The sequence below is a fragment of the Actinia tenebrosa genome, unplaced genomic scaffold (assembly GCF_029948245.1).
Source record: "Actinia tenebrosa isolate PJP-AT-01 unplaced genomic scaffold, QUT_ActTen_1.0 PGA_scaffold3__52_contigs__length_22856419, whole genome shotgun sequence".
NCBI classification, from domain to species: Eukaryota; Metazoa; Cnidaria; class Anthozoa; order Actiniaria; family Actiniidae; genus Actinia; species Actinia tenebrosa.
In genome coordinates this window covers 3,116,538-3,188,626 of record NW_028292580.1, presented here as the reverse complement: position 1 = coordinate 3,188,626, position 72,089 = coordinate 3,116,538, and the positions used below count along the sequence as shown (strand labels likewise).

Below are 72,089 nucleotides of genomic sequence, written 5' to 3'. Positions count from 1 at the left end.
AACAGAACAGAAAGTGGAAAAAACACTAAGAGTATGCAAAAAATTAATAGTGAAGCAACAACCGCTAATTTCAGAAGTAGCAGAAGTGATAGGCATACTAGTTTCTAATTTCCCAGGTGCACAGTTTGGGCCCCTCTATTACCGGTCATTGGAGCGGGATAAAACCAATGCCCTTATTTGTAGCAAGGGTAATTATAATGCTCACATGCAACTGTCAGCTAGGTCCATGATAGAGCTGGAATGGTGGATCACAAACATGCCACATGTACATAAAAATATCCAGCCCCTCAAAGCAAGCATTTTAATGCAAACCGATGCTTCAAACAAAGGGTGGGGGGCAGTGTATGGCAACCGTCAAATAGGCGGAAGGTGGAATACTGATGAAGCCAATGACCACATAAACATCTTGGAGCTCAAAGCAGCTTTCTTTGCACTTAAATCATTTTGTAGCCAAAGTCATGACACCCATATCCAGATCCAAATAGATAATACAACAGCTGTGTGCTATATTAACAACATGGGAGGATCGAAATCTCCTGCAATAAACAAACTCGCAATTGAAGTTTGGGAGTGGTGTATGAAGCGAAACATCTGGGTTTCCGCAGTACACATTGCAGGGAAATTAAATGTAGATGCAGACTTCAAATCTCGTTCTTTTTCAGACAAACATGAGTGGATGTTAAACAGGAACTTATTTACAGAAATTAGAACTGAGTTCCCACAGCTTAACATTGATCTATTTGCATCTAGATTAACAACAACAGCTTAATGAATACTGCTCTTGGCAACCAGATCCAGGTTGTGCTTTTGTGGATGCACTCTCCATTGACTGGAGTAATTTTCACTTTTATGCTTTTCCACCTTTCAGTTTGATCCCTCGATGTCTACAAAAAATCCAGCAGGACAAAGCCAAAGGCATCTTGATAGTACCAGTGTGGCCAACACAAACTTGGTTTCCACTGGTACTACAGGTACTGTACAGTCAACCCTGGATCTACAAACCGTCAATCAATTTACTTCAGCATGCATCCCACAACGAACCACATCCCTTACATCAGAAACTCCAATTAATGGTGTGTCCGCTCTCCGGTCTTCCTTCAGACAGTACAATGTTTCTAAAGATTTATTAAACATTTATTACTGTTTTATAATGTCAAGCATTCATGACATTGAGTAGCACAAGCAGTGCTGTTTTAGACGTTTGTTACTGTTCTTATAATGTCAAGCACTCATGACATTGAATTTAAGAAACTATACCAAGTTATCTTCTAAGGAATGTGATTAATTTATTGATTTATTGATATGATTTTAAAAATTACCCAACATATATTGTTCAAATATTAATAGTTATCAAATTACAATTTGTTTACAATCAGTATACAACTGTGGTAATGTTATATATTTATGTGGTTGTGTTAGGGCTTTGAAGTCTCATGGGATCTCCATGCCTCCGGTCATGTGATAGAATTGGAAAATTAAACGAGACTTACCTGTAATTTGAAGTTTGATTGAGATTCTATCACATGACATCAGAGGCGGGAGATTACATACCCACCCTATAGTACTTCATGAGGTCCCAATCCTATGATCACTACATGATTGATAAATTGGGAGTCACCTGACACAACCACTGTCTTTAAAAGAATGACTTGACGCATGCGCTGTGCTATCTCATGTAATCTCCCGCCTCCGATGTCATGTGATAGAATCTCAATCAAACTTCAACTTACAGGTAAGTCTCGTTTAATTTTCCAATTTTACTAAATTGTATTTTCAATTAAAACATTTATCCAACTATCCAAACCCGTGAACTAGATATTAATACACTTTAGCAGCCACTAATTCCGTTTTCTTTAAATTGTGTCTGTTTGACTATTACAGTGCGACTACTCCAACCAAAGCCACCTCGACACATTTTCTACAAATTAGCCAATCAAAAGTAGGAATCTGAATACAATTGCTACAAATCGGATAAATATCCATGGGTTCACACGGCTTAAAAGACTGCCGGCACCTTTGTTGGCGAATATAAATGTGCTGTCACACAGCAACATAGTGATAAGATCTAACAGTGTCAGCCTGATAATATCTTTGTCTGGAAGAAACAAACTGTAATCATTAAGACTGTGTTTTTATACGGTCTCTCATATTTACTTTCCTGTCGTATTTGAAGTCGTACATTACTTTTTTTCTATATCTATGGTGACATAAATCACTAATTTGCGAAGAACATATATTACAAGCTCTTCTTCATCATTTATAGTTTTACCAACCGGAACGGAAGAATATTTAAATTCAAAATTTGCCTTCAAAAGGTACCTTTGGTTGGAGTGGTCGCACTGTAAACCTTAACTATCAATTTTTATTTCACGGGTTTAATGTCATCACTCTATCACAATTCTGCCTATAATATGAAGCCCTATTATGAAGGGTATTATTTGATCCAATTATTGATTTTTCTTTATGATTATTGTTTCATAGGAGAAATATAGAGTTCTGGAACCACAACTGACAAATATTCTAACTTATATACACAATCATTTGTTTTAAATATAAAAACTGGTACATAATATCTAACAGGTAATATACATATTAAAGCTAAATTATTTTACGTAGATAGAAGAGACAGTAAGGGAGGTAGAGGAGTGTCAGGCAGCACGAAGAGTGTTAGGAAGAGAAAGAAGACAGAGTTTAAGGATGGCAAGCTTACATTGAAAGATACATGTGGAAGGAAAAGGAGGGAGACTTTCGAAGCAGCTGAGGAAATCCATGGGGGGACATGTCGTAGTGTAGCTGTGTATTATAAGTGGTGGGGTTAATGGTAAGCGTAAATATAGGAAGTTGTATAGAGAAAGTGCTTATAAGGGTAATAATGAGAACACAGCACGCAAATCAATTGCCAATTGTCCTGTTCCTAGAATTGTGCCATACAATAAGCTTAAAGGACTGCATTGACATCTTACTGCCAAAGTTAACAGAAATAATTGATCTATCTCTGGAGACAGCCAATGTACCTACAAGTCTCAAGGAAGCAATAGTGTAATATTCTGCACCATATAGTGTTAGTATCAAATATAGTGATATTTCATCCTCCCCAGAAAAAGCTACATCATCAAATTAATATAATGGTAAATGGTAAAAATCTAACTAAAGCTCCAAATACCAAGTACCTCGTAGTATTCATTGATTCCCACTTAAGTTGGAATGATCAGACATCATATTTAGCTAAAAAAATAAAACGCAAAATTGGTGCTCTTTCTAAACTAAGACATTTAACCAGTTCCAGAATACTCAAAAATCTTTACTATTCCCTTATATACCCTTTAGTTATTTATGGAATTGTAGCCTTATCCAACAACAATTAAACTTCTTTTTATATTACAATAGAAAGCTATAAAAATTATAACTAACTCTAATTATGATGATCATACAGATCCTCTTTTTAAAGCAACAAATATATTAAAATTTCAGGACATCATCTTCAACTGCAATGCCATGTTTATGTATGATCATCATAACGATGAAATGAGTTGGACCACTGTCTCAAGTTGAAGGAAGGATCCAGGACCAGTTGAAGAAATAGTGTCTAAAAGACCTAAACGATAAGTTTTATTTATATTTGATTCATAATTTGTAATGGATTGTACTGTTGCATCTATTTATGTTCATGGTGTAGCGTCAACTGTTCGTAGAAATCTTGTTGCTAATGTGTTAAGACGTTTTGATATTTGTTTTGTACAATAAAGTTATGTATGTAATCTACGTAAAGCTGAACAATTTCAATCTTCATGGGAGGGTAATTGTTTTTGGAGTTTTGGGGGAGTTCGAAGTGCTGGGGTATGGATTTTATTTAATAGCAATTTTCATGTTGATGTTTTGGATGTGAGGAGAGATACTGAGGGTCGAGCGTTGAGCGTCTTAGTCAAATGGGGTGGGAATCGTTATTCGTTTGTTTGTGTTTATGTGGCTGTTAATATTACTGAACGTAAAGAATTTTTTTGTAATTCATATCAATATGTATTTCCGAACTCGTACGTTGTGTTGGGCGGAGATTTTAATTGCGTTGTTGGATTGTGATTTTTTTCATAAAATATAATGCAAAATAAAACTAGATCAGAAAGAAAAAATGCAGTAACATATATATGTGTGTGTGTGTAAATATTTAAAACATGTAAATGGAAATAAAGATTATTATCATTATTAATGCAGTAATGCATGGAGTTTCACCTGCGCAATGATAGTTAACCCAAAATCTGTCAATGTTCTTGACTCTTCTTCTTATTCACAGACGACCACGACGATGACCCATCTCTTTACAGGGCGCTTGCTTGTCTATTCCTGCTGCAGTTTAATTTCCAGTTGAGGGTGCTGGACACTCTCAGCCTTCCTAGCCCGATCAAGGTGTCCAGGGAGGAAGGCCCGGTGGTGTTAAGCTCGGTGGAGGAGACGGTGGGTTACCTGCGCAGAGAGCTGGCGGCCTTTTCCGCCAGTCAGCAGGTGCCCACAGACCGTACACAACGGCAGAGGGGCGCCCCGCTCTACAAAGAGGAGCTCTTTGGGGAGAAGGGCACTCCACTCTCGAACATTCTGACGTCCGGCGTCGAGGACTTGGACGCCAATCTAAGCCAGGTGTGGCTCGATCGGTAAGGATTTTTTGTACGTTCCTTGGTAGTTCATTGGTAGTCAGTCAGTCAGTCAGTCAGTCAGTCCGTCAGTCCGTCCGTCCGTTATGTTTCTCTTCCGCTGTTGATGAACACACGTTTCCTCCCACAGCTTCGGTAACGTGGCCACCCTCGGCGCTCCAGATTGAAGTGAAGCTTCTGTGCAGTTTGTGCATGGCTTCCCGCGCAGACTGTGCAGAGCCCACCGATCACGGGAGATCACTGCCAGGCAACATGGCAGCCATGCCAAGGGCGAGGAACCACCGCCTGCGGCGAATGGCGATCGGGGACGTGGCCAGCAACATCTCGTCCCATGCTGTCGCGGGATAATAAAGCCAGGGATAATAAAGTCAATAAGCTAGACCGTTTCTGTCTAATTTTGAATTATGTTCTGTTATAGATTTCCTTCAACCATCACCGCGAGTGTCGTCACCGGTACAGGAAAACAACAGTTAGTATTGTCGAATAATAATCATGATAACGATTTATGAAACCATTATTGAAAACTCGATTTCCTGTTACGTGATTCTGATAATAAGTATTGATTATATATTATATATAAGGAACAGAACAAAAGTTTGCATTAACAAATAACACTGATATGAATTTATTAAACGTTAATTTAGATTTTGATGACACTAGCATTAGATACACGATCCCGCTAATAAATATTTTTTTCCTTTTTTCTTTTTTATCAGTACCTAATTTGATGCCAGGTTTAAGACTCACACAGCAAAACAGTATTATTAAGAATAGTTCATAATATGTAAAGGGAGGGGCACCAATTTTTTTAGGACCTGAAACGGGACAAAGTTTGTCCCTGTGTATAAGAGGGGAATCCTCAAAAATGTTTTAATTTTTTAATACATGCTCGTGGTAAAAAAATTATGAATATATTTGTTCATATTTGCTGTCGGTGTTTCTCTTTAGTACCTTCACTCCACAATACACAATGAGTGTAGCAGCAGCAGCATTACATGTAATACAACAGTTTCATATTCAGTTCATATGTTTTCGTATTTTTTTCCGTGTTTCTCTTTAGTACCTTCACTTCAGCAGCAACAGCAGCAGCAGCAGCTACAACAACACAACCGTTAGTATTAACAAAATAATAATCATGGTATCAGTTTATTATTTTATTCTCTCTTAAAAGATTATAATTATATTTTTTCATATTCATTATCATTTTTCTCTTTAGTAGGACCTGTAACTTCACTCCACAACACAGGAGTGCAGCAGCAGCAGCATTATTACAACAGTTAGTTCATATTTTTTCGGTGTTTCTAATTGGTACCTTCACTTCAGCAGGAGCAGCAGCAGCAGCAACAACGAAACAGTATTAACAAAATAATAATCATGATACAGTTTTTTATTTTATTCTCTGGTAAAAAAAATATGTGATATTAGTTAATTATTAATATAATTAAATGTGGAATGGAAGGGTACAAGAGTATACAGTGTTACTCCGCTTGTGGTCTCACCACGCTCGGTCGTACCTTTGCTTGCTGTCACATCACTTTAAAACTTCATTTAATCTAGTATATTCGTAAAACAAGAAAATAACGTCAAAGAGAGGTAGAGAAAGTCTGTGTCCGGGCTGTTAAACAGCCAAAGCATTTCATTCGTTCGGGAAGCGTGATAAAACATTGCAAGGGCCCACAAATCGAGTCGGACGACGATATGTCCCTCCATACCAATCCACACACTCAGATATTGATAGCCATCCGCAATCTATCGGACCAGGTGGAAGCGCTCAAATTCGAGCAAGTTGTAATGTGGTCCCGCATAGCCGACACAAAAGGGGGTTGTGCCCCCGCAACATCGCAAGGTGATTATTCAACAACGACCAATGCCTATGTCGATCTGTACACATTGCTACAGCCAGGACCTATTGACAACAATGGTAAACGGATTGCCACGATCGAAGCTTTTGACCAGTGGTTGGAAGCGTGGACAATCTACGAGTGTCAACTCATATCGAAAGACCCCACACGGTACGAGCTGGCGCGCTGCCTTACCATCATTCGGAAGGCAAATCGAAAATTTCGCTGTGGTGCCGTTAACGGATACGATACACAATTTAGGAAAAGTCTCGCCAATGTTGCCTCACCAGGGTGTTTAGATATGGTTGACTCTACTCTATATGCAACTATTTTGGATTCCTCGAGCGTCTGCAAGGAGAGTTTGACATACCAACGTTGTAAGTCGGAAAATCACCGAGTAAGTGATTGCTCCTTTCGTCCGAAATCGACGCTGGAAGAAAATAAAACAACAAAGAAAGAAGGCACAAGCCAGGATAACAGCTGGAAATTTGAACGTTGGTTTGCCAACGACAAGCAAGGTTGTAATTTGTTTCAACCACGCTCGTGGCAACAGGGATCAGATTGTAAACGAGCACGTGTGCAAAGCGTGCAGGGGGAACCATCCTCTGGCCGATTGCAAGCTTACAACAAACGCAGCAAAAAACAATTAAATCACCATTCGATTCATCAACTTGGAAATCAAATTTACGTGATTATCCTGATCAAAACTTTGTTGACGATTTACTAAACGGAATTTACAATGGCGTTACGATTGCTTTCAAGGCCAGGACGAATGTGACCACCTCTTCCTCGATGTAAAAGAAAAAAAGGTAATAAACAATAATGATAATTTTTTTTTTAATGTTTTTTTAATATATCTAATGTCTAATGTATTTTGGAAGGTAGAGTCCTCAAGAGTGCACGACATCATGAAGCGGTACTTGGATAAGACAGCAGTAACTCTGGCAAAGGGCAAGACCTTCAAAAGCACTACTGTGCAAAAGGTACTTTTGACTAACCCTGCCCCTGCTCCTTTGGTAGCGAGAGTTAACATTTCATTTAATGTTTCTAGATGTGGGTTATAGTTAATTCGTTTGTTTATTGTTTTGTTGTTTTTTTTTCTCTTCCGCTGTTGATGGACACATGTTTCCTCCCACAGCTTCAGTAACATGGCCATCCTCCATGCTCCAGATTGGAGCAAAGCTTCTGTGCAGTTTGTGTAAGGATTCCCGCGCAGACTGTGCATAGCCACCGATCATGGGGGATTCCTGCCAGAAAACATGGCAGCCATGTCAAGGGTGACAAACTACTGCCTGCGGCGAATGGCAAACAGGGAAATGGCCAGCAACATCGCGTCCCATGCGGCCACGGGAGTAAGGCTTAGTCTGGCCAGGCTCCTGAACTGTCGGTAAGTCTGCACAAGGGCTCTTGCAGCTGCCCCTATTCCAATACCACTGTTTGTTGCTGCTGATCTTCACCATCTTCCTCAGCAGGCGCCTGGGCACCAGCAACTCGCGCAGGGGGGCCGGCGCCCCTTCGCCCGACGCCATCTTCCCTGGTGTTGTGGCCAACGTGCGGGGTAACTGGTAAGACTTCGGGCGGTAAATCTGAAGGCGCTGCACCTGTTTGTCAGGCGCCTCCTCCTCGCCAGCGTCGTCACTCGTCTCCCTCTACATGACAGACAGACAGAATGACGATTTGAAACAACAAACCTACATAAGGTATATTGCAGTAGAAGTGGTAGTTACGGTGGCTCACAAGTGCAAAACAAAATTCAGTTGAGGACAAGAAACAAGACAAAATCTCACAGAACACAACAATGTTTCGTGGAACAAAATAAATTCTCACAGAACACAACAATGTTTCGTGGAACAAAATAAATTCTCACAGAACACAACGTTTCGTGGAACAAAATAAAATTTTAATGGAATAATACCTAGCGCGGAACAACAAGACGACTGGAGACTGGGCTCTACCACGCTTCACACATCGATTCCGTCAACGATTCCAACTCTTTCAACCAGAAATGTTTTGCCAGGTCCGTGGTGTATGGATGCGAAAAGACTTCAAATTTTTTCCGAAGTGTGGCAAAACTGCGTCTAGTACACCAAAAACTAAGGTTTCTGGAAGTTCAATTGAAAATTGTGATGAATTCAAATCAAAAAAGTCAGAAGACGTCAATTCTTCATTAAGAACTCGACAAAAACGAAGATGGGGAAAACCTGGGGGTTTTTTTTTCAGGAAAAAAGTGACTATTTCAGCATAATGTGACCTTTTCAGGAAAAGAGGTGACTTTTGAGTGACAGTGATTTCATCAGGTGTTTTGGGCGTGCCCCTGCCCCTGTGCCTTCTCCAATGGCCGATTCCTCTTCTGAGGAGGAAGAGGAGGTACAGTTTTCTAAACCAAAAGAAAAAAATCCTAGAAACCAAAGACTTAATTATCTGTGCAGCATGTGCGGCAAAACTGTCTTTAAGATTAAGCGGCACATTACTCTTACCCATGGATTGGCGGGGAAGGAGCTGGAGGACGCACAGATGGCATTGAGAACCTACCTCTTGTCAACCAAACTCAGCCAGACGAAATGGAAGATTTGTCCCATAGATGGGTGTCGGAGAGTTGCTGCTAGGCTAGACAAGCACCTCGCCTCGCAGCACTCTCTCACGAAGGCGACCAACATAGAGCAATACAAGAATGTCTTGTCGAAGGCAATGGATTGGTGAGCTATAATGTATGTCCAGTAATTGCAATGGAACATCATGTTTATATTGTCACCATTTACTAAATAGGGTCCCGACAAAAAAAGGAAGAGGAATGTCCGGCACCCAAAAGCCTACCTACAAATCAAACGTAAGCATATAATACCATAACAACTTGTTAAGGAAAGAAGATAGATTACAACTGTTCCTCTCCCTTTCAGGCATGCTGAGTCTGACTCAGGGTATGAGTTTGTCCCTGAAGAAGAGGGTAGTTATTCGGGGGACGAGTCTTATTCGGGGGACGAGTATTATTCGGAGGACGAGTATTATTTGGAGGAAGAGGAAGGTGATTCGGAGGACGACTATTATTGACACAGAAATTATTCTCCCTGTGGTAAAGGGAAAGGGGAAGGGAAAAGAACCTTCAATGAAAACCATAAAGGAGCTCCTCCCTGCCTTCCTCCTTTTCAAACGAAGCCCCCACGGGGAAGATTTGCCTGAAGATCAGGCTAAGGAGTACACCGCTAAGGTAACTAGCCTCCATCATTATTATTATTATCATTATTATTATTATTATTATCATTATTATTAATATCATTTTTATTAATATCATTATTATTAATATCATTATTATTAATATCATTATTATTAATATCATTATTATTATTGGATACCACATCTCACTTTTCCCTTTCAGGTGAAGAACCTAGCGCGAATGAATAGGTTGCCGGTTCCCAGGCCTCCTCCAAAATTTTCGACTTTTGCAAGGGATTATGGAATCGGCAGGGCGCAAACAATCGGCCTCAATGATATACAGTACGTATTAAAGTGCTACTACATATCATTTTCTAGTGTTTCTCATAATGAAATTGGTTTAATAACGTAAGAAGATTTTGAGAAATTTATCACAAGTTTGGTCTGCTATGGGTGGCGGAGATCACTGTGCAGTATTTGGATGTAATAACGACCGTCAATATCCAGAGAGACAAATAAAGCTCCCTCATGTCGGTGTCTTACGGTTCTATTCTCCGCGAAACAAAAAAGAGATCGCCGCTTGGGAAAAGCAAATCCAAAGAGATAATTACAAAGTCAAAACAACTACAAAAGTGTGTTCAAACTACTTTGAAGCAGGATACCGTTGCGATACTTGTTGGAATCCAACGCTACACATGAAAGGCTATCCAGACAAAAATGTCAAAAAGAGGTCTCCTCCAAAGGAAAGAGCAACGATAGGAAGAAAGTTGAATAGCAAAAGAAAGTCCACTTCAAGGCCAGACGAAGACCTACCCTTAAAACGGCAGAATCTGGAGAGTCTTTCGACCGAAGAAGAGTCTTGCGTAAGTGAATGTGGAGTCGATCCAGAAGAATTACATGTGGCAGTAGAAGATAGAGGTTGCCAAACAAACGATATTCGTGATCTCAAAAGGAAGTTATTCATTGAACAGGCAACCAGAAAGGAAAATTGCTACAGATATACAGGTTTGGCAAGAGAAAGGCTTGATTTGGTTTTTCAGTTTGTAGTAGAGAAAGCCCAGAAATTGAGGTACTGGAAGGGGTCTGTTGACACTGTCACTTCATCTAAACGTAAGTCTCGAGGTGTTCAAAGGATTCTTCCAGTGTGGGAAGAGTTTGTCCTGACATTGGTCAGAACAAGAAAAAAGTTCGATGTTTGATTCTTGGCAGACACGTTTGGTGTTACTGAGGGCCAAGTTTCCAGAATATACACTACTTGGATTATTTTTCTTTCTGAGGAACTTTCATTCTTAGTTCCATGGCCAACCAAAGATGAAATAAAAAAAGCAATGCCACAAAGGTACAAAAAGTACCCTAATTTAAGAGTAATCATTGACTGTGCTGAACTTTATATACAGAAGCCTAAACTACCATCCAGTCAAAAAATCACCTGGAGTAATTATAAGCACAGGAACACAGCTAAATTGCTGATTGGAATCACACCAAATGGTATCATTTCCTTTGTTCCTCCTCTGTGGACTGGCATGATATCTGATAAAGAAATTGTCAAGGCCACTGGTCTACTCAACATTTTAGAAGGAGATGCTGTAATGGCAGACAAGGGTTTTTTAATTCGTGACCTCCTGACTTTCAAGAAGATTGAGCTAATTTCTCCAGCATTTTGTTGTGGGCCTAGACTGTCTGCCAGGGGAACAAAACATACTCGACGAATTGCTTCACTCCGTTCACATGTTGAAAGGTACATTTTAAAACTAAAACAATTCCGTATACTGTCAGGAGTTATTCCATTAGTCTTGAAACCCATGTTGGACAGAATTATTTTCGTATGTGCTGCACTATGTAATTTACAGGCAAAAGAAATTAAGAGAGGCTGTCAGCAAAAACCAAACAAATTCAAAAATCGGCGGCAAGGGTTGAAAATTAGAATTTGCTTAAACTTTGCCTAAACATAGTCTATGATATAAGAAAAAACAGTATATAGTTTTTTTTGGAAAAACGTTTTTTCTTTTTGAGATAATCGCGATTTAAGAAAAGCTGCCGAAATCGCCGTTTTGCGAACCGAAATCTACGATACATTCGACCGCCTCGTTTACAAAGAAAAATAAATCTAAAGGGGTTAATTGCCCTGTAATGTGTTTTTACGGTGTTTAGATATACATTTGCGTGATTTTGAGGAACTTTCCCTTAATTCTAAAATAAGAAATAATTTTATTCGCATCGTATACTTTTCACGTGGCCAAAAGTATGTCATAAACAAAATTCCTTTTCACCATGCGATAAACCTCTAAATTTCTCAAGCTTCTGATATGCGATAAAATGAATAAAAAGCTTCAATTTGATGTAAAAAGTTCTTTGGGCAAATGACCGAGCACTGCGCTAGAGCTATTCAAAGTTTAGTAAGAATCGTGTTTATGTGACCTCAGAGGTCAAATTCTCTACACAACGGATTTAGTGCGTATTTGAGCATAATCAACCAAAAGAGCTCCATAAAACCAACACCAACCAAGTAATTCGTTATTCCAAGCTTTTCTTACCATCGATGACCTTTTTGGCGAAGAAACCATGTCTCAAATCGGCCTTTGCGTTGTCATCCTTTTGTCCCGCTATCTCTAGGCGTCAATGGATTATTTCCGATTACTTTCCAGGATATCAACGGCTCATCAGCTTGAAAGATTTCATTCATTTTACACTGGATTCTTCCCCGCAATTTATAGTAATGTGCTTGATAAGTATTTCATAGATTTTAGTCATGATTTAGAAGGCTTGAATTGTGCTTGGCCGAACATTACACAACTATCAGACGTTTTGGTTCTAAGTAAACAAAACGAGTATGCTAATTAGGAGAAGAGCACCGCGGTAGATAACAAAACAGGGAGGGGTAGGTAAAGTTAGCGCTAAAGTATCAATGCCTGCAAACTCCCTAGTTTATAAACGATTTCATTTTCTAAATGTGTTTATGTATCCAAACAAAGCAGTTCACTCGAAACATTTTCGGTGAACATGTTCATTGTTCCATTACGAGTCATGCCATAACACTGGCTACTCTCCCCCTCTCCCTTGGGTACAACGCGGCATGTAAAGGTGTGTGTTGTAATTGGAAAAACTAGTTCAATCAGTTGCTAGGTGCGAAAATCGAAGATGGATTTATTTTGTTCTTTGCGATCTGTTGTTGGAGGCATCTGCGGCTTTGACAAGAAAGATCGCAATCGTGATACTCAAATTGTCTCTCTACTATCATGCAAGAAGGATATTTCGAAACACGTCAGCCTTGGGTTTTACGGGTACTGAAAATGAGGTCGATCTCATATTATGTCGAGCTGGGTTATTCAAGTATGAAGCAGACCGTGTAAGCTCCATGACAATATGTCCTCATCATCGGGCTGTACTTGGTTTGGGTTGGACGAGAGGTTCCAGCACAAGGTGCAGAGTTCCACAAAGCCTATCAGGACACGGGAAAGCTAAAGCAAGTTGGCCAAAAGGGGATCGTGGTCTCAGTAAGGAGTCAGTGACAATATTGCGCAAGACTGGAGTGTTTGTGCAAGTTGGTTCGGGTAAGCTAAAATACTTTATTCATGTATGGCGTCAGCTTCATGAACAACTATTGAAGCCCTATTTTTATTTAGGTGTTTGCAGGAAATGTAGAGAATCATTAAGATCCCTTCAACATGAAGCAGAAGAGCAAATTCTACTTCCATCTGCATCTGGGGTAGAAACCTTGACTGCCAAGCTGGATAAAATGTCAATGGTAAGAATGATTTAGTTACTTAATGTTTACAATAAATGCGAAGCATTCAAACGTCTTGGTAATAGATTTCTGATAAGCCCATAATGCCAGGCGCGCATTTTTGGTCGAGGAGAACTATTTACGGTCATTCAGAAATAATAAATAATAATAATCTATTTATAAAGCGCACTTTCCAAAGTTGCCCAAATGCGCTGTACAACATGTGTAGATAATATGCTCCTCTCTCTCTCTCTCTCTCTCTCTCTCTCTCTCTCTCTCTTTTCTTTTTTTCTTTCAAACATCGTTCGCTGTGATGGTCGTAGGAAATACGGTTGTGTGTGTGTGTGTGTCATTTTATAACTCCTTACTTGTGGAGTTTCCATACAATAAGTGATCTCGCAACCAAAAAACGTTTTCCAAAATTTATTTTGCAGGCAGAAGATGAAAAGACGGTTTTGCAAACACCGCGTGCGACTGGTAGCTTTTGTACAGACACTCCTTTTACTCTGTATCAACCATCGGGAACTGCTGAAATGCTAGGGCTACAGGAAAATGATGAAACGGAGATCACTCCATGGGAAAAACTAAACTCCTTTTTAGCTTCGAGAGACATTAGTCCTGTAAGGAACTCGATGAACCTGCCATGGAATGAGGCTTCCGAAAGAACAAAACGGCATTATACTCGTAAGGCAAGTCAGGTTGTTTTTGCGGCACTGAAAGAAATTTCGCCTGATAATTCAGATATGTTGTTGGAGGCAGTAAAATCTACTCGAAATGATGATAGTAACATTGATTCTACGTTGATGCAGGCTCTTGCAGAATGCTATAACAACGCATCTCATTGGAGTACACGTAGACAGATCCTTTCAATCATGGCTGACAAGGTTAGTTTTAAGGAGCTCCAAAAGTGGCTACCACATTTAACCCGATACAGGTACAGCATTGCGCGTCATCATACATTAATTAATTTTTAAAAAAAAGTTAATTAAAGTTAAAAGTTAATTGATTGAGTAGAGTGAAAGAGCCATTCTCTGTTCATTGAAGGTACATATAGCACCAAGTTCCAAAGTGGCAGACCACTGTAGGGTTCATGCTCTTAGCTACAAGAAGGATAACAAGGACACCGTTTATTTCATATCCTGTGACCACCAACATGATCTTCAGTGTGACAGATGTCATTTGATTCCTGCTGTATTTGATGAAATAAGCTCAGCTATAAAAAATGTGGCCGTCCCGACCGAGGAAAAGGAAGAGATAACATACATTGTGTCTCAGTCCAAGAAATTCATCGAAGCATGGAAGGCGCACTTACTACGCGCTGTTAACCAAGATGAAGCTAGGTTAGACATTCTCAAAAACTTGGATGCAAATTCAGTTCTCATAGTCTTGGACTGGGCCATGAAATTCCTCCCGAGAAAGTACCGCGAAAGCCAGGCAGATTGGTTTGGTAAAAGGGGAATTTCATGGCACATAGCGGTTGTGACACGAAAGTTAGAAGGCAAAACAGAAACTCTCACTTTTGTTCACATTTTTCAAAAGTGTTCTCAAGACAGCCCAACGGTTTTGGCAATCGTAGATGATGTGGTTAGACAGCTCAAGACTATCATGCCTACAGCAAAGAAGGTGTACCTAAGACAAGACAATGCTGGGTGTTACCACAGTGCACCTACAATACTGGCACTCCAGCAGATAGCAAACAAATACAAGATCAGTGGCGGATCCAGGGTTTTTCAAAACGGGGTCCAGATCGGGGAATAGATTGCTATGACGTCATATTGACGTCATATGATGTCAAAGTATTAATTGTTTCGTTGCTTTTACCTACTATATAAGCGCTGTTAGTTTGAATAAAAATTATAAAATTTGTCTTAATAATAATAATAATAATAATAATAATAATAATAATAATAATAATAATAACAACTTTATTAGACAGGGTAACACCGTTACCATAAATGATAATTTTCAGGTGCCCTTACCTTATTCAATCGCCCAAAACAAAGGACAACCCCATCTTTCGGGGATGGAATTGCTCGAAAGCTTTTACCAGCTCTACCATTTTATTGTCATCAAAAGCTAGTTTGTTGCAAAGACTTTGATGAGCTTTCATCAGGGCCAAACCAGATAGCCTATTCCCTGACATCGTTGAACGCCTATCAGTCTTAATAAGTTTCAGCTGACTGAAACTTCTCTCGCTTTCACATGAAGTAATGGGTAGAGTTAAAGCCAGTTGAAGCAATATGTGTATATTTGGGAACTGCAAACTGCTACAGGATTGAAAGGCATCAGCCAATTTATTTGGAACCTTAGAAGGATTGCCGTTTGATTGCTGTTTCCACTTTCGAATCCACATCTTATACTCTGTTGGAAACATTTGCGAATAAGGCAGATCATCATTATAGAATTTAACCGTTTCAGCAAGTTTTACTGGAAGCTCAGCATCGTCTTCTTTATTGATGCATTCACTTGGAAGAAGGAAAAGTAGGCTAAGTGTAACATCATGAGCAGGGTTATGTACAAATCGTTCCTGCAGCTCGGCAATCACATGCGAGATGAACTCATTATACAATGTAACTCGGAAATAATCTTCTGAGCTAGATACGTTATGATTGTTTCTATTCATCTGCCGTCTCACAATTCTAGGCTTCTCCAGCTGGAACTCCTCTCCATAGAAATGTTGTCCAAGCCTTGTCGTCTCCTGGAAAATCTTCTTAAACTCTGCTTCAGACTTTTCTCTCATAGTTGTTAGTGTAGATACAAGAGAATGTACTTGCCGGTATGCATATGCAACATCAATTGCTTGCATCTGCAGCTTAACTGTTAGTTCTCTCAGTAAGAAAAGGACCTGCTGGAGAATCATGATGCATAAAAGGAATGTCGATGACTCAATTTGAAACAAAAATCCATTTGCCTTTGTCACAGTTTCGCTATCCCACATCCAGTTTGTACCGAGCTCTTCATGTTGGTTTGGGTACACCATGGCCTCTAATGCTGTATGGATGGCGGGAAGCATTTCTACGAAAACAATGTAAGCATCAATGCGTAGAACCCAACGCGTTCGGCAAGCATCCTTTAGCTTCTTTGCTTTTGTTCCTTGTGGATTCTTTAATTCAAGAACTCTGTCCAAAAGACGCTGCCTCTTTGCTGAGTAGCCAAAGAACCTAGCAATTTCACCAACATACGACTCTGCGTTCTTGAATTCTTGAACTTTGCAGGCAGAAACTACAGCAAGATTTAATCGATGAGCTGCGCAGTGAAAGTAAATTGCCAGAGGGGCCTTCTCTTGTATAATTGATTTGCATCCTGACTTTGCGCCTGACATATTGAAAGCACCATCATAGCATTGACCTCTGAGATTGGCCAAAGACAAACCATTGCTTGTCAGCCATTGCAAAATAGATTTTGCCAATGTCTCACCAGTGATTCTTTCTACTTCAACGAAGTCCACAAATACTTCCTTAACGGCAGAATCAAAAACATAGCGGAGGCATAGTGACATCTGCTCTCTGTTTGAGACATCCGTTACTTCATCTGCTATTACGGTGTAGTACTTTGCTTCCTTTACTTCGTCCAGTATATCCTTCTGGATATTCTTGCCAATAACTTCAATTAGTTGATTTTGTATGGTTTTCGATGTATATTTCGCATTGCGTGGCGCATTTTCCAGGTGTTTAGCGAGCACTTGATCCGTCTCTGCCCGAAAACGAACAAGTTCAATAAAGTTACCTTCAGCTGAATGTTTATCCTCTTCTTGCTCCGTCCAGCATATTTTATCGTCGCGGTGTCCACGTAGTGCGAAGCCTTGTTTCCCACACAACATTACAATCTTTAATAATGATTGAATTACCCGTCTATTTTTTTCAATTGTTTTCTGGGCTTCGCTGTCTAAGAAGTTGTTGATTGCTTGCGAAGGGTTTTTGTAACGAGAAAGAAATTCAGCCATTTTCGCCATAGAAGTTAAATGGTAATCTTGTGTTGCATGGCCGTTCATCTTTTCGCATATGTTATTCCATTGTTTATAAGGTTTATTCACAAAGCAACCAGCACCACGTGCTTTTACTTGCTCTGGAGCAAACATTGCGCAAGCACGACAGAATACACCGTCAATGTGAGAACTATAGTGAACCCAAGGGTGTTTTAACAGCCAAGACGGTTGAAACTGCCGTAAAGTGGATGACGTGTTACAAAGCCGTGTACGCGGGTAAGACGATACATTGGGATCAGGCTCTTTGGTAAGAATGTTGTATAAATCGTCTCTACTGATGCTTCGAATGTCAGTATGTGACTCAAAGAGCAAACCAATATCATACGATTTACAAGGCAACGAAATACTACTGACTTCCTCGTCCATGGAAATCTCCCCACTAGGATCTATAAACAGTATAGAATGTGAAAATACTTTCAAAATGGGGACATTTAATACTTTTAAACGACACTTGAATACAATAAATATTAAATCTGACAAATTGATAAAGCGTAGACTCTGGAAATTATACATTTTTTTCTTTATTGCGCTCATACCTAACTAAGTGCTAACTCTAAAATTTAAGAGTCAAAGTGCTCCAAATAATTACAGCAAAGTGTGTGGTTACATTATTTTTTAACTAATTTGTTAGGATTGCACAAGAGTTGCTCCAAGTCTTTCTTGCTCTTTACTCCCGAACGACGAACGACGTTTTTCCGAAAAGTTATCGTTATTCCGAAGAGATTTCCAATCGGAATAACGGTTCATTGTTCGGTAATTTCGCCATCCGTGATCGCGCCGCTCTAGAGTAAGCAGCGCGAGAGACTTGGAGCAAGTCACTGTCTAGGATTGCACTTACTGTCCTGATCTGATGATGGTGTCGTTACATTTTTCTTAAAACTTGCATTTGTTTCTTCATCTATAATTAAATGTTTGAATGTGAAAATTCAGCGAATCATGCTGGTGTGCATGATAAATTCAAAATCTTTGGGAGTATAATTCTATAATAGACCTATTTACTAGAGATAATTCATGTACCGTAAATTATCTATTAGACGCCCACTGTCTAATAAACGCCCCTCTCTAAAGTAACAAACGCCTCTTATCTATTAAACGCCCACGGCACCCTTCGTATACGAAAATTTAATAGGCGTCTAATAGATCATTTACGGTAATGATTATGCAGCACCCCAATTGCAATTGCATTCTTAATGTAAAACTTATTATAAAACAACAAAGTTAACACAACACTCTAAACGACATCCTTTGTGATTATAAAACAAAGTTTAAAAACTAGTACTAACGATGTTTTTTCATCTCTAGCTGTCATTAAGTAAACGATAACCGGATGTATATGTTTACTCGCTGTCACTTAAAATCTCTGTATCACAGTCACTTGACTCATTGTCTGACGGCTCCCACTCATCTGTGTCTTCGAAGCGTATAAACACGTCTCCACCTTCCACTAATTGATTTCGCGGATTTATTATCTCCTCTTTTCCTGGTAGGGAAATCGTCATGCTATCGTACAATACGGTTCCAATTTCATCCGGCCTTCCAAGAAATGGCCGAATAATTGGGTGAACCAAGCCTGGTATATGTGTTTCTCCAGTCATGAAATGCTCCACAATTTTAACAGTTATCAGATATCTTAGATTATAAATGTCAGTTTCAGGATTGTCCTTGTTAAGTGTGAGCTCCACGAGAAGAGATTCGAAGTGCTGTTTGCAAATATACCGATGGTTGATAAATAAGCTCAACATCTCAGCCATCACGAGTCCTTTTGGCGGCAAGCTTTACTCAGGACAATATTCTTGTTGATGAATAAGATGAAAATACAAATAATATTGTCAATCTTTGTTTACCTTCGCTTTTTTTCTTGAAAAATGATGTGATTGCTTGAAGTTTTTCGTTGGATTTTCGCTTGCTCATCTGATTACATTGATTAATTTGATTTTCGGGAATTCCAATATGGTGGTTCAGTTCTGACAAGACTGTAAGTAGACTACGCATGCGCGCTGTATTTCAACACAGGTAGTCCAAACAGTTGGTCGGGGATCGGGCCGGAAAGGCGATGGCTCGAACTGTTTGGAGTACTCGAGCTACCAGTGCGACGCCAAAAACAAGCTATAACTACAGGATACAACCCAAAACTTCTGTAATCTTTTTAATAAAAATTTACAAAATATTTTTTTCTTGATATCCAAAAATTCAAACCAAAAAAAAAAAATAAAAAAAAAATAAAAACTTGAAAAGAAAAAACGGGTGCAGCGGACCCCGTCGCACTACCCCTGGATCCGCCACTGCAAGATACAACTAAGATTGGATTTTTCAGATCCTCAAGGAGGTAAAGGTGCATGCGATCGCAAAGCAGCTTCTCTCAAGAGCCACATAAAAATGTACCTAAATTCAGGAAAAGATGTTGATACAGCCTACCAGATGAAGAATGCTATTGAGTCCCTTGGTGGTGTTCCTGGTGTTAGAGTGATGGTCTGTGATCCTCCTTCTGTTCCTGTGGGTGAGGCAACAAAATGGGACGGTGTCAGCTTTATCAATAACATTGCCTATAGCAAAGATGGAATACGAACCTGGAGAGAGTACGGTATTGGCCCTGATAAACTCCTGAAATGGAGCCACTTTAGTTTGCCGAAAAAGTACCCAACGCCACAGCTAGAGGTAACTAAGGACACCGAGTCTCCAAATTCTGAATTTGTTGCTATTAGAACCAGAAGCAAACCAAGTAAACCACAAGGTGTAGAAAAGTCATCAAATGAAGACAGACACCCAGACCATTCAGACGAAGAAAGTGACAGTACCACAGAAAACAAATTGTTTTCTTGCCCATATGAAGGTTGCGTAAAGAGCTACCAAAGATATCAATCCCTGCAACATCACCTTGACATTGGGAAGCACAAGTATGCTTTAGAGCACGAAACTCTTCTTGATAAGGCAATGATGCTATACGCCAGCAAGTTAGATCATGGCACTAGCGCATTACAAAACCCATCGGAAGTCCAAGGTGTTTCTCAGACATTGGACTACATTGAACCTTTGCCAATGGGATGGGCGTTAAAGTCATCTGCAAAGAGAAAACGCTTAAGCCCTAGTCAGAAGACGTACCTTACAAGCCATTTTAACATAGGTGAGCAGACTGGGCACAAAGTAGACCCCAAGACTGTGTCCACCTCCATGAGAAAGGCAAGAAATGAAGATGGCTCACGTATGTTTGAAACGTCAGATTTTCTCACAACTCAGCAAATCTCAAGTTTTTTTTCTCGCTTGGCTAGAAAACGAAGAAGGGTTGGTGATAGCGACAATGAAAATGAGGAAGACGAGGACGAGTTAATGGAAAAGTTTGATGAAGAAAACTTCCAAGAACTTACAGAAGAAATTATAAATGAAATTTCCATTTCCCATCCACTTTTTTTCGAAACACATAACATCTGCCATCTGGCTGCAGCTAACAAATTGTCCAAATTCTCAGTACAAATGCTACGACATATGCCACCATTTTGAACTTGGAACCTCTTCAACCAAGACCTCAAAGAGAAAGAAACCATTTATAGACCTTTTAAATAAATTAGTGGCAACCTGCACCTGCAACAAGAGCCAGTAAGGAATAATAGATGTAAGTATATGATCATGTTTGCATTTGCATCCATCTTCGATTTTCGCACCTAGCAACTGAATGAACTAGTTTTTTGTGGATATGCCTATATTGTCAAGAATATATTTATCCATTTCACTCTCTAGATTACCAAGAACTTGTGGAATTACTGGTCTTCAATTCTAACACTGAATGCCTTTGCTCTAAAAACATTTCAAAATTAAGATTAGACTCTTTACCAAGCTTTGAGCTATCAGCATCTATTAACAATAATCCTAAGCTATCAAGTATTGATGTGGATTTGCACCTACCCACAATTACAAATTTTGATTATTATACTACTCATGAATTTCACTCCAATAAGGATATCAATTCATTTCCATGTGACAGTTCCTTTTCTGCTCTACACCTTAATATAAGAAGTCTTGCAGCTAATTTTGATCAATTTAATCATTTATTGAATGATTTACATTATTCCTTCTCGATTATTGGTCTCTCAGAAATTAAGATTAAGGTGTGGATGGATCCGTATACGAACACTGATCTTCCTGGCTATAGTTTCATATTTCAGCCAGCTCTGTCTAATGCAGGGGGTGTTGGATTCCATATCAACAATAACTATTCTTACACCATAAGAAATGACCTTTGCCATACAGAATCTGAATTTGAATCTTTATGGGTTGAATTTGAGATCCCCCATCAACACAATATTGTTTGTGGCGTGGTATATAGGCATCCAGACACAAAATTAGACAAGACAATCAAATTCCTGTATGAAACTGCAGAGAAAATTAACAAAGAAGGCAAGTATTGTTTACTTATGGGGGACTTCAACATCAACCTTCTGAATTATGATTCTCACTCAGAGACTGAAGATTTTGTCAATACCCTAGCTTCTTATGTCTTCCATCCCCAAATTTTGAAACCAACTAGAATAACAAGTCACTCTGTTACCCTAATTGACAATATCTTTTTCAACTCTTTAGAACATCATGTCTTAAGTGGTAATTTAATTTCGAGCATCTCAGACCATTTGCCGAATTTTTTGATTATTAACAAAATATCAAGTCTTCAAAAAAATGTTAAAATATACACGAGAGACTATTATATTCTTGATAGTGAGGCTCTTATTTCTGAATTTAAAAATGTGGATTGGTGAAAAGTCTTAGAGGAGGACTCTGAAGTGACTCATGTCAATACAATATTTCAGAATTTTTATGACTGTACAACTGAATTAATTAATAAGCATGCCCCCGTTCGTAAACTTTCTAGAAAAGAAACTAAGTCTTTATTGAAACCATGGATAACTCCAGGAATTAAGATATCCATAAAAGCTAAAGAGAAGTTTTACAAGAAATATCTGAAAACCAGGAATTCATATTTCTTTATCAAGTTTAAATATTACCGTAATAAGATTACACACTCATTAAGAACTCGTAAACAAAACTATTACCATGAGTAATTCCTTAAAAATAGTAAAAGATTAGATATTATGTAAGCCGGCAAGTACTCATTCAGCTTTATTATACTTTGATTTACCCTTTTTTATCTTATAGTTGCATCACCTGGGGAAATACTTATAAAACTTCTCTTCAGCCTCTTATTACTTTACAAAAAAAGATAGTGAGAATAATTACCTTTTCAAATTACGACTCTCATTCCAGTCCACTCTTTTTCAGTCTAGGAATACTTAAATTGGAAGACTTGATATACTCAAATAGTGCTCTTTTTATGTATGACTATAATTCAAACAGACTACCAAATACGTTTATAAACTTTTTTAAAAACATACGTGAAGTACATCAATACAACACTAGATTGGCATCTAAAAAAACATTATCTTCCCAAAATAACAACCAACTATGGAAAATTCAATATTCGCTTTAATGGTACTAAAATATGGAATGCCATTGGAGAATCTCTCAAATCTATGACTCGCAACCTTTTCAAAAAAAATCTTAAAGCCTCTATAATATCAAATTATTGATAGTTCTATGATGCACTTCTAGTCCAGCTGATAGGACCATAGCCCATTTTGTCTTGTCTAATGTCTTGTCTTGTCACCGGCTTATCTTGTCTTGTCGTTTTTTGTTTTTGTCTTGTCTTGTCTTATCCATTGCTTTAGTCAATCAGCAACAAATAGATTTTCTCCGCATGGCCCAGCCACTTAACTCGATTATCTATTGCTATTTCTAATTGGCTGTGCTCTTATCACCTGCAATTTCAACTATTACTATTTATATCTGTAAACTATTGAGCACAATAAAGATTGATTGATTGATCTTAGCCACTGAAATTTAAAAGCCATGCTGTGATAAAATATAACTCCATTATTTTTTTGTGTTTGTACGGCCATTACACAATGAGTACCAATAGTGTTATGAACCAAAAGAATTGAAGTCACAACTAATGATGGTAAAGGTAAATTATACACGGTGAAAAGATGAAAAAACTTAGTGACGTTTCGGACGCTAGTCCTTCGTCAGAGTAAAACAACTATTAGAGTTAAAGTCAAAACTCTCTATCTTAACTATATCCGTATCTTAATAATACCTTATAATCTTTATCTATAACTATACTTTTGTAGAATAACGTGGGAAATTTCCACGGGTTTAGAATATATAAAAGGAAGATCTGAAACATGTAAAGTAGAAGTAGACGAAGAGCTGAGGAGTAATAAAACAGTTCACCCGGTATCTCTCTCTTGAGCGAGTGCTTACAATAGTGTAGTTCTTTTACGGGTTGTATTACTTCATCTTTTTCTTTCATTGATTAGTTTTCCTGATGTATATTAAACTGGATAAAATCACTGATCTTGTAGACTCTTTTTGACACACAAATTCTCACAAATTTGTCATGTAGTCGGAGTGAAGTATTAGGTGAGGAAGCCTTTTTCAGCAGAGAATGTTTCGAAAATATTATTGTAGGAGTAGTGTTTGCAGTCTAGATGGTTTTGCTTTGCTAATATGAATGTTGATAGTAAGGACTTCTTGACTGGTTGGGAGGGCCGTACAGGGAAATATTTGGCTGGAGATTATGCTGCACAGACTGAGGGTGGCGATCACTTCATGTGATTATTTATGGCGATTAACCTATTTCAAAGCCTATACTTTACTTCATAATGCCATATTTATCGTGGCAACAACAACAAACTCACGTGGAAACTCAATGGCTTTGTTGTTAAATTTCACGAAATCTAGATTCAAAACGTTCTAGAACGATTTTTTTCTGCTCACAGATGGCTTTAAAAGCTATAAATCCTTAAATTTACTTGGGATGTTCATGGATTTAGACTTAAAATAAGTTAAAATAAGATAAAATGCATCTTCTAAGAATGTAAATTAACCTTTACTCGTTCCCGATGCACCTAACATGTCTTCCCTTCGGAACTCCATATATGGCAGAAAATCTGCCAGAAATGAAGCGAAATCCAACAAAAGAGGTTTGTTTCTTGTCAGACAAAGCCAAAAAATAAATAAAATGGCGGAGCAGCTGCACCACCACAAGCAATTAATATTGTTACTGACACAAGAAATCTAAAGTTAACTCCAATTATTACCCCGGAACACAACAATACTATCAGACGAGAGTTGGAAGATCGCCTTGACAGTATCGAAAGAGAATTTCGATACTTCAAAATAACTGACCCTATTGACAAGAAAGATGCCCTGATCATATATGGAGGAAAAGTGATTTCAAGATTGGAGAAGAGTTTACCTGTTCCAACTGATGGAAATGCTTACGAGAAGTTGAAAACGAAGCTGGACAACTACTTTGTCCCAAAGCAAAACAAACATCACGCCAGATACCAGTACAGTTGTACTTCAAAACTCTCAGTCATGGATTTCAGTGAAACCACGGGAAAAACTTCAAAACAAATCATAGAAACAAACGAAAACAATGATGACCAGGGTAAACCCTCCACCGGGGGGGGGGGGGGGAATACACCACCTGAGACCGTTTGGGACGTAATTCGAAGTCTACAAACGAAATTGGACGACTTGGCAGGAAATTCTGCAGCCATGAGCATCAACGATGCAAAGAAACGAAAAATATCGCAAATATCCGGGTCCAAAGAAGACCAAAATGAGAAACCTAAATCAAAAAGGGTAAAAGTTCCAACTGAGGATATTTCAGACGATGATTTAGACGTGGATGCTCTGCTACGAGAAGATGCTGATGTGGAAGACGAGTATAAACAACATGGCAACGACAGCCAGTCGGAGTCGGAGAGGCGCAGGATTGACCGTGAGATAGGTACGTAAAGCTTCCCAGGGCTGCACATTGCATTCATTCATTTCATTTGCCTAATCTGTGCCTTGCATTTGAAGTCATCCAGCCAGTCCGCCAAGAGAAGCCAACTGTACGCGAAAAGCGTCAAAAAAAGGTAAAGTGCGCAAATTGTTCCCTTATATCATTAACATTCACTGTTATGCCACAGCCCCGGGAGTGCTTCACAACACTAGTGTTTCTCTTGCTTTTGGGGTGAGTGGTAGCCTGCTGTGCAGACGTTTTTAGTGTCGGCTCTTTCATTTCCCTCCCCACAAACGTCTGCTCAAACTAGCCAGATATTCCTTTCCCTTAGATTGACCAATCAGAGCATGCCTCCCGAAATGCTGGAAGCTGACCTTCACCTTGGCTTACTTTCGATATAGATGAAGCCTTTAGAAATGTCTGCGAAATTGAGATAAGCGATCCTAATTCGTATCAGAAAGAAACATCAAGGTGCTTCGTCTCTGAAAAACGAGAAGTTTTCGTAAATCTTCTAACAGGAGCTGGAAAATCGATGATTTACTGTTTGAATCATAAAGACTGAGCTCGATGTCCAGTACTTTTTCGATAAGTTCTTTGATGTTGACGGTAGATTTGTGATATATTCTTATCTTTTCATTTACGACTCCCTCACACGAACATAAAAAGCGGTTAGATTCAGCTCGTACAACTTTCTTATGAGTCCTATTCATATAGATTTGGAAATTATTATTTTATACGAGGATTTACGAACTTTGGACGATACGTTTTCACAGAAATTTGAATGTGTGCAGTTGTTTACATTATTTGTTGGCGTTGCTGATTGGTCCGATTAAACAAAGGGAAAGGAATGTGTGGCTAGTTTGAGCAGACGCTTGTGGGGAGGGAAAGGAACGAGCCGACACTAAAAACGTCTGCACAGCAGGCTAGGTGAGTGGCAACCATATAGAAAAATCTCCAATATTAAATTTCGCCGAAACTTCTGCAACCCGCCAGATCCAAACGCTGGCGCATCTCTAACTTCGAGGACATCGAGGCCGCAATGGAAAGACCTGCAGGGTAAGAGAACAAACGTTTTTGATAACTGTGCTTGTAAATAGCTTAGCCTCTGGCTGTGCCCACCCTACCCATAGTCGTCGGCAGTGGAGACTACTGCTGCAGCCAGCAATATAGTAATTGCGAATAATTAAAGAAAGGGATTGGAATGAATGTCATCAGAACCATAGTGCATGCTCGAAGAGGTCGAACATATGAGCTCACCTTGATGTTACAGTACTGTATTCAACAAGTCAGTATAATGCTTCTCGGCTCTTGTCTGTGCAGGGGGTTGCAGGAAGGAGAAGCGGACGAGGAAGAGGAGGGAGGCCTGCCTGGATTCATCGTGTAGGATGACAAAGGTGGGTGAGTAGTATAGGGGATGGGGGTTCCAGCGCAACGACCACCGGAGGATTACCCGTCTAAAGTGAATTCCTCGATTCGTGCCGCGATTACCCGCATCCCGTGTTTATGTAGTTAAATATGTTAGTCTATATATGGAGTGCGAAGAATGTAAAGAGTTTGCTTATGATTTCTGTGTAAAGTGCTTGAAACCCAAGCTTGTTACCCCACCACCAAATAAGTATATTTGTTGTGGTAAGAAAATGCAAATAGAAAACGACACGTCAGCACAGTGTTACGAGTGTGGTAAGAATATTCGTAATGCCGTACCAAATGCTACCAGAGAGCAGTATTACGCTAATGGAGGTCGTAAGAAAACACCTTATAAGAGAATAAAATACTTTAGGGACTGGATGAGTCATATCCAAGGTTATCGACCGGTATATTTAGACAACGAAGTAAAAAAGAAAATCATAGACCATTTAGAAGAGCCAACCCCACAAAGTCTACGGAAAACGCTGAAAAAATTAAAACTACGGAAATATTACAAAGCTATTCCCTATCTTTTGTCTGAAATTACCGGTAAGTCTATTCCTGAGGTTTCTGATATGACAAAAGCCGAGTGGATGTTTTGTCGGCTGGATAAGGATATTCCTTATTACCCCGACGTAATTTACGAAATATTTTACAAAATAGACCCCAACCACCCCCTGTTAGGATGGATTCCAAGAAGATAAAAATGCAAAACTGGCGTTGCCAGAAACCCCACTGGGGAACGCATCGCGCAGAACACCAAGCTATCCCCAGTGGGATTTTTTGCATTTTGGGCTTACGGGGCTTATTTCATCCCGCGCCAGAGGCCCTCTAGTACACACATATATTTTTCTTGAATTGCATTTTTTATCTTTTTTTTACGGTTGCTGTAAGTGGGGGAGGCTTTTTTTTTCACTCACAGCAACCAGTCCAAATGTGTCTGCAGCGAGGCTTGAACTCGGGACTCTGGGCCTCCCCAGATCCAAAGTCCACGATCACAAGCGAACGCCAGACACACAGGACGCTTACGTATGTGAAAATTATTATATTTAATCTGCATAATTTCTAGACTGACGTTCGATATGTAAATAGAATCCTGTCACGCTCTTTTCAAAGCAAATATTTACTGAGCGAGTTTTCTTTGAAGCTCTTCTTTTGCTTCTTGGTAGATCTTTTTGCGAGATTCCTCGGAAAGATCTTTTACGACTGTTTTTTTGTTCCTTATGTCCGTCTTTAATTTCTCGTACTTTTCCTCTTCGGCCAGAATAAGCGAGAATTCTACGTCGTCTATCTTTCTGTCACGCAAAGCCTTTGAGACAAGATCGGTAATTGTATTTACTTTAGCCCTTGACAGAGCTATTGTCGTGTCATGCTTGGATATTTTGCTTGACAACTGTTTCATAATGCCCGTAGCAACGGCTGAAATAATACCACAGGCTGCCCCAACGCCGGCCAAAGGAACTCCAACGATTATTCCCGGCCCAGTAAGCGAAGTAGCAACGCCGGAGCCCGTTAACACAACAGATATGGATCCTGAAGTTATCGAAATCTTATGTAGCGTACTTCGGGCTCTGACGTACTTTTTTCGGACTTTTTTGTAGTGTTGTGTTTGCCCTTCCAAGTAAGCCAGGATTAAATTTGCTTTATTGAGCCTGAAGTTTTCGGCATTCATTTCGTTAGGTTCCGTTATTGGTGCCGTAGTGTGATAATTGGGAACATCTGGGTACAACTGAGGTGCTGATGGTATAACATCCATTATATATACTAATGTACGACGCTTTTGGGAATGATATTGAGGAGCAGCCACATCACGACAACCGGGATTACTGGAACTGGAGGGCCTTTAGGAAGATTATTTTGCTTTTGAATTCGCTGCTTTCTTCTGTGTCTCATCTTTCGTATTTCATCCTTTGTGTTGGGACGGGAAAGACGTCTTTGTTTAGCATTTGACGGCGGCAGTGGTTCGATTACATGTAAACCCTGTTCGACCTGCATTTCACTGATGGCAAGTGCGCCACTCGCCGTGTGAATTACCCCACCAAAATGAGACATTTCAGGGAGTTTTGCAGCACGATATTTCCACCATATAACAAATGATAAAAGACAAAGATTCTAGCGAAGTTCAAGCAATCAAGCTAGCACGAAATGATGTACACGTTAAAGTTAGATTGCTGTAGTTTCGCGCTTTCTTATCGAACAGATGTCACGTGTTAAGCCTGTTGCAAATACTATTTCCTCACTCTCCCCCCTCCTCCCCCATCCCCCCTCCCAAATAAATATGTTTTGGGTCGAAAAAATCTTTTACTACATCACCATCGTTTTGTTCTCGAAACAGAAACATACTAGATCATAAAATCGTGTAATTTTACGCTTGCCATTTTCATTAAACAAACTAAACATACCTTCATATAAGTTAAGCAACTGGACTCTTCTTCTACTGTCCTACCACAGGGGAATGTTTATTTTGACCGGAAATGGCAATTTAGGTGAGCATGGTTTTCCCGCCGAAATTTGTAATATATTACAACAGCATAATTATTACGACTCTTTTTCGCCTGTGACTTGTTACTTGCACACCATCTCAAGACTCTTCTTATCATTTATTTTGTACTATGGCTGTATCGTTGACAGATCAGTACGTGCTACTACTAGAAAACGTCGTGAAAGAAAATAGGGAGCTTCGTGAGCAGATACGTGCTGGAAACCAGCAAGATCGTGATGTCCTGAAGGAGGTTACGAATAAAGTCCAGGAGCTTTCGAGCAAGGTTGATCTTTGTGTGGCAAGCGGTTCTGGAAGACGACCGGTCCGTCAAACCGGTGGGACTGTTCGTGTCCCCAAGATGTGTAGTGTGAGTATCATAGCTAAACTTAGATAAAAGAGGTACTTTATACCGATTTAAGAGTCCAAGTTCTTGTTCGACCTTTGATCTCTCCTTTTGAGCGCTTAATACCTCAATTGAATACACAATTTCCCTAAGGCGTTCTCAGGCCCATATCGTAGCTGGAGTTCGACTATAGTTATGTATACGTAGTGTTCGCAGTGCAAGAAGCTACGTACGTATCTAAGTGTAATGATGCTTATCAGTAAAATGCTCGTAAATTTTTCCCGCCTAAAATTCTATTGTTCTGAGTACTCTGCGAGTTAAGAAAGACACATGCAATAATGCATGTCAATAATCATTTAAACATCTTAGTTTAACTTTTGATAATATTGTGCATGGAGGATTTATAAAAGAGGATTTATAAAACTGATCTAGAACCTTGTTTACATGATTATGTTTATATGAATGTATAGAAAGACGTGATATGAACAGAGTGCTCGCACTTAAACCCGTGAAACTAAAACTAATTTTAAGCACTAAAGAGTGATAACTAAACAATAGAAAACAAAAGATTCTGTATGAAATAGTATTACTAATTAGTACTAATTATTGTGCACGGGTTAAGTGTGTGCACTCTACTAACATGATTGCAAAATTATATTATAGAATGACGTAAGAAGAGTGTTAAAAGCCATGGCAAGCAGTGACAACACTGGCATGACGTTAAAGGTTCATGAGAGGTATAGTAAGAAACATAAATCAAAACCATGCATATATACATATATCATATATCATTTATATAGAAAAAGTATACATAATTAATTAGTGGATGTAGTTTAGCTGTTGCATAATAATGCTTTGTTTCTGTGGCGGCATGAAGATACAAGTTCGTTGCTCCTTTGTCTTAAAGAAAAGTTTCTAATAATTTATCGACCGGAACTCTCATCATTAAATAAGCGCAACGAACTTGTATCTTCATGCCGCCACAGAAACAAAGCATTATTACGCAACAGCTAAACTACATCCACTAATTAATTATGTATACTTTTTCTATATAAATGATAGTAACGAATATTCTTACCATTAAATCCCCTGAAGAGTGAAGCAATTCACGAAACAGGCTTGTCGGGAAAAATGTTGTCTTGATTTTTTCTTCTCAAACAAATATTCTGCTCTACTTCTATCGATGTATTGAGCACTATTTTACAGAAAATTGATTCACAGATTTCTTATATCATATATATATATATATATACAGCCATTCGCAAAAATTATGGCCGTTTCAAATATAAATACAAGTATATCAAAAGTATATGAGACACGTTGGAATATCTTTCTTGATATTTATTTCAGAAAGCCCTAGTGCTGATGAACACCAGCATGAAAATGACCAAATTTCTATCAATAATTTAAGATTGTATATTTGTCTTTATGTAGCCAAGATTCAGAATTCAACATTGGGGTTTTTCAAAAGTTATAAACTGAGCTTCTTCATGAATATGGCGAAGAGGAAAAGTGTCCACGGACATTATTGCAAATGAAAGGTAAATGTTTTATATAGAGTAGAATCACCAAACTTCACTTTTTTATTTTAACTTGTACGACCGACACTAAAAACAGATGCAAGGGAGACTAGCACTTACTGTACTTCGAAAATTAAAGAGTGATGTTAAAAGTTGTAGAAATTTTCCATGCATACATACATGCATACATAAACGTTATTTTAACTCGAGTTTTAGAGTAGCTTTACAAGCTAATATCTTCGATAATTGTTAGTGGATATTTTTTCATTTTATTTATTTATTATTTGTTTAATTAATGTCATATGCAGCTGCATACAAGACATACTTCAAAACGCTGAAAGCCAGCATGAAAAGGAGAGCTAAAAACAAAGATAAGGAGCATGTTCAGGCATGTAGAAGGCAAAATAGAAAACGAGAGGTGGGTTTATATCATGAAAGATTATTAACATCGCAATTATATAGTCACTAGATCAGCAAACATTTCCAATGCCTTTTAGAACTTACAGCCCAATCAGACAGCCAGAATTTGTGCATTTGTACATATCTTTTGAGCAACCAGGATTTTTTTAATTCTGAATTTAATTATGTCTGTCCTTCTGTAGAAATTGGGCAGACGTCTTAAGAGTGTTACCGCGAAAAAATGGAGTGACGAGAAGAAGGCAAGAGTTGCTGATGTCATGAGGGTGGAGTACATGTCAAGTGAAGAAAGTGATCTTGATGAAGAACCTCCACATAAAACTCTTCGTTACGTTGTGAGACCTCTCATGTGGGAGAGCCAAGAGCTTAAAAAAGTAAAACGATCCCTTGACAAGCATCACATGAACTCTTTACCAGAATTGGTGAGAAATTAAAGAGAATACTGGAAAGAGAAATTGGCCCTCCATCGCCAAGGCAAAAGCAAAATCAATGCCCAAACTGGGCTTCTATTTATTAAAGGTTTTTATTGTATAATTATCAATGACTATCTATTTTTCTCTATTTCAAAAAATTGATACCTTTTCACGTGTGAAAATAACACCATTGCGATGGCTATTCAAAAATAGGGAAAGAATTGCCTGAAAAAGCCAAAACATACTTCATTGATAATTATATAATAAACAGAGGATATTACATGGCCGCTTGGAGATAGGAATTTTATCTTCTTGTGTAAGAAATCTTTTCAACACTCGAAGAAAAAATTCGTATCTCCGCGCGCCCATGTAATATTCTCTATAACATATTGGAAAAATAAACCTACATAACTCGGAAATTCATCATCGAGCAAGTCATAAACAAATACCACAACATTTAACTATTTACTATTATACCAATTAAGGCAAGAGAAAATGAACTAAGTGAAGGAATTACCCCGATATTGCCTTCCAACCATCATGTGCACAGTTTGATGCTATTTTAAAACCATTTGTTTTTCTGCACGCGCATTTTAATACTGCCCGCGCTCTACGTTGTTTGCTTACGTTTTGGGGGTTTTCCGTTATTTCGACTCTGCCCTGGATATGAATGTGCACGTCAAAAGCTTGGCAAGTACGACAGGAAATTGAAGTAGTATTTTGTTCAAATTCCTGAAGTATTTCTACATTTATTTTCCGAAGCTTCTGAACTACATCGTCATCTTGAGGGCAGGTTTGAACATTTGAACTTAAGAAAAGCACGAGAAAATATTAGCAAACAGCGTAGAGCACGCGCGTACTATGCGCGTGCAGAAACTAAACGATCAAATATATAAATGAAGTCATTAGATGATATTTTTAGAATAGATTGTAAAAATAGCATCAAAGTGTGCACATGATGGGGCACGGGGATTCCTTCTCTTAGTTCATATTCTCTTGACCGAGGGTATTGATCATGAGTTATTGGTGATTATCCGGCATAACTTGCAGTGTAACAACCTCGATCTCTGTATACTTTAAATTGGATATATCATAATTTCGTGATTACTTTTTTTTTTTTTGTATTAATATTAGAATTTTATTGGATAAGCACGATATGGTAAATTACGTACCATGGCCGAGACTGTGTTATCTGTCTACAAATCTATGTGAGATAAAGCAGTAAAGGTCTTGATATTTTATATCATTCAGAAACTGTTTAAAGATTTAATTCTGCTTAAAAAGATACCAATTTATATATATATATATGCCTTAATCTCGGCCATGTTGGGCATCATCTTTCATAATTAAACTGCAAGAAAGGGAGGCCTTGAGTGAACTCAACATGAAATTTGTGTTACTAGAGACATAAAACTTACAGATATTAATGCATTTGTATACGTTTCAATTTTTTATGTCTTTCGATTTGTCATATGCTGATGCAAACATTTTAGAACTACTTCAATAAATTAATATCCATTTATTTATAGAAGAATAAAAATTATATACCGCGAAATATAGTCTTATATTATTTTAAAATGCCAGTGTTTAAGGAATATTCTGTGGCACAACCCCATGGATGGCGCCATGGCCGCTGTCGGTACTTCATTCATCCAAACGGTAAGGTAAATCTAACTTTTTTAAATTAGTCAGACTGTTATGACGTTTCTGGTTTGCTTCTAGTATTCGGTCTTTTGTTGTCCATTATAGATTCTCAGAGATGCTGGAATGGCAATGACAGCCAAAGAATGGGATGTGGCCGACTATTCAAAGGTCACACAAACATCTGATGTTTGGCAATATGCTCGGAGCACTTTTCTCCAGAGGACTACAGTCAGCGTTACTCTTTCGGAGAAGACGACAGAAAGCTGGCACACTTAGTAAGGGATGAGACTGGAATTGTGTCATACCCAAAACTTTACCCAGTTCCATCGACTAGTTCAGCTGAAGCCAACAATTCTCAAAGAAATCGCCGAAAGGTAAGTCGTCGATTGATAATAAAAAAATGTCACACATATTGGACTATATGCCCCAACTGTAGCACTATCGTTTGTTTACTATATAGATTCTTAGAGACATGATCGCTGCTAGTACTGGTGAGTCCAGAGAAGCCATGGGACCTGTTAGAGAGCTTGAGAATGAAGACAGGTTACCTGTAGACAATGCAGAGGAGCCTGATACAGTAATCAGTGCCGAGGATTGTTCTTCAGCGCGGGATTTCAGCACCCAGACTCCAGATTGCTTGGCTTGCAAAAAGCTCAAAGAAGAAAAACGATTGCTACATAATAAATGCATCGATTTAAAAAACAAGATCGATTCTCTGGCAAAGGAACCCACTCCAAAATCGTCCTGTGGTATTCAGTGTAATTTAACACAGCTGAACGACCATGAAGAAGGTCTTGGAGAAAGGATCGGAGAGAATTTGGAACAAGACGATGAGTATGTAAATATGGAAGTGGAGGAAGATGATGAGGACACAGTTGACTATGACATTACAGAGGAAGAGCCTGAGAGTATCCCTGATGACGTTGACTATCACCCCTACACAGATACAGAGACAGAAACTGAAACGGAGGATGAAGAGCATATGACAGGAAAGAGGTATGGAATAAATTTGATCTTTATAGTTTAAATCTTGACAAAAAATAATTTGTTTTGCTGTTGTTTTGTCTTACAGATTCAATTCAAGCAACTATAGCACTAGAACTGAGCCTAAGTACATTGTCTTCTTGTCCAAGCTGTTATTGTTGTTCTCCTTCTGCCACTCCTGCAAGACTGAAAACCCTGTTGTGACATACCGAGAAGTAGGGACTATGGTCAATATCACTACTACATGCCAAAACCCCAGATGCCCAAAGAAGGAAAATACTTGGAGAAGCCAACCCAACATGACAGGCACTAAGATCCCAGCTGGTAATATTCTCCTGTGCTTTGCTGTCCTAACTGCAGGTGCTTCTGCAAGCAAGGTTTTCAGGCTATTTCAGCACATGGGAGTTGCCTGCATCACACTTACTACTTTCTTTAAACATCAAGGGGTACGCAATGTTTACAAAATGCTTTATTTATAAAAATGATCTATCATAGTTGAATTTAGTTGAGTAATGCAAACAAGGGCTCTGTACCTGAGAAGTAGGAGAATTATTTTCCATGTAAATTTATTTTTTGAATTTTAGGAAAAGCTGTTTCCTTCCATCCTGCTGTTTTGGAAAAAGTACCAAAAAGTAATGCTAAGTGAAGTAAAGTCACTGCCAGAGCCCCTAACACTATCTGGAGATGCCAGGCATGACAGCATGGGGCACAGCGCCAAATTTGGAGTATACTCAATCTTCCTTTGTAATTTGCCGAACATTATTCATTTTTCCCTCGTACAGGTATGTTATCATCATTGGATGTTATGATTCTACTATATCTGTCCTTACTGCCAAAACAGGTAGTGAGAATTAAACTTGTAAAAAAGCACTTTGTTGACTTTACATTCATTATGTTCTGTACACACATTCTTATTTGACTCTATAAGATAATCAATGCTAATCTTTGCATTGTGTCATTGTTCCTTTTAGAGAAATGAAACTGGTAGCAGTACGGCGATGGAGTACGTTGGTTTCAATAGGAGCATCAACTTCCTTCTTCAAATTGGCCTTACAATTGGCACCTTCGTATCTGACAGACATCTCTCCATTGCCAAACACATGCGAGAAAAGCTGCCAAATATTACTCACTATTTTGATCTTTGGCACCTAAAGAAATGTATGAATATCTAGTGGTATTATTATTAATATCATATTTTATTAATTATTGGTGTGACATATTTTAAACCTCTACACCACTTATTTAATGAAGGCAAAGCAAATATTAGTAAATATTTACTACAGTTATCTTTGAATATCTCTTGGTCAACTATACCTGTTTTCATGTCACCTTTGGAGTCAGAATGATTGTTTATGAATACATTTATTCTAATGGCATATGTATATTATGATAATAATAGTAATATATTGCATTTAATAGCGGAGCGCAGTCGTGACGTCACGAAATTGTGACCCCTGCTGAGATTCGGACAAACAAATCAGCCTTTAAGAGATGGCATGGCGGCAACTTCGAAAATTATGTCGAGTTTTATCACTGTTCTCAATGAAAATGATGGCGTTCCTGGTTCAAAATTTGAAAGCGAGCCGGATAACTATACATTAGAGCAGCTGAAACGTTGGCTGAAATGCAGAGGGTTGAAACTTAGCGGTAAACGAAGCGATTTAATCGCACGCGTGAATAATTGTTTATCGTCAGGCAATAATCATGTTCTCGATCCAAGTATTGATGATGGAAAATGGTTTGAAGCCAAAGCTTTACGAGAAAAAACAGGAGATGATGTAAAGAAACCAAATTTACGAAAGATCCCGGACATACCAAATTCCGGATGGAAGAAATTCCCGGCATACGATATACCATCGCAGTTTAACTACGGCCACGTGCACTACTATGGCTTGGAATCCCTTCCATCAAGCAACGAGGAAGAGAACGACGACAACGAGAGCCATGGACTTGGCCACATGACTGATAAACCCTTTAAAAACGGACGAAAATACGTAGAATCCGGCTTTGTGCATGATATAACAGACAACAAGAACGACGATTACTACTTTCTACGCGCTCATGTCTGGCCTTCTATGCGAAATGATTACCCTCATAATGTCACGATTGTTTTATCTAGTATTAGTGGTGCCGTTGTGCATGCGATGTGCAATCCATGTAAAGTCTCCCAGCTAGGTCGCTGTAGCCACATTATAGCAGTTCTCCTTCACCTTACTGACCACGTAAAGGCAAACGGGTTCACCGTATCAACACCATGTACCAGTAAGGAATGTTCATGGAACAAGGGTAAAAAACGCAAGAAAAATCCCCAAAGACTTTCTGAGGCTAATTATCCTTCAAAGAAAAAGAAAAGCCGAATAAAGGTAATCGAGTTCGATCCTCGACCACCACAATACAGATTCGTGACAGAAAAGCACTTAAATGCTTTATTTAGAAACATCGAAAAGGACTGTAGTCGCACGGGGAAAAGTTCTATGTGGACAACACAGTTAAAGCTGAAGTATGCCGATTACAAGCTGGAGGACATAGATTTATCTGTGTTGGAAGAGCAGCTTAAGGTCCTCGAATGCAACATCACTCCACCATCCCTCATGCAAATACAAGGCACTGAAGCTCAAAGCAAAAGTGAAATGTGGCAGTCAGAAAGGTGGCTACGACTTACAGCATCTAAATGCATTGAAGCATTTAGAGTCGGAAAGTTAGTCCTTGATGACTCAAGCACTGCTTTGATCAGATGTAAGAAGTTCATATGTTCTTACATTTGGAACTTAGTTTCTCCAAATTATCAGTCGGTTTGGATGGCACGTGGACTTGAAAGTGAACTTGAAGCTGTTTCAAAGTATCAAGAACAAACCAAGCAGCAAGTAGATCCATCTGGTCTCTGGGTTAACCCAAAATTCCCTTGGCTGGCATGTTCACCTGATGGTCTAGTAGGCCCAAATGGACTCATTGAGATCAAATCCTTGAAAATTTTTAGTGATCATACCATCAAAGCTGTTTCAGAGGATTATAGTGTGGTTCCTAAGGAGGTACTAGGCAGACAGTGTTTTAACATCAAGGATAAGCAGTGCTATTTGAAGCACACACACAACTACTTCTACCAAGTACAGATGCAACTACTTGTCACTGAGAGAGAATTTTGTGACTTTGTTTTGTATGCAAAGGATGGTCCTGTTTCAATTGAGAGGATAACAAGAGATGATCAACTGATTTCAGATATATTGGTGAACCTCACAGCCTTATGGAAAAAAGTTATTGCTCCAGAGATCTTTGAAATGAGAGTTCCCAGAGATTTGAATCCCTTCATTTTACCAGTTTTAAATCCAGTTAATATTAATCCATCCTCTGGTAGTACTAATACCCACCCGTCACAGCCTACAGTGTCACCTGGTAGTACTAATACCCACCCGTCACAGCCTACATTGTCACCCGGTAGTACTAATACCCACCCGTCACAGCCTACAGTGTCACCTGGTAGTACTGATACCCACCCATCACAGCCTACAGTGTCACCTGGTAGTACTAATACCCACCCGTCACAGCCTACAGTGTCACATGGTAGTACTGATACCCACCCGTCACAGCCTACAGTGTCACATGGTAGTACTGATACCCACCCATTCCTGTCCCAGTCATCTTGTCATATTGATAACAGTTATTCCCAAGACGAAATTGACATTGCAAGCTTCCTAGCACAGTCAAAGATCCCTGATGATTTGATAGCCATACCTTGGGGAGGTATGACTAATAGAGGTTTAAGTCTTACCAACACATGCCCTCTTGACAACTGGCTCATGATTTTACAAAGTTTGGTAAAATCAAAGAAGATAAACCTTGACATTCTTAAAAGAGGAGATGCAATTAAAAGGGCACTTCATTTGGTGGAACTCCACCAATTTGGAGATGCTAAATTGACATTACCTACACCACCTCTGGTAACACCTGGTGACCTATATGGCAATGAGGCAGATTACTATATGCCACTATTTAGTTCTGTTCTTACAAGTGAAGTCACAACATCATGTAACCTAGCTTCATGTCCTTCACCATGCAACACACACAAGACATGTAGCAATACACTTGGGTGTCCTTCAGGCCAAGACTATTCGTTTGAGAAATCACTATCTGAATGGCTAAATCCTGGTCCCACTCTATGTCAAAGAAAGTTCTACAGTCAGCCATCAATTGGAATTCCATGCACACAAAATATTTCAATTGATTGTAATGGAACACAGTATCTATCATGGCACTGCTCTGGTATGAGAACAAGTACAGCACGTCACTTTTGCAGTTTTGGAGATATTTTTATCTTTTCTTTGGACTTAGCCAGTAGAGCAGGCTATTTACGGATGGACAATTTACCTATGGTTATAAAACTGAACACAAAGGAACTATATTTACACAGTGTTACATTATGGAATGGCCATCATTATATCTGTGTTTTCAACCACTTTCATGCATGGCTTGTGTATGACGGTCTTAAAGAGTACAGAAAGCCAAACTCTGGCCTTTCTATTTATAAGGCACAGCCACTTGGATATTCAATAAGCCATGTAATTTATATTGTTTAGATAATCACCAGGTTGCATTTCAGTGCATAATATCATTTCATTTTTATCATTTTTTTATAGCATCGTTTTACCTTTTGAACTTTCTTCTATGTTATAGAGTGTGTTTCATTAACTCATGAAATAAATTGTACTGATTACAGTGTAATAGCTACATAAACACAGCAGAAAACAAAGGAATGGAGTGACGTAGTGCGATAAACATGTTAAAGTGTATTTCATGAGTTTATGAAAGCCACTAATTTGTTAACACAGATATAAAACCATGTGACATTTCTTTAGTCAAATTGCTAATTCCGTATGTCAATATTACAAAAGCCTATTGTTCACTTAATCTACACCAGTGAATTTTAAAACCCAAACAGTGCTTTAACAAAGCTATATATGATGACTTGTAACATACTGTCTTTTATGCAAGCTCAGATGTATATGGCATATTAAGTACAATGACATGTACACAAGAACATTCAGTTGACCTTGAAGGGACTATCTGCACTTGCTTATGTCTGTCACAAGTCAATATTTCATTGACTTACATAAAGTCCAATGTTCAAGTGTTCTATTCATACAAATGCCTGACATGGGCAGGTCCATAGCTAGGATGGGTGAATGTGGTTGAAAATTTGCTCAACATGAACCAAATACAATCATTATACAGTATATGCCATAGAGTTGTTTTTATTTGGGAGACTTTGTTTAACAATACCCTAACAGAGACAGTTCTGTTGTAATTATTTTGATACAAACATTTTAAATTAGATAAATATTTAACTTCTTGTAGCCAAAGAGTGGGCCTTCAATGTCCTGACAGGGGTGCAGGTGTACCCTTTCATGGGCATCCCCTAGCTATGATCACATGCATGATTTACTTACATAAGACCTCTTGGAAATTAACAAGCACGCACGCAACTACCACTATTTGTGTAGCTAATGGTGCAATCGAAAGAGGGATTTTCCTTCCCACAAGCTTAAACTGTTTGAGTCTCTGATTGAATCTTTCAATGTGTATTCTCGCCTTTGCTATAACTCGTGTGTCAAGTTCTTCTTGTGCTGATAGGCTCTTTCTCCCCTTCAAAAATGAAGGAATTTTTACTTTGGCTTGGAGTGGGTACAAGTTATCTTGAACTGTAAAGCCTCTGTCAGCTAAAATAACATCCCCTGGTTGAATGTGCTTCATGATTCCACTTTCCTCAAAAATTTCAACGTCAGAAATGTCTCCCTCAAACAGATCTGATATAAAACATGCTCCTCCATTTGGTGTACATGCAATGAGACACTTAAAAGTGTTGGCGTGTTTGTACGAGGAAAAGGTATTTCCTTGTTGAGCAAAGTTCCTCGACGTTTCAACACGAAATTCTGTGCAGTCAATGCTGCATCACACATTCTTAAGGGTCTTGAAAACCCTTGGTAGAAAGCGGCTCAATATCTGTCTCGATGGGAACATCACCGTCTCCATTTGTCGAAAAATCTTATACATCAGCTGAATAAACGTTGTAAATATTACTCTGATATAGCTATCTTTGATTTCCTTGTCGGGAGAACTGAGTAATACAGAAAACGTCCTGATGGTGAATCCAGTTTTTAGCCTCAAGAGACAAATGTACAGCTTCTCTCGAGAAGACCACTTGGACATTCCTCGCTGGCACTTTACTTTTGATATCTTTCGATCTTTGTAACCCCAATATGAGATTGTTTCTAGAGGGCAAACATCATTAAGAAACTCATGAAGCATCTCAAATTGTGACGATGTGAGGCCAACAAAATGTTTCATTTGGTCTGGATGGTGCACAACGACTTCATAAGATATATTGCTTATAACTTTGGGGGCGCTAGATGAGCCAGACTGGAGCTCATTACGTAAAATCATGTTCTCGATTTTACTTGCCAGCTCGTGCTTTGTTACGTCCGTTTGTGTTGCCTTATTATTCTTTAAATAATTCCCTTCATCTTGTACAAGACAGTTCTCCTCCATAATTTCTTGATAGTCTTGACTTTCAATGGGAGTATCGTTGGTAGCACAGCACTTCTTTGTCTGCTGTTGTTCAGCCTGTTGTCGTTGTTTGGGGAGCTTTCTCTTTCGTGTTGCCTTCGCCACTCCGCTAGTTGAAAGATTCGCTTTCAACGGGTCTGGAAATTCTGTGGTCGGTCCCTTTTCTCCAGGCCAATGTTCTACACAAATATACGTGTCTTTTGTGATACATTTTACAGTGAAATCTTCGCGAGAGCAGGCATTAACCCATCGTTGGCATCTCTCAAGATCGTTCCATGGCTTCGGAAAAGGGAGAAATATCTTTTTGCCCAAATCTGCCATTTCTTTCAACGATCTGGGCAGTTTGTCAGGGTATCTCGAGTCATTTTTACACTGTCCCCAACAACAGTGTTTCGTAGTGACCATCTTGCAATGAAATCGCGATTTTTTTGGGTTGAAGCGTACTCATTCACAGTAATACACAGTGAACTATCGGTTTGTTTGTCCGAATCTCGCCGGGGGGTCTAATTATGCAAAGCTATTTTTAGTATGACTGCGCTCCGCTATTTGCAGCTGTCAAGAAGGCTCTGAACAAAGTTGCAAGAGAAAAAGGATGTGAATTAATCAAGGACTGGATTCAGCCTTGCTTAAACCATCTCCATTGGAGTGCGACATCAACTGTCTGTGGAACCGGAAGAATCATCTGGTCAAAATTCAACTCCTTCAAAAGCCACATTCTTAATAGGCATAAAGATCTACCTGACCCTCTGTTCAATAAGTGCTCACATGCCGATGACATAACACCTAGGAAATGGCTTATCCCTGGTACTCTTTCTCTATTTTTATGTTGATAATTTCAAAATTTGTCACCACTGTTTTTTGTTCACACGGTTTTGGAAGAGTGATCCAAATTCCATTTCCTGGCCAAATCCCATGCTCTCAAATTAGTTATGTTTTTGAGCAACTCCAATTCCCACTTCTTATTTGCAAATCCCAAACCTGGTGCATAAAATTGAATTTTTCTAGCCCAGAAAAGTTGACTCCTAGTACCTAGCACCTATTTGACTGTTATAATTATGTTATTTTTCTTTATTAGATTCTGTGGCATATGAGAAACTGGACAAAGCATTGAGCAAAAAAGGAATTGTTGCTGGCATTAAACAGGCTTCTCCTTTATCGCAAACAAGTTGCCTCGAGGGATTTCACTCGCTACTAAATCAGTTTTGTCCCAAAATGATTGCATTCTCTTTCCCTGGAATGTATTGCAGGTATCTAGTACTGTGTATAACTTGTATCAATATGTATTTTTGCTATATATATTTTTCTAATATTATAATCATAGTATTATTCTCATATAAAAGCTATCAAGAAATAAGACATAAATGCATGACTAAATATTTGCATTCTTGCAAAAACTTGAATTGCAATATGCAAAATAAAGAAACAAATGAAATCAAACTAAGATATTTGAATAATAAGAATAATAATTTGTTATAATCATTCTCTTCGTTTTCTTTCCTTCCAAGACAAATACTTGCTGTAAGCCACTTCAACTACAATATCATTAGAGAGACAAAAAAGAAGCCAGATGGATCAGACCAAGTGAGATTTATTTATCCGAAGTTTAAAAATGGGGAGGCTACTGTAAGAGATGTGAGAATAAAACCAGATTATGGTAAGAATTGCTATTTCGGCACATCTGATTTAACAAAAAGTCAAAAAATACTTGTATACATGTTATTGTTTATCTTTTATCAATAGGGTATGTGGAAGAGATATACATCACTTTTCTCGAAGCATTGCAGAAAGAAGACATGTTAAGAGAGGCACAGAAAGAATTAAAAGAAATGACCCCACCATCAATGAACACGATGCTGGTAAAAGAAAGTAAAACTGTGGCTTTGGAAAAAAAGGAAAAAAGAAAGAGTATGGTTGTAGACAATGTACCACCCACAACACCATGTGAGTAGGATGTTATTTCCCATTGATGTTTCTAAGTTTGAAGAGTGCCATCATCATACCTGTGAAATTTGCTTAGCTGAATAGCACTGAATAGTGCTTACCAAACAAAAGAAAACAAATGAATTTGTGCTAATTATTACTACTATTTAGATTTTGTACTATTTCACTGGTTATACTGACTGCACTCTGTTTCAGTGTTCAAATATCACCAAGTCCTTATTCAGTGCTTTCACTATAGATCTTTCTTCATAATTAGACTGTTGTGTCTAAGTCATGAAGGTTTATTTCTAATATGTTGAATAATCTAACAGTCATAACATAATAGAAGTATAATATAAACTAACAATTTTGTCATCAACTATTCACTTCATGCTAATTTGTGCATTACTTTTATCAGTATCACAGGTACTTGAACAAGAAGCCAAAGCTGCCGAAATGAAGAAAACAAAGAAGATTGGAGAAGGCAGGATAGAGAAATCAATCCCTCATTGCACTCATTGCAAGAATCCCATGAAAGGACACAAGAATGTGAAAGACTGCCCTAAAAACCAGAAAAGCAGTTAATACTCTCTTGCTTTTAGAGTGAAGTTACTAAACCCGTGAAATAGAAATTACTTGTTAAGATGTAATAGTCAAATAGACACAAAAGAAAACAATGGCATTAGAGTCTCAGTGCTAAGGTGTATTAGTCTACTATCCATTTCACTGGTTTAGTGACTTCACTCTTATATTAATATGTAGAAATGTATCATTTTGTAATACTTTTTACAATTAATTATTTTATAATTTTTTATTATAGTTGTAAGTGCAATACAAAGTGACAAATACAAAACAACCCTCATAAAGGCAATTTGAGTCATTTCTATTAGACCCATGATACAAAGTTGTATAATTAGTGAGGAGAGTCGAAGTAAAACAAAAGAAAACAGTGAATATCTACTACTATGTAGTGCAATTTTTTTCATGCTTCAAGTAAAATCACTCTAATGCAATGTTCTGTTTATAATATAATATGTATCACTCGTTATCTTCGTATCCACAAAAATCGGTGCTAGGAAACTGTTTTCTTATCGAGTGGTATGCACAAGCAGGCAGTGGGATTCTCTTGGATCCTCCTCCTTGATAACCATGAACCAATTGGGTGAATTCCCTGTAAGCTGTTGCACGGAGAAGCCTAAAATATGAAATGATAATTTGTTAGTATATAAACTCATCAAACAAACAAGAATATATTCTTGAAATAAACAACTGTCAGTTACAATTGCTATTTACATCATTATCATGGAAATAAGTAATACTTTAAAACGGCATGGTATGACTTGTAAAGCACGTGAACAGTAAAAGATATAAGAAAATAAGGAAGAAAACATTAGTCATAGTTATCTTACTTGTTCTGGGCCCATGTAATTAAAACTAAGCTTAGAAGAAAAAAAAAGGATTTACTCACTCTTCTTCACTGCCAGTTTGTCTATACTTATATCCGTCGATAGTGCGGTATTTGGCACATGATGAACGTAGGGACCAGCGATTTAAACAAACAGGCTCAAACCCTGGATGTAAGGTCACACAAATGGGAGGTACTTCCAATTCTTCGAGCACTTCGGAAGACTTCAGTGACTCGAGACAACCCTCTATTTCGTGACAGCAATTACACTCTTGAGGTTTTTGAAGTCTTTCTTGCAATGACCGCATCTACACCTAAAAGAGGAAACGTTTAGATTTGCGAGTTAGTAAAAAAATCAAAACGAAACTAAATATTTTGCAAAAAGAGTGAGCTTGTAGCTAGATCTTGATAGTTACGTACCAAGCGCTATTCGGCGTGACGCCATCAAATCTTTCTTGAAGCTTTTCATTTCTCTTCTCGATCTTTGAAATTTCTTCGTTATATTCACTGAGCCATTCCGCATCAGCAAGTGGTTCTGAAGAATATGGTCCTACCAATTCGTGAGATTCAGACCTGGGGTAGCTATCATCTGACTCGTGTGTTTCAGCATGTTGATGGCATTCGTCCTCTATTTCTCCATCCTCTTCCTCTGAATATATACTTGAAATCTCGCTTTCAGAGCTGCAATCACTCCCGTAATAGTTCGTAGCCATCTTGTGAAATTATATATTGAAATTTATGTTTTTTGAAGGAATGAAAGTCACTAACGGGTCAATGTTTACAATACTTTGTCTACTCGTATCCTTGACAATCGCTTTTCTCGGTTCTCGAATTTACGTCACTAGTTACCAGTCTCCTAAAACACGGCCAACACGACTGGGCGTCGCCAGAAATCTAACTTTGAAGGCTGATTTCGAGGTGAAAAAAATTCGAAATCGAAAAATTTTTTTTGGAATATTTATTTATATCATCTAGAGATGCCAAAACCGTAAAAAAATTCTAGACCTGATATACACTTTAAATAACGACAACCATCCAAAAAAGTATAAGCTTTAGTTAATTTGTTTCTATTCCTAAAAATACCGGTTTCAACGGTTCAACGGATTAGTAAAAACTCAAACTGGTGGCAGCAGGAGGTATAATAATGTTGTAGAAATCATGTTGACGTTTGAAATACCTATTATAGAACGGTGAACTTTTTAGGGGAAATGTTCGGGCCACATTGGCATTCTTTAGATTTTAAATCAGACAAAATTGGCTGTATTAGAAGATTTTTGTTTACTTTTTTTAATAACTCGGGTCAAATGTACTACGACTACAGTGTTGCTACTTAGATTTGGAATATTTGCTCTTTTCGGTCTTTTTCCTTCCTTTCCAAAGCAAAAGGTTGTTCTTAAAAGTAATATATAAGTAAACTGCGTGACACAACATCCCAAATGACCCGTAAATCTTCTGCTTTTTCGCTAACTACATACCGTAGTACCCCCCCCCCCCCCCCCCAAAATCAAAAACAAAAACAAAACAAAAATAGAAAGCGCTGTTACCAAGGCTAGAGAAACCAGTGATCTGCCCGGCGATTAGCCTGCTGTGCAGACGTTTTTAGCTGGCGATGAGACACTGAAGAGTTCCAAACAGAAAATGATTGACAGGCTGTCCATTAGTTTCTTAACGTAAACCACGCATCTTTCAAATTTCAGAGATGCATTCTTAATTTGCTGGATTTCTGCTTTGTTCTACGTTGTAAATTACCAATTTTATTGCCTGTTTTCATTGACGATTTTCTTGTATCATTTATTATGCGACATTATGCGAATAAAGACACTGAAAAGTTTGTAGCCATATGCTCTGCGTCATGTGTCGGAGCTGTGGTTAAATGCTAATGGCATCCTTAAATAGCTTTGTATTCGATATCGTTTCTACGCCTCGATATATACCAGTCATATATGCCTATGATGATATACATATTTACCCTCGACTTGTGGACCCTTGACAAAAAGCCACAGTCCGCTAGCTCGATGTCCTAACAAGTTTCCATGCTTCCGGTCAAGCTAGAACGCTTTCACACTGTTTGTTTTTCAAATGATTTCATTTTAATATCCTCAATGTGGTGGCATACTCGGACTCAAATTGAATTTTTGTTGTTGTTGATATTTTGAAATTGAAAAATAATATTGAAATTCTTTCACCAAAAATAATATAAATCAAAGTAATAATGATAATTCACTTACACTGGACCGCTCGGACTTGAGTTTTCCCCAACAAAAATCGAATATTCGAATAGTCGGACAGAACATTAATCGGTAAAAAGTGGTCTTAGTTGATGGCGGGGCCTTTTTTTTTGCGAGGCTAAAGACGGCGTGTGTCACAATTTTGTAATCGTACTTGAGCCTAACAGATGTTTTCAGGCCGCGTATAAGGTTCTGTACGGTTTCTAGTATAAGAAGTGATTTTTTTAATCCGCTTTATCGTTGCGTGATGTCAACACTAGTCTCCAACTTGACCTCTAGACTGCGAAAAACCTAACATTGAAAAAGGGAGACAATCACTGTGCCGAAACAATGTATATTCCAAAGAAAGACCAACCGTCGCTTTCACAAACTTTTACTAAGTAACGTTTCACTCTGGGACACCGCTAATGTTTACATGTGAAAACATCATTTCAGGCGCCAAACATCAAACTTTGGTCATCAAAAGTTAACGTACCGCCCCCAATTAGTGGCGGTTTTCTTTAGAAGTGTTTCCGCTTAGGTGAAAGCGACGGAAAGACACTGTTTGTATTTCTATTTTGACATTACTGCATGACATTTTGTGTACCCTGTCTTTAATCGATCTGTTAACACTTATTGATACTCCGCTGTACAGTTTTAGTGGAGATTTAGCAGTTACAGCCAAAGCCACCGTCCACGACCTGAGCACAAAGCAGTACAGGTAACTCAATGGGAGCACCTGCAGCTGCTTCCAACACAGCACAGCCAAAGCCGCCGTCCACGACCTCAGCCCAAAGCAGTACAGGTAACTCCATGGGAGGACCTGCAGCTGCTTTCAACACAGCAACTCCAAAGCCGCCGTCCACGACCTCAGCCCGAAGCAGTACAGGTAATTCCATGGGAGGACCTGCAGCTGCTTCCAACACTGCACAGCCAAAGCCGCAGTCCACGAACCTCAGCCCAAAGCAGTACAGATAGCTCCATGGGAGGACCTGCAGCTGCTTTCAACACAGCACAGCCAAATCCGCAGTCCACGACCTCAGCCCGAAGCAGTACAGGTAACTCCATGGGAGGACCTGCAGCTGCTTCCAACACTGCACAGCCAAAGCCGCCGTCCATGACCTCAGCCCAAAGCAGTACAGGTAGCTCCATGGGAGGACCTGCAGCTGCTTTCAACACAGCACAGCCAAAGCCGCAGTCCACGACCTCAGCCAGAAGCAGTACAGGTAACTCAATGGGAGGACCTAAAGCCGATTCTAGCAAAAAGCAAAGTATAATTTACGACAGTAGGAGCTCTACCACTTTGCTTAAAACAATTTGGGATAAGAGAAATCGTATGGATGCGCTAAAAGCTTGTGAAAAGAGAACTGGATTTTGGATGTCGCCTTGCACGATAATGCCTGGTGCCTACAAAGCATGGCTTAAGATAAAAGCAAGACGGCTCAAAAAATCTGGAAGATATCTGCTCGACCGAGTGAAGCTTATAAAAAGGCTAAAAAATTCTAAATACAACATTATAACGGCAGACGAAGCAGCAGATGTTCTAGAGATAACCGACTACTCCAAGACTAGGATGTGGATGAAACACTTAAAGCGAATGCTGCTTACTGGGAAATATGCTGCTCCTGTATATATCCTAGATTCTCCAAACAGCACAGTACCCTCACTGAAACGGCATCTGTGTCTTATTATACTAAGAAATGATAAACACCTGAATAAAGAAAACGCCTTCGAGGCAGGAAAAAAGTTTCAAGCCATGAAACAGAAATTCCATAATGCTACGTTAGTAAAACCCAACGTCGATGAGATGAAAAAGTCTTTGAAACTTTTAAAGAATGAAGAAGCTAAGAGGGCTGCAAAGGTTTTACTTCAAGATGCCGGATTTTGTGCGACATACCTTCGCAAAAACCTTAATATGAAGGCTTCTTCGCTGAGGCAAAATGTGCAAACAGTTGATCAGGCAAAGGCGCTTTTTTCAGAGATGTGGGCTGACGCATATGCAATTGCCAAAAGCCGGAACCCCATGAAAAAAGGGAGAGGGCTTTCCGCTCATTCCAAGAGACAATTTTTTAAAATGGGTGGCTATGGCTTGTTAAAACGGAAAAAATCAGAACTTGCACATCGTCCACGTAAAGACGTCAAGTCCAATGTTCTGGAGGAAATAGTAGAAAGGGCCAGCATGGAAAGTGATTCTGGTGTGCTGACGCACCAAAGACGGCACTTTGATGTTTATTATACATCCAGCATAAACGATCTAAAATACAAGAGAATCACCGGGGAAAAAATGGCCAGTGTACATAATAACATTCGCAGAAAAAGAGGGCTGGGATCAGGTTTCGGAAAAAACTCTTAAAAGACGTTGTCTTGCTCCTCATAAAGGGCAAACGGCAAGCAAAGACTATGTTGGAGAAGCTTCCATTAAGTACGGAAAAGTGCCAACGATGGGAAGTGGTCCTCCACCAATCAATATACATTATGCAAGGGCATTTGTTAAAATGAACCAATTTAAGATGTTTAGGTTTAGTCCGTCATTCCCTCGACTTCGGTGCTATTCTACCATCAATAGCACCGATAATAAAAATCCGGTAGTTCTTGGTACAAAGGAGTCTTTTAGAGCAAGTGGTGTTTGGCTGAACTTCATCGACGATGAAGAAAATTGGAGGCCGGTGAAGGAAGAACACAAATATGTACCGAAGGGGAATAAACGGTAAGCTTCAATGTCAATTTTACAAACACTTCCTCATCACGACTATCATGAAAGTAAGGATGTGATTCTTCCTAACACCAACTTATTTTTAGAGAAATCAATTATCTTTGACAAAGATAATGGCAATCAAAGGATTTCCTGGGTAGGGAGTAAAGTTGCTGTTGTGGTAAGTCCAAAAAAAGAATATAGTTCAACTGCACTGATGCATGTGAATGAGAGATTCCAGCTAAGACAATACGGCGATGAGGAAACCAAAGAAAAGATGACTTTTCCATACACTTCACTAAACTCAATACCTCTTAACTATCTTTTGGAAGTTTTACTCAACTGGATTGATACAGTGGATCGGAACAACATTCGTCTGAAAGGTATCTTAAAACCAATCCAGTTAATTGATAGGTCGCAATTAAAGCTGGAACACATTCTTCGAGTCCTCAGCTCGCAACTATTTCATTTACCTCTTCCACCTGTCAGTTTGCTTGAGCTGAATGACCCTTATGACGCCCTGATCAATGTTAAATCTATATTGGTTAAGAGTGGAATCGATGGAGTTACTGTTGATACAGCTGAAGACATCTCCCCTTACCAGTTGGAGGATTTGATACAGTATTTAGAAGAAAAAGAACTAACGAACCTTGAGTACTGCTTTGAAAATGGTGCAAAAACCTCCATCATTTGTATTTTAAGAAAAATTTTGGATGGAGTAATCTACTGTGAATTTGTGTCGCCAAACGTAGAACCTGAAGATAAAGGGCAATTTAAATCAAGTTTAGGAGACATTCTAGAATGACTGCAGAATGGATAAACCATTTTGTTGGCAATAAGCCGCTTTTTATGAGAGAGTCTCATGCGTGCTCTTTAATGCTAGAGATAGCCGATAACATCGAGTACTCTTCTGAAGATCTCTGCATTGCCTTTGCTGATATTACAGCAAACCAGGAAAAGCTGATGGTTTTCGGGAGTGAAGGCATACGCATGTTTTTTCCAAAAAGAACCGAAAACATTGAAGTTTATCTTCAAAACGAACCTAGACCTTTTAACTACAGATTGGTAGATGGTGGGCCTGACCAAAAGCAGTGTAATTTGGGAACCAAGCTTGCCAATGCCATAGAGTTCCGCCTTGAAAGCTCTTCACATTATTGTGTTCAGAGGCGATGCGAAAGAGATAGCGTTGCAAATGAAGCTGAGAGAGCGAACTCTTTGCTTGGTCGCTCCTCCTCAGTTGGTTCAGCAGTGGACAACGAAAACTTCAAAACTGTCAAAGATGCTAAAAAGGCCTTCCTGGATCATTGCAGAAGTATCCAAATAAACAAGGACACGGTAAACGATATGTTAACAATAGCCGACAAAGCAGGCAATGACTTCAGGAATGACATGAATATGTGGTATGGCTGCAACAAAGTGGCAGAAAGGTGGAACGGATTTTCAAGCTTCGGGACAAAAGTGTATGCTACGCCTATCCTAGATCACTACAAGATGCCTTTGTCTCCTGATCTCGATGATGATATCAGAGCATTTACCAATGCAAATAAAGATGACCAGGAATGCAAGGAAAGGTTCAAGTGGATACGGATGAATCTAGAGTGGTACGATAAACATGGGCATATTTACCCCTCTGGCTACTACGAGGTAAGGAAACGATGTTATTTCTCAATTGACACGGTTTTCTTTGTTATTCACAAGGCTTTATTTTTGTTATAACCCTCATTATAAATGCGAGGTCAATACATAGTTATTAACCTGGTTAATAACTATATATAGACTGTTCGCATTTATAATGAGCAACATTTGATAGAAAACCTTCTCAATTGATAAATAAAATACTTAATTACCGAGAACGTCGGCAATAAGCCTATACATCCCTCAGGCCTGCGGCCCTCGCGATGTATATGGCTCATTGCCTCCATTCTCGGTAATTAACTCTTACTGAGGACAATTCTTGCTGTGCGCAGGGAAGAATACCCTCCCCTGAAACGAGAAATAAAACCTAAGCCATCCTTTAGCAATACTCTTCATTATGAAAGTGTGGAAGAAGCGCAAGGCATAGTCTATGACGAGGATTTAAAGAAGATTGCAATTGAAGAGCTCAACAAACTTGGGAATGCAAATTTGAAATTCTCCAGTTACGATGAAGAGGACTACTTCCTACCATCCGCGGCTCTTAGAAACGTTTTCAAGAAACAAATTGAAAAAGGCACATTACCCAACGATTCAGAAATCAAACAGTTTCGTTACTTATTTCCCTGCCCTGAAGAATCAGTTAGGTCTGAGATTGAAAAACACACTGATACAGCTCGAGCTAAAGAAACAGCGAAAATACAGCAAAGAAATAGATGTCACAAAAGAAACAACGGTAGAGGGGGTGTATAAGCAACCAGTGGAGACTCTTCTGCGAGTTCTTAAAGAACTGTGTGATTGCAAAAGCAAAACCTGTCCACTGAGATCTTCAGGGGTTAAATATGACCTTGTCTGCAGAATCATGGAGCATCCAAGAAATATGAAAATAATAATAACAAAAGATGTAAAAAAAATGGCTGTAGATGAATTGAAATTTGGTCTCCAGGAAAAGAATCTCCCACTTTCTGGTTCTATCCAGGACCTTCGAGAGATGTTATGCCGAGCACGTTTGGGTGTATGGATAAAAGAAAAGACAATTGCATCGGACACAAGTATTTGTGGTAAAACTGAAGAGCTCCGTAAACTTTCTTATTGCATACATTATGCGTGAAAAGCCAGAATAGTATTTTTCAAAAAGAAAAGAATAAAAGAAAGAATCAACCTCAGTAGAAATCCACGTATAAGACCTTTCTAATATGCTATGACGCTTTATTCCGCGTGCTTGACGTCAGATTTATTCTTTTGTTAGTGATTTTTACACTCTGAATGCAACTTGCAACGTGCATTCAAGAATAAATTTGATCTCCAAAATCTTGTTGTTTTTAGTTTTTTTCTCTTGTTGTTTTGAAAAACCTAAATGTTTTTTTCACTGAAAACAGACAATTGAACAAATTTCAACAGTAAATTTAATAAATAAAAGGAATCTATGACACTCAATTTCTTCAATTTCATTCCAATCAACAGGGGGGTATATATCTCAACCACCTCAGAATGGTTGTGGTGGTGGTGGGGGGGGGGTTGTACCCGCCGCCACCACTAATATTGATGTGGGGGGGGGGGTAAAACGGGTATCTAAGGCAGCTGGGGGGGGGGGATGGGTACAACCCAGCACCCACCAACCTTTCTAAAAAAATCGGGTCCCTACTTTGGACAACTGTTTTGACCTCTTCCCTAAACGTCCAGCAGCCGGACAAGGTCTTCAAATAACTAAACGTCCGACAGTCCAAAATCTTCCCATATTTATTTGTCATTTATTTATTTCATGATTCGCCCAAGGGCAGGTGATAATACAATAGGACTCTAGGTCCCTTTATAATATCAACACCCACTTTGAAATCGGCTGGGTTTTTTTAAACCGTTTATCTTTATTTAGAGTACCCTAGCGCTTCCAAAAAAACAAAAAATCTGAGCTTTCTCTTTTGTAGTTATTATCTTTATAATATTTTTCTCTAGGTGCATGCGAGTCAAGATGCTGTAGCAGCTGCAGTGTACCTCTGCACTTTTTCAACACTTTTCCAACCATGGTAAAGGGCCTTCAAGGCAATGATGGGCAAGGCGGAGATAGCTCCAGAGCAAGAAATCAACTATTTACGAAAATTCACAAGCGGAGAAATCCAACAAGTAGTAAACAATTTTCGTAAGCAACAGCATCACGACCCCACGAGATTACTAGAAGGTCTTTGGTCGGAGTTGGAGAGAAGGTTCAGAAACCAAGCCGTGATTGCGAACACCCTGCTAGAACGCCTTCATCAGTCCTCCCACTTCACTGAAGATGACAACGCAAAACTTCAAGAATTCGCAGATATATGCGTAGATGTCGATAGCCAGATAGATTGGCTGGCTAATAATGCAAAGGTACACTGCAGCTGCTACAGCATCTTGACTCGCATGCACCTAGAGAAAACTATCATAAAAATCATAACCACAAAAAGAGAAAATTCGGATTTTTTGGTTTTTTGGAAGCGCTTAGGGAATCCAAATAAAGATAAACGGTTTCAAAAAAAAGATTAGCCGATTTTAAAGAGAAATATGTGAAAATTTCGGACTGCCGGACGTTTAGTCATTTGAATACCGTGTCCGGCTGCCGGACGTTTAGTCACATCGAATAAAATACATGTATTTCAACAAAACATATTTTTTACCTTCAAGGAAATTTTAATCTCATCAAATGAAGTAAGAGAAATTAAATGTAAGATCAAATGTAAGATTACAAGATTAGTAAAAGAAACATTGTGAATGAGTCAAAAGCTTTAGAAGCGAAGAAAACTGTTGTGTGACAACAAGATTCTTAAATCTCCTCGAAACCATCTCCTCAATGAAACCAAAAATACCAGGATTCTGTAATGATTCATTGCTTGCTTGCCTCAATCCTCAGCAAAAAAATGGGTTTTTATCTCCAAAAATGATTTATTTAACCCTTCACTCCCAAGACAAGGTGAAGCTGAAGAGTCATGGGCAGCAGTTCTTTCTAACTTTAATCGACAAAAGTTTATTTATTTATTCTTCCAAAACGAACTCTAGGGACTTGCAGTAATCTTTAGATTTGGAGAAATCTGATATCTCTTATTCTCATAATGACTTGTATTTATTTCGTATTTTAGTCTGACTCGAAGTTCATTCAAGATTCCAAGCGCAAACAAAAATCAAACGCCGAACGAAAACTGACTTCAATAGTCTTTTTGATGAGGCCGTAAAATCCAATAAAATCGCACAAAACATAGATAATTTTACCACAAAACATTGCTAAATTCCCAAAGAAGCATTAAAGCATAATTTCTTTGGTTTATTTAAGTTTTTTCAAGCAATAAATCGTTCAACTTCAAGCTAAATTGTTGAGAATGAATCCCGCCAAAACATGGCGACAAGCAACCGAACTCTTTACGCTCAATTCAACTCTAAAATATCGCTCTAAATAAATAAATATAACAATAAATGTCTAATATGATAGGTTATTTACCTTTAGGATGCAGTATGAGCCCATGAAGATCCATATTTGAGGATAAAAAGAAGGATTTTTAGTCAGAAAATATCCACACAACAACTTTTCTCGTCGACTGCTCCTCTGATACCACGTGACTACCTCGTTTACATGTCAACACAAACCAAAACCACGGGGGAGGGGAGGGAATTGATTCATGGTTCAGAGTGACTTTGTAACATTTTTCGGAGTGAAAATAAAATAGTTCCGCCAAACTACTCAAAAATATCTTTTTCCAAAAGCACTACAACGATTATAAGACACTTTTATTTTATTTTCATGAGAAAGTAAATCATTTAAACAAAATAAATTTTTGCTAAATTTCCCGCTAAATTTTTAAGTTCTGAGTGTGATACAACTAGCCTGCGTCACATCCGGAATTTTCTTCGGAATTTTCTTCGCAGGCTATGATACAACACATTAAATCAATGTTTCTATCTCGGGAAATCGTGTACGATCTCGCACCCAACACGATCAGATGAGTTTCATTCGTAATGCGGTAAACGATCAGCTTGGACATCGTGCACGGTCAGTTATGGATATCGTGCACGAATAAGTAATAGACCTTATTCGTGGTGTGACAATGTTTTCCCAATTCAGTGTGGCAAACCTCTAGGGCAATGAAGAGCTATTGTTTTGAAATTCGTCGGGATATCATCGTTATTCCTTTCGTATCCTTTGGGATACTCATGAATTTTTCGAAGAGTAAAGACAAAAGAAAATCAATCCCCTGGAGGTTCGTCACGCTGAATTAGGAAAACATTGTCACACCATGAATAAAGGTATATTACATCAATCATTTTTCGGTTTGGATTTGCTTTCAACTCATTCCTTATGCTAGTACGTCCCCAACAAATGTTCGTACATATGATATCATATGGAAAACGATTGAATGAAAAACGGTATCAGGTTTTTTAAAAACACCACTGAATGTTTTAAAATCCCGCGGAATTTAGATAACGGCCTTTTAACTGTATTTGTATTTTAATAATATTTGTATAATATTTGTACCCGATCACTTAAGACTCGAAGAGAGGCCGTGCTTGTAATTTGTTAAATGAAAATGTAAATGTAAATATAATCCTCATACTCATTAATACTCACCCTATCAATGGTTAGACTGCGACCTAAGGCTCTCCATTTCCCTTGGTCACTTCGGTGATTCTTTTTTCTCGGTGGTATGGCTGTAGACAGAAGAGATTGCACAACTTATGCTACTTTATGCTGCATCACGATTTCAGCAGTTGCAATTGAACTTTTCTAGAACGGAAGAAAATACCACTAAAAAAACAAACAGAAAACAAGAACAGCAATGAATACAGTAGTAAAAATTAAAAGTTGAACGAACTCAGCACCATTAAGGCATGGCTCTTTTGAGGAAGTGATGGAAAATCAGTTATTTATTCATATCTTTGACAGTTTACAATGAATCTTTCCCATATTTGGCTCGTAGTAGTAATTCTTCAAGGCAAGCAATTACCGTATATATGTTACCATGGAAACCAGGTCACGTGACCACAAGGCCGCCATCTTGGATTTTTAAAAAAATCGTTTGTAGTCGTATTGAAACTACTTCAAAAGTCCTGAAAATCCATATTCCTTTTGATATTTGCAATACCTATATGGATCTAATTGGATATCTTGGAAATTATATTAAGTTTAATTTTTAGAATATTTTTAATTTTTTGGAAAAAATAGAAAATATTCTAAAAATTAAACTTAAAATAATTTCCAAGATATCCAATTAGATCCATATAGGCATTGTAAATATGAATAGTAATCTGCATTTTCATGACTTTAATTTAAAGATGTTTCGGTACGTTTACAAACGGCTTGTTTAAAAATCCAAGATGGCGGCCTCGTGGTCACGTGACTTAGTTTCCATGGTAACCAAGGCTCTAAGGTTCCTTCTTTTCACAAAAGACATTAACTGGCCAAGTTTGGGGAAGATTCGTAGAAAACGGGCTATGATATAGCTAATCAGTTTTTCATCTGAGAGCCATGCCTTAATGATGCTGAGAATAAAGTGAAATGAAGCAATTGAAAAGTTAAGGGGAATAAAATGAAAAGAAGTCTACAACACCAGTTTTGACTTTGAACTGTCATGGCGGTCGGTCACGCTCTTTGGTGCTCCGTGTGGTTTATTTTTTATCTTGTCCTGTTTGTACAATATAGTCCACCAGAGTCTTCCAAATACACTCGAAAGTTATCGTCAACATGTTATAGAGCTCTCGGCCGTAGTAATCATTATTATCCCAGCGGAAAACCGAAAACTTGTCGAAGGTTCTTCTTGTCAAGAATTTCGAAATATCACTCTTCGACCTCATGTTTAACATTCCAGTTACTCACTGACTCTTCCATCAGGAAAATTCTTGTTTCTGGCGATGTTCAGCTGAACCCGGGACCCAAGGAAGGATCTAGTTGCTGCAACCAGGGTAAAATCAACGAAGATGGCGAAGTTTCAATTGCCTCTATACAGTTGCCTTCCACTGGAATCAGAGTTGGTCAATGGAACATAAATAGACTCACGGACACGAAATTTGAACAAATCAAATACCTTGTTCTTTCATCTAATGTCGACGTATTCTTTATTATCGAGACATTTCTAAAGCCATCTGACGACGACGCTACTTTCTCGATACCTGGCTATAATCTCTACAGGAAAGACCGAGATGGACCTAAAAGAGGTGGAGGAATATTGGCTTTTGTTTCTAAGTATCTAATATCGAATCAAGAATTATCACTAAATCAGACCAATATCGAAGCTTTGTGGTTGAATATAAATCCCTTTCATTCAAAAAGGAGCACATTATTCGGTGCTATTTATCGTCCACCGTCAGCAGACCAACAATATGATTTGGCACTTGGGAAAAACATTGAAAGTGCATACATCAAAAGGAGAGGAGAAATACACATCGTTGGAGATTTTAATTTGGATTTTTTGAAGCCAAGTTACAAGAAACATCAACTGGCTAAAGTACTCAAGAGCTTGGATTTCGTTCAACTCGTCAATTGTGTTACAAGACCATCATCTAAAACATGTCTGGATCACATTTACTCATCGCATCCTCAGTACATTTCTGATGTTATAACTCCAAATATTGGTCTATCAGATCATTTACCGATTTTCTGCCGACGAAAGTTTATTAGATCAACAAAGAACGCAGATCATACCATATGCAAATACCGAGTGACAAAAAACCTTAATCCTGATATGTTACTTGCTGCACTCTCATCAGTCCCTTGGGATGAAGCTTGGACAAGCGATGGCGTCGACGATTCGTTACAGGTATTTGAAAAGATGTTGAATAGCGTGTTGGATAAGCATTTACCTCTGAAAAGTAAACGAATTAAAAGAAGATTCCAACCCCCATGGTTCAATAAAGAAATCAAAACTACAATGATGGAAAGAGACAAATGCCTAAAAAGAGCTAGAAAAACAAATGTTCCTAAAGATTGGACATTGTTTAGGCACTTGAAATGCAAGACTAATAATCTTTTCAAGAAAGCTAAAAGAAACTATTTTCGGACGACAATTGAGAAGAATAAAGGAAACCCAAAGGGAATCTGGAACACAATAAAAGTGTTAAATGGAACAGCAAAAACATCAACAAGGATTTCTGAGTTGAAGATTGACAATGAAAAAATCCAAGATCCAAAACACATCGCGGATGCTATGAACCAGTTTTTTGTGAATGTCGCCTCAACTTTCTCCAATAAATTGCAGTGTAATGACAATAACTTCACTGATGATAAATTAAGATATTTCATATCATCGAGGCTTGGGGAAGAGGATGTCTTTGAAATACCGTTTATAACATGTGAGGAAGTTAAAGATCTTATTCAAAAACTCCCCATTAATAAAGCAACCGGCCCTGATGGAATCAGTACAAAGATCCTAAAACTGGTTGCCCCTGTGATAGCTGATCCTATTTCCACGCTTTTCAATAAATCGATAGCCAAAGGCACCTTTCCCAGTCAGTGGAAGATAGCCGAGGTTAGTCCAATCCACAAAGCTGGGCCACGTGAGGAATGCTGTAATTACCGTCCTATTTCCGTCTTATCTGTTATTTCAAAAATCTTTGAAAAGCATGTTGCCAGGTCACTGAACTCATTCCTTCAAGAATTTAACCTTCTTTACAAATATCAATCAGGATTTAGAGCTAAACATTCAACTGCCACTGCGCTTATTCATCTTACCGATCAGATGCTTTTTGATATGGACAGTGACAAAGTCACCGGCTTGTTATTCATCGATTTTAAAAAGGCTTTTGATTCCATTAATCATGGTATTCTTCTTAGAAAACTGCAAATGTACCAATTTGAGGATTTGGCATTTCAGTGGTTTACCTCATATTTATCTGGCCGACAACAATATGTTAAAGTGAACTCTACAACATCCTCTCTTCTAGAGATACAGCATGGTGTCCCACAAGGTTCCATTTTGGGACCAATCTTGTTCCTGATCTTTATCAAGGACATGCCACTTTACATTCCAAACTCGAAAGTAACAATCTACGCAGACGATGCTACTTTATCATTAAGTTCAAAGGTAAATAGCCCTGTGTTATCTAGCAAGGTGAATGAGGACTTGAGTTCTATCAGTCAGTGGTCTAGGATAAATAAGTTATTTGTCAATGATTGCAAGACAAAGGCCATGCTTGTCGCTGGTAAACGCCTACGGAAACGCATGAACAGTGAACAATCCCAATTCAACTTAACAATCAATGGATCAAATATAGAACAAGTTGAAAAGCATAAACTTCTTGGTGTGGTCTTAGACGATGACTTAACTTACGAAGCACATGTCGAGGAGCTATCATCTAAGGTATCTAAGCATATTGGTGTTCTGCGAAGGATTAGTCCGTATCTGAAGCGTTCACAAAGGGAAATCTACTACAGTAATATTATAAAACCAACTCTAAGTTACGCTTCTCCTGTCTGGTCATCATGCTCTTCAGATAGTCTTAATAGACTATTCCGTCTTCAAAAGAGGGCTGCAAGGATTATCACAGAAGAAGATATGAACTCTAGATCGATAGACTTGTTCAATTCTCTCGATTGGATACCATTTTATCAAGAAACACTTATTACTACCGGAGCACTTATGTATAAGAGAATTAATGGACAGACCCCTGAATATATGAATGAAAACCTTCTTACGAACGCTGATATACATAATAGAAATACTTGTTTTAAGAAATATAATTTTAGGTGCCCCCTCTTTCATCGACAGACCGAGGGTGGTAGAACTTTTACTGTCAGAGCCATTAAATTATGGAACAGTATGAACAATGACATTAAGCAATCACAATCAATTAAGGGCCTCAAAAAGGGTTTGTACGTTAAGTACTTAGGATATCAGAAAGAAAGTTTAACATTTTATTAGATTATTAGATCAATTGTATGAAAGTCATGCTCATTTTAGTAACGATGTAAGGCGTTTGTTCTGAGTCATGGGGGGCTCCGTGCCAGCTTCACCCCAGGTCTTTCAGGTTGCGGCCTGAGGACTTGGAGTGGAGCTGTGCTGCGGTGCTCTTGGCTTGGAGGAAACGTCTTACGTTATTTTTTATATTTTTTATTAGAGATTCCTTAATTTAATTTTTTAAAATTCACGTTTAGTTTGTTGTTAAATTTTGTTGATTCATTTCCATTTTTTTAATTTTCAGAGGGCCACTGGGTTTTCAGTACGATGTGTTTTATTGTAACTGTTGTGTGTCCCCTCTTTAAATAAAGTTTTATTATTATTATTATTATTATTATTATTATTATTATTATTATTATTATTATTACCAGTTATTCCCAGGTATTCACCCATCCAAGTACTACACTGGCCCTACCGAGTTTCACTTCGGTGATCGGACGAGAACCGGTTTTTTCTCGGTGGTATGGCCGTAGACAGAAGAGATTGCACAACTTATGCTACTGTATGCTGCATCACGATTTAAGCGTCTGCAAACTTTTCTAGAACGGAAGAAAATAACACTAAAAAACAAACAGAAAACCAGAACCGCAATGAATAGAGTAGTAAAAATAAACAGTTGAATGAATAAAGTGAAATGAAGCCATCGAAAAGTCAAGGGGAAGTCCTATGGCGCCTATTACTACTCGGATATTAACAGTTCGCGGGCTAAAAAAAAGTTAAACACCCTACTCAATTTATAAAGATTCATTTTGGTTGATTGCTCCTATTAATCCTATTCATAGTGAAAAAGTTGTCAGCAGAGTGGCGCAGTGGAAGCGTGCTGGGCCCATAACCCAGAGGTCCAAGGATCAAAACCTTGCTCTGCTATGACGTTATTGTATTTTATTCCTTTCTTCTTTTCGTCATGTCTTTTCGTTGTTTTTCACTCTTGTGATCAGGTTGTCATTCCTCTTTATTTCGAGTCACGGTCTTTTGTGTGAGAATCTGCCGAATAATTAGGAACATTTTAATCTCCTTTTCATTTTTGTATGCCGTGGACCTGGTTCGATTCCCGGTGTGGGAAATGTTTTGGCATAATTTTTCCACCGAGCATGAGGATTCGAAGCGATACATGGGGAATAGGCCCTTTGCAGTTAACGGTCACCTGTCTGTACTGGTGAGAACATTTTTTGTTTTTATTTTAAATTGGTGATTCTTTTTAGCTACTTGTACTAGTCACAAACAGAGCAACCAAGCTGACCAGCCTGTACGCGGGACTTCGGATAACATCGGCTATCCTCGCCATGCGCCGCTAGCTGTGCACGTGGGATCCGAAAGTAGTCCGAAGTTTTACAACCTTTACACCGGGATGAACGTTGTCATTTAACTTTATGTTTCCCCTAGTCAAATAGGATATGAAGTATATATGGGTAAACTCAATGGCACAGTGTCTACTGCTTATTAATATGTAGTAGACACAAAAATGCTAAAGCAATTATTCGCCCTATTAGGCTCAGTGACTATTGCGTCATTTGTTCATGTGTTCATGTGTTCATATGTTCATTTGTTCATCGGTCCATCGGTCCATCGGTCCATCTGTTCATCTGTCCATGTGTTCATCTGTTCATCTGTTCATCTGTCCATCTGTTCATCTGTCCATCTGTCCATCTGTTCATCTGTTCATCTGTTCATATGTCCATCTGTTCATCTGTCCATCTGTCCATCTGTTCACCTGTTCATCTGTTCACCTGTTCACCTGTTCACCTGTTCACCTGTTCATCTGTTCATCTGTTCATCTGTTCATCTGTTCATCTGTTCATCTGTTCATCTGTTCATCTGTTCATCTGTTCATCTGTTCATCTGTTCATCTGTTCATCTGTTCATCTGTTCATCTGTTCATCTGTTCATCTGTTCATCTGTTCATCTGTTCATCTGTCTATCTGTTCATCTGTTCATTTGTTCATTTGTTCAAAACATACAAATCTGTAAGATTAAGTACATCAATAACCTAGCTCAGATCAAAAAGTAATCGTGCATTTAAATAGAAAAAAGCTATAGCAAAAATAATATAGAATAATACCCCATTTTAAGTCAGTAAGCTCTAGTGCGATCGGCTGTGAAAACTATCTGCTCAAAGTAAACTTGTAAGTTTGCTTGTCTGAATTTCGCCTTTCTCTTAGTCTTGATGACGTAACGGTTGCGCTTCGCTATAGCCTAGATCAGATCAGAAAGTAATCATGCATTTGAATAGAAACAAGCTTCAGCAAAAAACTTTACTTGGAGAATCCGGGTATCGATCCCGGTACCTCCCGCATGCTAAGCAAGCACTCTACCATTTGAGCTAATCCCCCTTGTTCTCGTAAGGTACTTATGTTAGTTACGCTACTGTCACATTACTCTACTTAAGAGCAGTATTCAGTAAATACCAAGAAAATATAAAATACCTTGGCAGGGCAACCTCACCAAATCTCATAATACTTCCATGCACAAATAGGCATTGAGGTACTATTCCAAAAAATGCTAATAGATTTTTGAATCTCAACATTCCTGATTTTTTTAGGGTCATCAACTCTTGAGGTGGTTCATGACCCTAATTTCAAAATCAATTTAATGGATAAAACCAGGTCACCAAAACAACATTTTTAGTTTCATATTCAGACTTTTTCGGGTTTTCCATTGAAATATATCTTCGCTTGAACACAAAACAGCATTTTAGCAGAAATTAATAGCATTTTCTAATTTTGGGCTTCCTGTGTTAGGAGCCATGTTTTGCTCGGTTATTAAAAAGCTGAAATTGTTCAAATTCAAAGCGCTCTAGCTCCCTGGCCATACATCCAAATGAAATGATTTTAAGTTTGCAAACAAAGCAAGTACTCGATTTTCAAAATCCAGAAGGACAGCTCTGGCAAGGCACATTTTGCCTAAAAATCCCATGTTGAATACACCATGATTGCGTGAAAATACAAAAACATACCCGCATTCGATATCAAAAGTATTTCTTAGTTAACAAAATATCAAAGCAAAACCAGTTGAAAAATGACAACAAATATCTATATTTTCAATTTGTGTGTTGTTTATGTACATAAATGTCGCAAATTTTGAAATTTGAGCCCATTTATAAGCACAATTTTGCAACTTTCTAGAATTTAGATCCAACAATTTCTTCTCACCTTCAGTCTCGCTTTTGTGTACAACTAGAATATTTTTCAGCATTAAATAGTACTCAGTTGTCCATCTTCAGATTAGTTCTGGGAAATTATCGATCAAGAAATATTTAACTGGGCAGTAAACAGAGACAGTCGAACGATAATTTCACAGCTGATTGTTGAACGATTGGACACTAAGCGATGGAAAAGCTTATACCATTATCGTCACGGCATTCCAACTGATTATTAGCGAATATTCTGAATTCAAGGCTCTTTCTCCATTTTTTTTTTTTTTGAGGAAATCTGTGGCTGATAGACCGCTAAATGTACAGTAAATAGCAATGAAAAGACAATTTCTGCAGACCGTGGCTGTTTACAATATTGTTATGCATGAATTCATGATGCATACCGCTGACGGCAAACTAAAGCGCGGGAATCAGGTGGAATCAGCTGTGTTTACCTTCTTTAAACTATGAGTAATAAGTGTGATTTTTCAAATCTTTTAAATAATTTCGATGCATGTAAAGAGGAAGAAAGTTTTATTAAGTTAAAAGAATGCGATCGTGATATATCAGGTTATTTGAAGTACCACAAGGTTAATTTAAACGAGAAACTGACTGAATGGCAGCTGATCCTGGCTCGAGCAGGTAACACAATCCAATATGTTGAAATAATAATGTTGTTTAGTGCATATCTATTGTATTTCGTGAACTGAGAGCTTAATCTTTTATTTTAACATTGCCTAATTTCTCTTCAATCTTTTAATCTTTAGGGGATGATTTGTGTGGTTTGTTTTCTTTCCAAATATTAGTTTTTGCAACACAGGAAACCCATGAATTGGAGACTCCAACCTAATTTGGAGACATGCGATATGACACTCTACGCCTTTCTTCTAGGCTTTTTTAACCTGTTTTTCATATATTTTTTAAAAGAATTCTTTTAATTTTACAATTGTTCATTGGTAGCACATCATTTAACAAAGTCCAATGTTAGCATGTCTTAATGTCAAAGGTTTTACCAAACAATACGATATGGTATTTTTTAATTTATGCTATTATATTTCTAGGTATACTCGAAAATGTTGAAAAGTTTCATTCCTTCAGCATTTGCTCTTTTCATCGTGACGAATATGGGATGCGGTGGAAAACTGGAAAAATTAACTGCTGTGTGCCCAATGCCATTTCGACGCATCCAGCCAAAAGCAGGAAAGGCGATAAAGGCTGCTCACATCAGTATGCAGTGAAAATCAAAATTTTGACCACAGTCTGTATACCAGTTGGATTGCGTAAGGAGAATATCATTTATTAATACTTTTATGCGCAACCTAACGGGTGTGTTTGTTTCCCTTTTTTGATAGCAATTTGCAGACATTGCCGTGAGAAGCTCAATAGTATATCCATCATAAATATCGACCGTCCTGAAGAAACATTGGTGGAGCTCTGCGAAACCCAAGAAGGGAGCATTGAAATGTCTTTGAAAGGACAACAGCGTCTTCGCTTTACAAGAACAAAGATACATAGTGATCAGCAGGCATGCACAAAGTGACTTTATAAGATTATGATTTTAAAAGTTCATAAGTTAACCATTTTGTATGCTTTCATTAGAGCGGTGACAAACCAGACTACGACACGGATTTGAAAATCAACCTAACAGTTCAAATGAGGCAGAGGGAAAGTTTAATTGCAGATGGCACGCGCGAACATGTCTTAGAATACAGTAGAGAATTTTTGAACAATTTTCTTACATGTTGTGGTATTGATCCTTTACCAAAAGTCGATAAAATGAGTGAGCATTCAGAACGAACTAAAAGATTGTACATTAGCAAAGTATATGACATCATCTCCGTGGTTATTAAACTGATTTATCCAACCAATCCAGGGGGGCTTTGGAAGTCTCTCAAAGAGAATACTTCTATAGACAGTGCGCTTGGCATAATTCCTGAGGAGCACCAAATCTCTCCCGAGGAGTCAAAGTACCTCCAGTCATTGAGTGAAGCATATGAGAATGCAACTACATGGGCTACTAGAAGGCAGATCTTATCTGTTACGGCAGACCTTGCTCCCTACAAAACGTTGGTCAAATTCATTCCAGGTCTGACACAGTACCGAGTTACAGAAGCAAGGAAACATAAAACGTTATATGGTCGTGGTACTCCAATTTCCTTCAGTACTCAGAACAGACAGAGAGTTGACCCGTGCCAATTAGAAGACTTCATTAATTTCATAACAAGCTCCTTTGTAGTGCAAGATTTACCATTTGGCGAGAAAAACCTGAAACTTGAATCTGGAGAAGTCATTCGTATTCCAAACGTTATCAGAGTATCAATAATTGAGCGGATAATTGACCAGTACCTTAGTTATGCCAAGGAGACAGAAAAGACACCACTGAGTAGAAGCACTCTAAGGCGTGTACTATCAGTTTGCAGCGCGTCAACCAGAAAGAGTCTTCAGGGTCTGGACTACTTCTCAGCTGGTGCTGGTAAGGCATTTGATGACCTCGCGCTTATTGTAAATACTCTAGAAGAATGTGGAATGGATTCCATCAAAGCTGAAGACATCAAAGGCAGACTTTTATCAGGAAAACAGTACTTGAAGAGTGACTGCAAGGTAAGCACTCCTGAACCACCCAGGACATGGAAGTGGATAACGCATACACAATATACAACACGGTATTTTATGGTAATAATAATTTTTTGATAGGTGCACGTATCTGAGAATTCAACCATTCCAGACCATTGTATAAAGTATTCTCTCAGTAACAGCAGCAAGAAAGTTTTTCAAGCAACTTGTGATGATCATTTACACAACCAAACTCAGGACCGCTGTGAAGACCTCAAAGTCACTCTCGATGAAATCAAATCTGAGCAAGTTGAGCACACTCGGTTTTCAAATGATGACGAGAAAGACAACGCCACGTATATGGTTCGTGAAGCCTGCAACAACATTGAAGCATATAAGAGACATCAATTAAGGACAATAAATCAGGACAAGGCTAAACATGATGTTATGGAACTACTCGATGAACACACCGTGCTCATAGTTGATGACTTTGCGATGAAATTCCTCCCCCAGCATTTTCGCGAGTCACAAGGAAACTGGTTTGCCAAGCGAGGGATTTCTTGGCATTTTAGCCTTGTAACAACAAAGAGAGCAGGTATTCTTCATACCCAGTGTTTTATTCACATTATCGAGAAGTGCAAAAAGGAAAGTAGCGATGTAGTTTCGATGATGAAGAATGTAATGGCTCAACTCAAAGCAGAAAACCCAGGCATTACGAAAGCGTACTATCGTTCTGATAACGCTGCTTGTTATCATTCGATAAACACCATTGTGTCTTGTCAAGAAATCAGCAAGCGTACTGGCATTCAAATTGAGCGTTATGACTTCTGCGATCCACAAGGCGGTAAGGGTCCTTGTGACCGCTTTGCCGCCACAGTGAAAAACCATGTTAGAATCTATATGAATGAAGGCCATGACATTGTTACTGCAAAGGACTTTAAAGAAGCAATGGAGTCACATAACGGGATTCCTGGCGCAAGAGTAACACTTGTACAAGAAGACATCGTCAATAGTGAAAATGATACGCCTGAACAAAAGTGGGAAGGAATAAGTAGCCTGAACAATTTACAGTTTGATGAAAAGGGTGTGAAAGCTTGGCAAGCATATTCAATAGGCGAGGGACAATTTTCACCTTGGTCAAAGTTTGAAGGTAAATGAAAATTGAGATACTATTTATCAGTATTCTGTCTTTTTCTGTAGATATTCAAAAAAAAGTCTGATAAAACTGGGCAGTATTCTTCTTGTTTCAAGACGTGTTCGTGTTGGTGGGGAAATAGTTATGCGTCTTTAATCAAACAATCACTTCTCTAAGTATCTAATTACAACTGCGTAAGCTAATATTGTAACATCTCCCCTTTTATAATGTTTGAAATACATGGCTGGGATGATATAGAAAGATTTTAAAGATTTAAAAAATAAATGACCAAACAAAATGGCTGACTAAACTACGAAATGATTATATGGATATTAAAGTTCAACTGTAACAAAATCAATGTCCTATAAATGTTCGGTAGTCAAGTAAACCGATCAGGTTTCTTAACCACTCTCTGACTTCTTCGCAGTACAGGTGGATTGACCGCGGGTTCTGACGCAGGTAGAACTTGAGGTGTCCTTGCACTGTCTGCCTCTGGTGATGCTCGTGTGTCACTAGCTGGTTCTTTCGGTGCTTCGTCGACGGGCTTTAAAAGCTGTCTGTTTCGGCGAAGTAACTCTCCGTTCGACTCAACTAGGTATGACCTGTTTGAGAGTTTCTCTTTACAGTTCCCTACTTCCCAGGGCTTGCCTCTCTGGTTTGGCGCTACTCTTACCTCTTGGCCTATTTCTAGGTCTGGTAGGACCTTTACATGTCTGTCGTAGTGACTTTTGGCTTTCTGGCGCTTAAGGTGGATTTTGGTTGTCACACCTTCCGCTACTTTGGGATACAGAAGGTTAGTTGCTATGGGGACTAGTGTCTTTGTTCTCCTAGACATCAAGCGCTGTACTGGGCTGCTCTGCATTCCTTGAGTGGGGGTATTCCGATAATCTAGCAAGGCTAACCACGGATCTTTACGGTCTTGCATGGCTTTCTTGAGCAGGCTCTTGGCTACTTTCACTGCTGATTCCGCCTTTCCATTTGACTTTGGGTGGTATGGCGATGAGGTGACATGTTTGAACTCCCAGTCTCTTGCGAATTCAGCAAACTCGTTGCTGACGTATTGAGGCCCGTTGTCGGATACCAGCACATCGGGTATCCCATGTCGACTGAACTGTTCCTTCAGAAACTTGGTAATGGATGCTGAGGTTGTATCTTTCAGAGGACTTATTTCTATGTAGTCTGAGTAGTAATCTACCAAGACTATATAGTCTCTGTTCTGCAGCGTGAAAAGATCTGTGCCTAGTCTGCTCCAAGGTCTGTCGGGTATTTCGTGCGACTGCATTGGCATGCTGGGGTTACTTGGTTGATATTCTGAGCACACATGACAAGCCTTTACTGCATTTTCGATGTCGTGGTTCATTGCTGGCCAGTAAACGCGATCTCGTGCTTTCCTTGCACACGCCTCGATTCCTTGATGACTTGAGTGTAACCTCGCGACTACTTCAGATCTGAGGGCTCGAGGTATGATGATGCGTTGATTCTTGAATAAGATGCCGTTGTGGAGTGTCAGTTCCTCTCGGAAATGCCAGTAGTCTCTGATAGCTACTGGTACTTTGTCACGTACGTCAGGCCATCCTATTAGTATAGTATTCTTAAGTGACTGCATTGTAGGGTCTTGCTCTGTGGCTTTTTGTAGTTGCGCTAACCTTTCACTTGTGACCTTTACATTGTCGAGGGGGTTGATTCCTTCTAGTTCTAGCGCAAACACTTGGAACTCGTCTCCAGGTTCTCCTTGGTCTGCGAGGAAGGCTCGTGAGAGGTGATCTGCCACGTACATTTGTTGTCCTGGCTTGTAAGTTACGTTCAGGTTGTATCGCTGTAGGCGTAATATCATCCTCTGTAACCTGCTGGGTGCTGCTAACAAGGATTTCTTGAAGATCGCTTGCAAAGGTTTGTGGTCTGATTCTACTGTTATCAGCTCTCTCCGTGTGATGTACTGGCTGAACTTTGCACAAGCGAAGACGATTGCAAGACATTCTTTTTCGATTTGTGCGTAGCGTTGCTCAACTGGTGTGAGAGTTCGGGATGCAAACGCTACTGGTTGGCCGTTTTGAAGCAAGGTTGCTCCGAGGCCTTTCTCACTAGCATCACATTGGATAGTGACTTCTTCGCTCATGTCATAGTACTTGAGTACTGGATGCGCAATCACGAGTTGTTTAACTTCTGAGAAGGCTTTGTCGTGCTGGCGTGACCACACAAATCTTGCATTCTTTGTGGTTAGTTCACGAAGAGGCAGTGCGACTTCTGATAGTCGAGGGAGAAACTTGGAGAGATAATTTACAAAGCCTAGTAGGCTGAGTGTCTCTTGCTTGTTGGTAGGCTTTGGCATTTCGGTCACTGCTTTGACCTTATCTGGATCTGGCTTGAGTCCGGTGGATGACAAGATGTGTCCCAAGAACTTCACTTCTTTTCTCCGCATGATGAGCTTCTTGCTGTTCAGCTTTAAGTTGATCTGTCTTGTTCTCTTGAGCAGACGTAGCAGATTTTCGTCATGGTTTTTGTTGGCTTCTGCTAATGTGTCACCGTAACCGACCACTAACATATCGTCGCGGAGCACTTCCACGCCTTCTAGGTCTCCCAGTCGCTCGTGTAGGGTGCTTTCGAATTCCTCTGGGGCTGAGCTGACGCCAAAAGGCATGCGTAGATATCTGTAACGGCCAAATGGGGTCCAAAAGGTTGTAAGCTTACTGCTAGCTTCGTCCAAACCGATTTGGTAAAACCCATCCTTTGCGTCTAACGTTGTGAAGACTTTGGCCTTGCCGAGTCTGGGTAGCATCTCGTCCATCGTAGGCATTTGGTATTTGGGTCGTTTGATCGCTTTGTTTAGATCTTTGGGATCCAAACAGATTCGTATCTTTCCAGGTTTGGCTACAACGACCATGCTGCTGATCCATTCGGTGGGTTCTGTCTCTTTGACAATGATTTTCCTTTTCTCGAGTTCAGCTAACTTTGTTTTGACTTCCTGGCGAAGCGTAACTGCGATTCTTCTAGGCGCGTGTTGAACTGGCGTGACATCTGGGTCAACTGCGATTGTAGCGTTACCAATGTTTCCCAATCCTTCGAAGACGTCTCGAAAATCTTTTAAGATACTTTCTTTAGTTAGGGGCAGAGTTCCGGTTTCTTGAACCGCGTGGACTTGATGATCGATGTTTAACTTGATTAGATCTAATTGTTGGCATGTCTCGGCTGATAAAATTGGTTTGTGGTTTCCGTTGACAACCTGAAATTTGAAGCAATGTTTTTCGTTGACCTTAAGCTGTGTCACTTCACCTAATGTTTCCATGACTGATCCATCAAACAATCGTAGTTTGACATTGCTTTGCTTGAGCGTCGGATTACCGTCTTGGTTGATGATTGCTACATCCTTGTGGCTGATTACGTTACAGGTCGCTCCTGTGTCTAGTTGGCAGTCCAAATCCGTTTTATAACTGGAATTGGTGTTCATAAACTCAAGCTTTGCAAAAAGCTGCTTGCCGTTCGTTTTCACCGAACCAACTTCTTCAATCTTCAACGTGAATTCGTCGGATGAGTATTCTCCTTCTTCTGATTCTCCTGATTCAGCTGTCATCGCTTTGACATTGCTTGACCTCGATTTACACACAGACGCGAAATGGTTTTGTTTCTTGCACGTTTTGCATTCACGGCCATAGGCGGGGCAGTCTTCTAACTTGTGTTTCTGAGAACCACCACAGCGGTAGCACTTGTAACTGCTCGTTCGTCGACTTGTAGTTCGTTTACTGTCCTCGCTTGGCGTTCTGTGGGAACGTCTGTTGTTGTACTTGTCACTTGGCTTGCTTGGAGATTTAGGCTTCCGTTCTCGTATTTCATTGATTTCTTCGTTATTTGTCTTATCCACTAGACTCATGGCTTTTAACTGACTGCTAGCTAATTCACTTGAGCGGCAAATGTTGAGGGCTTTGTTGAGATCTAGACTGTCCTCTTTTAAAAGACGTAGTTTTGTTGCGTGTTCTCGTATACCAAGAACGAGTCGATCCCTGATAAGCTCTTCCGTTAACGGACCAAACTGACATGATGAAGCGCATTTTCTAAGGCGATTTACGTAGCCATCTACGGTTTCTTCTGGGCCTTGAGTACAGCTGTTGAACAGATATCGTTCGTACACCACGTTGCGCTTTGGTTTGAAGTAGGCTTCTAGCGCGTTTAAGCATGTGTTTACGTCGTTCTTTTCTTCGTCACTTAACTTGAGATTAAGGAATATTTGCAGACATTCCTTCCCCATTACAGAGCGAAACGTTGCTAGTCGTATCTTTGGGTCTTGCTGGTACAGTCCGGTTGCGACTTCGTAGTCCTCCCACTGTTGTTTAAAGAAGTCCCAATTGTTTACTTGATCTCCTTTGGTATTCATCGGCGTTGGTACCGGAAAATGCGACGTGAATATTGGTCCTCGTGGACCGCTGCTGGTCGAAGCTTCCTCCTTACTTGACATATTACTTCTTCAATGCCTCGGCAGTAGGAACTTGACGGTTTTTTCAGCTACTTTGGAAGCGTTATTTCCAATTTATTTCTGACACCATGTTTCAAGACGTGTTCGTGTTGGTGGGGAAATAGTTATGCGTCTTTAATCAAACAATCACTTCTCTAAGTATCTAATTACAACTGCGTAAGCTAATATTGTAACACTTCTTAACCGATCAAGCTGAGCATCTCGTGATACTCATCTTCTTTTTGTAGGTTCTGGAGGAACAACTCGTACTGAATGGCTATCTAATACATTCTCTGGAGATGGGTTTAAAGAAGTCCAGGTGATAAAAGAACCAAAGAAAGTTGTCAAAGCATGTGATGAAGACGAAGGCTCAGAGACTGCAGCAAGTGAAGATTCAAGTGATTCGGTTCACATTTTTACTTGCCCAAACGAAGGCTGTGTGAAAGTGTACCAAAGTTATGGAAAACTGGCCTGGCACATAGAACATGGGAAGTGTGAATACAAGACTGAAAGGGAGTCTCTTCTGAACAAAGCAAAAGTCATATATGCTGAAAAGTTACTAATCGACCATAACGTGAAGTTGCAAGGTAATGTAAAATCAGGGGTCCATGAGAGCGTTCCATCTACTGACCCACTTCTTCGGGGCTGGGCTCTTCGTCTAACGAGAAAGAAGTCGAGGTTTACAGCAAAACAAAAGGAATACCTCGATGAAAAGTTTGAATCAGGAGCGAAAACCGGGAAGAAGTATAATCCTTTACAAGTATCTCTGGAAATGAGGACAGCAAGAGACAATGAAGGGAAGTGCATTTTTAGTGTCGACGAATTTCTTTCTGAAGATCAGATTAAAGGATATTTCTCTAGAAGCTCATCAAAAAGAAAGCGGGGCAATGTTAGTGATGAAAGTGAAAGAAAGCAAGCTTCAGCTGTAGCCGAGGAGATGATGTTACAAGACATGCGTCAACTGGTGGATAGAAATATCCAGATATCTCATCCAATTATAATTGATAACTATAACGTGTGTGACCTCGTAAAAAAAGACAGATTGAACAAACTTTCAATCCCACTGCTCAAAAACCTATGTGAAAAGCTTGATGTCAATTTGACCGAAGTAGGCTCG

General features: G+C 38.9%; 6 protein-coding genes and 1 pseudogene across 6 annotated transcripts; 4 read left to right on the top strand and 3 right to left on the bottom strand.

Moving 5' to 3' along the window:
- The first annotated feature begins 33,602 nt into the window (after positions 1–33,602).
- On the top strand, positions 33,603–35,739 carry LOC148907758 (uncharacterized). The gene is made up of 5 exons (XM_089034822.1): positions 33,603–33,783; positions 33,870–34,405; positions 34,482–34,839; positions 34,978–35,175; positions 35,365–35,739. The coding sequence occupies exons 2-5, from the start codon at positions 33,882–33,884 to the stop codon at positions 35,563–35,565; spliced, it is 1,281 nt and encodes a 426-aa protein (XP_088890948.1). The 5' UTR covers positions 33,603–33,783; positions 33,870–33,881; the 3' UTR covers positions 35,566–35,739.
- A 171-nt stretch (positions 35,740–35,910) lies between these two features.
- Positions 35,911–39,623, top strand: LOC148907757 (uncharacterized). Its single transcript, XM_089035159.1, has one exon. The coding sequence runs from the start codon at positions 35,911–35,913 to the stop codon at positions 38,962–38,964; it is 3,054 nt and encodes a 1,017-aa protein (XP_088891285.1). The 3' UTR covers positions 38,965–39,623.
- Positions 39,624–41,502, bottom strand: LOC148907756 (uncharacterized). Its single transcript, XM_089034823.1, has one exon. It carries the CDS (start codon positions 41,354–41,356, stop codon positions 40,337–40,339), a length of 1,020 nt encoding a protein of 339 aa, XP_088890949.1. The 5' UTR covers positions 41,357–41,502; the 3' UTR covers positions 39,624–40,336.
- Positions 41,363–43,834, top strand: LOC148907755 (uncharacterized). The gene is made up of 6 exons (XM_089035158.1): positions 41,363–41,425; positions 41,479–41,755; positions 42,027–42,198; positions 42,457–42,605; positions 42,692–42,892; positions 43,290–43,834. Exons 1-6 carry the CDS (start codon positions 41,363–41,365, stop codon positions 43,454–43,456), a joined length of 1,029 nt encoding a protein of 342 aa, XP_088891284.1. The 3' UTR covers positions 43,457–43,834.
- On the bottom strand, positions 43,668–45,296 carry LOC148907754 (uncharacterized). The gene is made up of 3 exons (XM_089034824.1): positions 44,697–45,296; positions 44,340–44,590; positions 43,668–44,066 (listed from the first exon to the last, which is right to left on the bottom strand). Exons 1-2 carry the CDS (start codon positions 44,987–44,989, stop codon positions 44,524–44,526), a joined length of 360 nt encoding a protein of 119 aa, XP_088890950.1. The 5' UTR covers positions 44,990–45,296; the 3' UTR covers positions 43,668–44,066; positions 44,340–44,523.
- An 11,093-nt stretch (positions 45,297–56,389) lies between these two features.
- On the top strand, positions 56,390–59,674 carry LOC148907753 (uncharacterized). The gene has a single exon (XM_089035738.1). It carries the CDS (start codon positions 56,390–56,392, stop codon positions 59,672–59,674), a length of 3,285 nt encoding a protein of 1,094 aa, XP_088891864.1.
- Positions 59,675–60,065: 391 nt separating this feature from the next.
- Positions 60,066–60,185, bottom strand: LOC148907752 (5S ribosomal RNA; annotated as a pseudogene).
- Between the last annotated feature and the right edge of the window lie 11,904 nt (positions 60,186–72,089).

Coding starts and splice junctions, on each gene's coding strand:
- LOC148907756 (XM_089034823.1), bottom strand. CDS start 41,356: ATGGTCACTACGAAACACTGTTGTTGGGGACAGTGTAAAAATGACTCG.
- LOC148907757 (XM_089035159.1), top strand. CDS start 35,911: ATGTCGAGTTTTATCACTGTTCTCAATGAAAATGATGGCGTTCCTGGT.
- LOC148907755 (XM_089035158.1), top strand. CDS start 41,363: ATGAAATCGCGATTTTTTTGGGTTGAAGCGTACTCATTCACAGTAATA. Junction 41,756..42,026: donor TAGGAAATGGCTTATCCCTG/GTACTCTTTCTC, acceptor TTTCTTTATTAG/ATTCTGTGGCATATGAGAAA. Junction 42,893..43,289: donor TGTACCACCCACAACACCAT/GTGAGTAGGATG, acceptor TACTTTTATCAG/TATCACAGGTACTTGAACAA.
- LOC148907754 (XM_089034824.1), bottom strand. CDS start 44,989: ATGGCTACGAACTATTACGGGAGTGATTGCAGCTCTGAAAGCGAGATT. Junction 44,591..44,696: donor GTCACGCCGAATAGCGCTTG/GTACGTAACTAT, acceptor TTCCTCTTTTAG/GTGTAGATGCGGTCATTGCA.
- LOC148907753 (XM_089035738.1), top strand. CDS start 56,390: ATGGCGGTCGGTCACGCTCTTTGGTGCTCCGTGTGGTTTATTTTTTAT.
- LOC148907758 (XM_089034822.1), top strand. CDS start 33,882: ATGATCGCTGCTAGTACTGGTGAGTCCAGAGAAGCCATGGGACCTGTT. Junction 34,840..34,977: donor CTTTCTTTAAACATCAAGGG/GTACGCAATGTT, acceptor TTTGAATTTTAG/GAAAAGCTGTTTCCTTCCAT. Junction 35,176..35,364: donor TTCATTTTTCCCTCGTACAG/GTATGTTATCAT, acceptor TGTTCCTTTTAG/AGAAATGAAACTGGTAGCAG.